This window comes from Pelobates fuscus, chromosome 7 (genome assembly GCF_036172605.1).
Source record: "Pelobates fuscus isolate aPelFus1 chromosome 7, aPelFus1.pri, whole genome shotgun sequence".
In the NCBI taxonomy this organism is placed as follows: Eukaryota; Metazoa; Chordata; class Amphibia; order Anura; family Pelobatidae; genus Pelobates; species Pelobates fuscus.
This window is the reverse complement of record NC_086323.1, coordinates 2,143,251-2,215,339: the sequence shown is the minus strand read 5'-3', so window position 1 is coordinate 2,215,339 and position 72,089 is coordinate 2,143,251. Positions and strand designations below refer to the sequence as shown.

The following is a 72,089-nucleotide window of genomic DNA, read 5'->3' as shown; positions in this document are numbered from 1 at the left end:
CAGTTACAGCGTTCTCCCATTGGAAAGCGAAAATACATTGACTTTCTGCGGCAATTCGGAGGCAAAAGAAGGCATCTTTGAGATCTAAGACTGTGAAGTAAGTAGCCCCGCCCGGAATTAAAGCAAGCAGGTTATATGGATTGGGTACAACTGGATGTATACTAACAACCGCATCATTGACTGCTCTCAAGTCCTGCACAGGTCGATACTCATCTGTACCGGGCTTTTGAACAGGCAGCAATGGGGTGTTCCAGGGGGAAGTACAGAATTTTAGGATACCATACCGTATGAACTTATCCAGATAGGATTGGATGTTCTTCTTAGCCTTCTGCGGGATGTGGTATTGTCTTAGGCTCACTGGATAAACCCCAAGTTTTAGTTCAATTTTTATAGGTGGAATATTGCGGGCCAGTCCTGGTGGGTTGTTCTCTGCCCAAACTCCTGGTATGTTAAATAATGTCTCATCACTCCTAGGGTTTTGGCTAGTCAACGCTGTATAAAGTCGCCACTCTTCTTCCTTTGGTACGGATAATGTCATGATACCTGAAGGTCCATTAAACTTTAAAGATGTTGTTCCATTTGGTAGGAACGTAATCTGCGCTTGTAACTTAGATAGCATATCACGTCCCAGCAATTGGACTGGACATTCAGGCATATAAAGGAATTGATGTTTTATTACGTGGCCTCCCAATGTACAGAGTCGACTTTTAAGAACCGGTTTTTCAGCACTTCTTCCAGTTGCTCCTATCACAGTAATAGTCCTTCCAGATGGAGGAGCAACTAGATTAGTCACCACTGAATGTTCAGCACCAGTGTCGATCATGAACGCACTCCTTTTTCCCCCTATTGCTACATCGACCATAGGCTCCGCTCGACCAAGGGGGATGGAGCCCGGTCGGTATCAATAGTCCTCCATGACCGTGTCAGCCAATCCTACAAAGTCCCTACCTTCTCTATCGCGGGACCTTTGCGCTGCTGGAATATACCTGTCTTCCCTAACACTTCCTCTGTTCCCATTACTCCCTCTATTACCATTACTCCCTCCGGGGCCACCTCTACCTCTCGCTCTGCCTCTAAAGTTTCCGTAGCCTGCCCTGGGTTGGTCTCTCTCGTACTGCTCTCTTTGCGGACATTCGTTCCTCCAATGCCCTTCTTCCTTGCAATACGCGCACTGATTCCTACTCAAAGGCTCCCTACTCCATCTACTATCGCCTCTATCTGGGCCCCGTCTATCTACGCCTGCGATCGCTACCGCTAGCATATCAGCCTTTTTACGCATCTTGCGCTCTTCCTCTTTCTTACTTTCTGTTTCCCTATTCATATAAACCTTATTCGCTACCTCCATTAGTTGGGTGATTGACATACCTGCAAACCCTTCTAACTTTTGTAGCTTGCGCTTAATATCTCCGTAAGCTTGGCTGACAAAGGCGGAGTTCACCATTCGGGAATTGTCTGCGTCTTCCGGATTAAAGGGGGTATACAAGCGGTATGCCTCCAATAATCGGTCATAAAAGACACTGGGCGCTTCATCGCTTTTCTGAATCACCTCAACTGTCTTCGACATGTTAATAGCTTTCTTTCCTCCGGCTTTCATGCCAGCAATTATAGCGTCTCTATAGGCTCTGAGTTGAACCATATCAGCACCGTTTACATTCCAGTCGGGATCGGTATTGGGATAATGTGTTGTGGCCCATGCTGCTGGATTAGCTTGGTTCAAAGTACGGGCTTTATCCTCTAGCGCTTTAATAGCCGCTTGATTTATTCTTGTCCTTTCCTCATTGTTGAATAAAGTCATTAATAACTGCTGGCAATCAGCCCATGTCGGGTTATGTGTCTGTACTATTGAGGTGAACAGATCAGTCATAGCTTGTGGTTTCTCAGTATACGAGGAATTGTGGGTCTTCCAATTTAAGAGATCGGTTGTCGTGAATGGGACATATACAAAGACTGGGTCAGCATGTGCCATTTGGCCTGCGGCATCGATATAGGCTGGCCCAGGATTCAGACGAAGAGGCATCTGATAGTGTTTTAATTGTTGGGCACCGGTCAACTGTCGGGTCTGTATGGGGCTACGTGGAGGGGCGTCAGTCATAGGTTCCAGTCGGGGAGAAATAGGGTATGGGGATGTGGGAGCTTGGTTTTGGGAAAAGGTTGTAAATAAAACACTTCGAGCCGAGCTAGATGAAGCTTGACCGGAAGTCTGAAGTGGCGCCAAATCAGGATATTCGTTTTTAATGGGGGTTGGTTCTGATTCCGGAAGGGGAGATTTAGTACGAGGGGGGGTGGATCCTGTACTGGAGGAGGAAGCGGAAGTGGATGAGGGTAATGAGGGGAGGGTTGCAGGACTTCCTGCATTTGCGTCACTTCCTCTTAACGGAAAGTAAGGGGGCGGCAAAGGGATCTCGGACTCAGGGGGCGTGTCCAAAATGGGCCTAACACCAGTCCTAGTGGACAAACAAGTCCTAGCTACCATGAGGCGACATTGCTCCTCGTGGCATGTCTGGAGCCATTTTGGCGAGTCATTTACGGCCTGTCTCCAACAATCAATATAAGGAAACTGGCCGTAAAGTTCAGGCCTACCCGATACAGCCACGTGTAAGCGCTGTACCAGAGTTGGATCCAAACTGCCACGTGGCGGCCATGCCGCAACCAAAGTAGGCCACTCCCTAGTACACAAAGTGACCAAACGTACAGGAGACATTTTAACCCCAAAATCACAAGTTTTGAATCCCTTTTTAAAATTCTTCACCATACAACCTAAGGGATCCGGAATCGTTGACTGCGACGCACCCATACTTAACAATGGAACGTCGTCGACAACGAATACTATACACGCGTACTATTCAACAGTCACACCCGTTTCCTCTGGCAACAGCACCACGTGGTACAGTTACCAAGTGAAACGTACACAATAACACAATAAACACTCAGGGAATTCCCGTACACACACAGCTGTTACACCAGTCACTATATAATCAATATTATGCCCTTTGGCGTAACTATACAGTCACCCACGCTATAATTCTCTATATATGAATTACCCGTCTATAACACACCCCAGTAACATCGTCTTTTACAAATAGCGGTTACAGTACGGTTAGCATAGGTCAAAGCACAAGTTAAGGTCACAATACAATTATTAGTGGTTATGGTGTTAAACATGCAATGGACGACAATGATTAGTACTTATATACAGTGTCAGTAAATATACAGGGTTATGGTACCGTGCACTATAATACAGCAACACACTATTAACACTCTCGCTAGACGGCTGAGCTCGCGCTATCTAACAAGATATACACTTTACTAAACAATCTTTATCACATTTACAATTCCCAACTAAACTATTGGCCAGTACCTTGAATGGACTACCTAAAACTATATACACCCGTTTTGGTTAGCCACACTGCCCAATCACCACATATAGCGAGCTAGAGAACCGAATTTACACAGGCGCCTCTTAGTCGCACTATCAAAAGTCTAGTGGGTTCCAAATTTACACGCCTTCCCACTTAGCCCAGATAGGTTGAGAGCTAGCGAACCGAATTTACACAGGCGCCGCTTAGTCTCCCGGTCCCTCCGACCTAGCGAACGTAATATACACCCTAGAACGCTAGTCTAGACAAGACACCGGTGTCCGGCTAGGGCTATTTACACCAGGACCCCGCCTGACTAACAAAATCAAACGGTCTGACTAAAGAGCGTTCGATCGAGCGGTACGCCTTCGCTCCTTCCCTCCGACAGAGGGGGCAGATACACAGATTCAAACCCCTTTGGGCCTACCGCACAATCGGTATACCCCTAGTGGGTCCTGCCGTCTAAAACAGCAGTTGTCTTACCTCCTCGTTCCTGAACCTGAGTTCACACTCATCGACGGGGACACCCCAGCACTTCTCACGTAGAGGCCGATGATCTCCTGGACAACAGACCAGTGGCGCCGAGACGAAGGGAGGTCCACGCAGAAGTTCAGGGGTGCAGCCGTAGAGAACGTGGGCAAAGATAGACCGTCTCACGCCTCTGCCTCTCAGCTACCGTTGAACGATGAGCTTCCCGGCCAATGCACCAAATGATACCGGAGAAACTGACGGAAGCGAAGCACAGAGAGATGGACACAGGTTTCTTCAGGAAGGAAGAGATTCTTTATTGGATCACCGATCGGGACTCAGAGGGACTAACGTCACCAAAATACAGCAAGTTCTGAGCCCCGGACAATAGTGCAGGCTCCTTATATAGGCACATAACTCCTCCCATATTAAGCTCCACCCGCACATTCTCTTAACCAATCAACACAAATAAGAATTAACTTCCTGTTTGACCGCATGGCTTGTCCAGCACAATGGAGGAGGGGGAATACTACATCCTGTATTCTTGCACATGCTCCGTACACTACTGATCGATACGTCAGCATATGCACGTACACATGCCACGTGGTAATCTCGGCCTACTAAATTTATTTTTACCGAGATTCCACCACACTGAAGATAAAAGTATAGGTTGAAATAGAAGGAGAAATAAAACAGAACAGAACAGGTTTCAGGAAAAGAAGTTTAGTGAATCAGCCCCCTGCTGTAAGGAGTACTGATCAAGTAGGACAATAACACCTTGCAATATTACTTTGTAGCACAGTCCAGCTTGGTGTTATGCAGGTTGGTATAATGCAGATAGTTGTGTGGGTCAGGGTGGTATAAATCAGGTTGGCAAGATAAAGCTGGATAGTTGCATAGTTCAGGCTGGTATTGAGCAGGTTTGGAAACAAAGCAGGATTGAAGAGTGGTTCAAGCTGGTAAGGAGCTGGTTGGTATCAAAAGGTTGATAACATTGATCACAGCGGCGTACATACCACGGTCGCAGGGTACCGGGACCTGCGGACCCCTGCGGACCCCTGCGGACCCCTGCGGACACCTGCGACTGGGTACCAGGCCTGCTGCCACATTTTGTGGCAAACCGCCAGGGCCGCATATGGAGGGGCCCCTTGTGATGACATCAGAGCTTGAAATCCATCCAATCACAGTGCTCTGTGTCATTTTACAAGCGTGGGAAAGTTCTTTGGAATTTTCCCACGCTTGTAAAATGACACAGAGCACTGTGATTGGATGGCTTGAAATCCATCCAATCACAGTGCTCTGTGTCATTTTACAAGCGTGGGAAAGTTCTTTGGAATTTTCCCACGCTTGTAAAATGACACAGAGCACTGTGATTGGATGGAACTTTCCCACGCTTGTAAAATGACACAGAGCACTGTTTTTTAGAAAAAAGAAGACGTCGAATGGTAAGTTTAATTTTACTTTACAGGTTAGCAATTTTATTCCCCCCTCACTATTTTTTAGGGTGAGGGGGGTAGGTAGGGGCATTTTTTTATTTGGGTGGGGGGTGGGTGACTAGGGGCTTGGGCACCCCTAGTCACCTTGATGGGGGGGGGGGGGGAATTTACTTAGTGCCCCCACCCGCCGCCCAGGGGTGGGGGCGGGGGGAGGACAGTAGGTCCCCCCCCATTATCGTTATGGCCCCCACCCGCCGCCCAGGGGTGGGGGCCGGGGGGGAGGACAGTAGGTCCCCCCCCCCTTATTACTATTATGGCCCCCACCCGCCGCCCAGGGGTGGGGGCCGGGGGGGAGGACAGTAGGTCCCCCCCCCCCTTATTACTATTATGGCCCCCACCCGCCGCCCAGGGTGGGGGCCGGGGGGGGGGACAGTAGGTCCCCCCCCCTTATTACTATTATGGCCCCCACCCGCCGCCCAGGGGTGGGGGCCGGGGGGGGGGACAGTAGGTCCCCCCCCTATTACTATTATGGCCCCCACCCGCCGCCCAGGGGTGGGGGCCGGGGGGTGGAGGACAGTAGGTCCCCCCCCCTTATTACTATTATGGCCCCCACCCGCCGCCCAGGGGTGGGGGCCTGAGGGGAGGACAGTAGGTCCCCCCTCATTCCCATTATGGCCCCCACCCGCCGTCCAGGGGTGGGGGCCGGCGGGGGAGGACAGTAGGTCCCCCGTCCCCCCCTTATTACCCTTTTTTTTTTTTTTTTTACAGTGAGCAGCCACAGGCTGCTCACTGTTTAGTGGACATGCCCCTACTCGCGATATAGCGAGTAGGGGCATTGGGGAGATTTTAATCTCCCTTGTGCTATTATGGGGGTCATATTGACCCCCATAGAGTGAGGAGGGGACCTGGGGGGCTTATGAAGTGGTGGGGAGCACAGCTCCCTGCCGCTTCTGTCTTTACATATTGCAAGGAGGGAGCTGCACGCCGGTAGCTCCCTCCTTGTAATAAACCGAACAAACAAACGAACACTGATACACAGTGTTAGTTTGTTCGTCTGATTTTTTCTATTCATTCATTCGTCTGTCTGATGAATGAATGAATAGGTGAAATTCCCGTTCGCATGTCCAGGTGTTTCACTGAGCATGTGCGGGAATCTCACAGTCTGTGTAGTGTGGGTAGATGACGTGTCCCACAGGGACTTCACCTACCCACACAAAGATGGCGGCGCCCTGAATATAGATCGGGGCAGAAAATAAAGAATAAAAAATAGGTAATGTGGGGGGCATAGGGGCATTTGGGGATGACTAGGGGGTCGATTGGATGTAGTTGAGGCGGGAGGGGGGTTAAAAAAAAAAACGGAATTCGGCATGACAGTGCCGCTTTAACCGCAGCTTAATTGATTGTTACTGGATGGCCGCTGTTACACTTGGCGGCCGCTAGGTGGCGGTGTTCTGGAGCTCCCCGGGCAGCCAGCGCTTTTCTGCCCGGCTTTCATGCACCAAAATCGGACACTTTTACGTGCAGGCACCGCTGAACCTCCAGCCCCTGGTTCTAATTCGTATGGATTTGGTGAATGCAGGTAAATTTGGTATTTTATGTTTTATGTGAATGTTTTAACCCAGATAGCAATGCCATGGAGCTTGTTCGTATAATTAAAGACTTTAGCTCCATGGCACTTAAACTGTATTCGGGTGGTCTGAGTGCCATTCACCTAATAATGTGCACCCAGACCTGAGCTATCTGGGGATATGTTACATGTCTGTGTTTTATGTATAAAATGTGTCTTTATGTATTTTAAAGTGATATACTGTTTCTGTGTCACCACGTGTATAATGGAGTCTTGCCTTTGTCCTGGGAGATAATTGAATTACGTCTGTAACGGAGCTCCGGGTACCCCGACCGAGTACCCTCCGTTGATGGATGCTCCTAGCGCTCTCAGAGGACTCCAAGCACTGCAGACGACACCACAACCACCGCAGGCTCCACAACCGCCGTAGCTTAACTGGAGCCGCGCCGTCTTCCGTCCACCCTGGAATGAACCTTCAGCATTCAGGAACGTGTGGGGAAGATCTCTCCTCCTGGAGAGCGTATCCGGAACAAGCTCTTAAAAGAGCTAAGTGATTAAGAGCTCAGGGGAATATGCAGCGCATAGCAATCCCCAGTGTGATATAGCAGTTCCCTCCAATAACGAGACACGGCTACGTATTGAGGGTCAGAAGAGGTCTGAGGTGCTGGAACACCCAGCCTGCTTTTTATTAGGATAAGGTACACACAGGACACTCCCAGGGGGAGGATGAAATTAACCAATAACAGCATAGTACAGCCCACAGGTTCCCTCCCCTCAGATAAACAGTTAAACCAATTATTACATACAATAAAAATACAGTTTTTACACACACACTGTAACTTTAAAACCATACATTCAATTTCAATAAAAGTTGCATATTCAGATTCAGCATACATCAAACATAAACCCTTCCAAAAATCAGCCAAATCCCTCCAGTGGATCAAAAGTTAGCTGGAAGTCCTTTATGACCGACCGCAAGCACAATTTCCTGCCCAAAACAGTTCCATAGATTTGGGCTGTGCGGCCGGTCAATTTCATGCGGAAAAACGACTAAGTCCCATTTCGAACGGGACTTAGTCTCTGGAGCTGCAAGTTCCGTATGGGAGAAGGTAAGGGTCAGCGGTGTTCGGCAGAATGTGTAGCCGATTTTGGTTCCACAGAATCTTTAGCATACACCGCTGACCGCATTCGAGGAAACCAAGATGGCCGCCGCCACGTGCAATTAACCTGCAGTAACCTCACAGCCTGGGAGGTAAATTGCCTGCACACTTTAACTTCTGGGTGGTCTGCCTGTGTGGTACTCGGTTCAGTAAGCCCTATTTACTGAACCAAGTGGGGGAAAGCCAGGAACAAGTTATTTTACCGGTCTGGGGACATAGTCTTAAAGGGGCATTGTTCAGCAAAGTCACAATATGTCCCCAGACGGTTCTTAAAGGGCCATACACACCCAATAAATGTTAATAAGTTTTCAGGGCCACAATCTTCCAGGGGCCATAGTCATGAGGCAGGAGGCTGGCAAACATGCTTCTCCACAATCCAGGGAAGCAGGGCAATTTCTCATTTAAAGGGCCAGTTACAAATAGCGATTTGTAACAACGTCATTAATTATCTCCAGGACAGAGAGGAGGAAGCCAGGATGCATTGTGGGAAGGTATTGTGGCTGTATGCACTAAAGTGATACATGTCTGCCTGCTGTTTCAGTCTTCCATTTGGTCCCTTAGGGGAGTGTCCACCAGGTGGGAGACCTGCATAAATACTGGGCAGGTAGCCCTCAGTAAACCAGATTCTGCTTGACCCTCAAAATGTCATCTCGTTTTTGGGGGAATTGGATTGTATTCTGACTGCCAGGAGTGTAAGCGGATTGTATGCTTTTCCTGTTCGGCTGATTCCAGGGTTCGTGTGTTTCCAGTTCGGGAGTTTCCAGAATTTGTACAGTTTGCAGTTCGGGAGATTGGTGATTGCTGTAGCTGCTGGTCTATGGAAAAAGGGGATTATCGCCTAAACGATTTTTATCCCCTTTTGAGCAAAACGGTCCGTTACAATTGGTGGCAAGCGGCGGGATCGTTCCTACAACCAGAGGGACAGCTACAGACAACATTAATTCCTGGATTACAAATTGAGGGCAACGCTAGTACCCGTACAGCAACCCTATCTACGAAGGAATTCGGAAAATGGAGAAGAAGCTTCAAGATAGAGTGTACAGTTATGTATTCCTGGGGTCTGGAGCAGTCTCAGAGGAGGACATGTTGAGGTACAGAGAGATGGCCAGAGCCAGATTGTGGGACGAAGCCCTAGAAGAAGTACAGTATTCGCGAGGGGATCGGCACCACAGCAGAAGGCAGCGAATCCTGGCTCGAATGACAGAGCGGATGCCCCTCCTGAGAAAACAGACCGAAGAAAAGGGGGTGACTAGACTCGAGATGTTAGTATATGCAGAACTGACGCTCGACGACTCATACCAGGCGATACAGTGGTACGCAGCTAAGTGTGTCCCCGAGATGGCAGAGTATGAGTTCCCAGAAGGCGGAGATTATACTGGCCTTTGCCTATTTTGGGATAATATTGATGATAAGGACTTTGGGAAAGCTACCGACTCTCGTTTTTGGGACCTGTGTTACGACCGAGAAGACATGCTGGGGCTCCCTAGCGCTATTGACCTCGAGGCAGACCTATGGTATCTGGTCGCCCAGGAATGGGACTTGGAGTGGGATTACCTGTGACTCATCAATGAGGCCCGGGAAGAGACAACCGGCCCTCTTTCCCAACAGCAACCAGCAGCACCCGAGGTAGCGGACCTCCTAGACTGGTCCTGCGAGGATCCCCAGCAGCAAATTGTATCCCAGGGAGCTGAAGGTGCAATCCTTCCTCCCCAGCGGCAGTGTGTGTCCCAGGGAGCAGAAGGTGCCGTCCTCCCTCCCCAGCAGCAGTGTGTATCCCAGGGAGCTGAAGGTGTCGGCCTTCCTCCCCAGCGGCCGTGTATACCCCAGGGAGCAGAAGGTGCCGTCCTTCCCCCCCAGCGGCAGAGTAAGTCCCAGGGAGCTGAAGGTGCAGTCCTTCCTCCCCAGCGGCAGAGTGTATCCCAGGGAGCTGAAGGTGCCGTCCTTCCTCCCCAGCGGCAGATTGGATCCCAGGGAGCAGAAGGTGCCGTCCTTCCTCCCCAGCGACAGAGTGTCCTGAAGGGAGCAGAGACCATCAGTCTCACACCCCAGCAGCAGGACAAAATAATGAAAGGGGAGACAGCTGGTCCCCCTCTCCACCAGCAGAGAGAGTGTCAGGGAGAGGAGCCGGCTAACCCCTCTCCCCAGCGGCAGTTTACCGTCCAGAGAGAGGAGCTTGTTACACCCTCTCTCCAGCAGCAGCCTAACCCACCCAGGGGAGATGTTAAGCCCTGCAACTGTGCAGATGGGACCGTAGTCTCTGCACTTACAGCCCAAGGGGTAGAGACGGTCGGTCCTGTCCCCCAGCCACAGAGCGGTGTAGCCAGAGGGGAGACAGTCGGTCTCTCCCTCCCACAACCAGGCTCCAACCAGGCTACTTCCGCGGTAGTACTGGCACCAGGGCAGAGTACCGCTGGTCTCTGCCCACTCAGCAACCCACCAAGGCAGACTACCAGTCCCCCACACAGCCGTGGTGAGACACCTGGACCTGGACAAAGTTCTCCTCTACCCAGGTGTAGTAACCAGTTATTGTGGGTGGGCTGTACTGCTGTCTCTGTTTTGTGGGTGCGTTGCTGGACTAACCAGGTCACTGACCGGCAGGAGGTCAGGTACCCTGTTAGTCTAATTGGTAAAGGGGAGAAGTGTGGCGAAGCCAACCTCGCCACTGTGAACTGGAGGAGCCTGGTTGCCCGCCTGCTGCCTTTAGATTATGGACCCGCAGCTAAAGGGTTAATTTTGGTGTGCAGGAGGATTTATTTCTCCCCCTCTGCACAGCCGTTCAGTAGATTCTATCTACCGAACAAACAGCCAGTTTGCAACCTCCCCAGAGCCGTGGGAAGCCGGCCGGCGTTGTTAATTGGCCACCCAGAAGCTGGAGTGTGCTGCCAATTTACATCCCTGAAGCTGCGGTTAACCGCAGCTTAATTGATTGTTACTGGATGGCCGCTGTAACACTTAGCGGCCGCTAGGTGGCGATGTTCTGGAGATGTTCTGGAGCTCCCCGGGCAGCCCCTGGTTCTAATTCGTATGGATTTGGTGAATGCAGGTAAATTTGGTATTTTATGTTTTATGTGAATGTTTTAACCCAGATAGCAATGCCATGGAGCCTGTTCGTATAATTAAAGACTTTAGCTCCATGGCACTTAAACTGTATTCGAGTGGTCTGGGTGCCATTCACCTAATAATGTGCACCCAGACCTGAGCTATCTGGGGATATGTTACATGTCTGTGTTTTATGTATAAAATGTGTCTTTATGTATTTTAAAGTGATAGTCTGTTTTGTGTCCCCACGTGTGTAATGGAGTCTTGCCTTTGTCCTGGGAGATAATTGAATTACTTCATTAATTATCTCCAGGACAGAGAGGAGGAAGCCAGGATGCATTGTGGGGAGGTATTGTGGCTGTATGTACTAAAGTGATACATGTCTGCCTGCTGTTTCAGTCTTCCATTTGGTCCCTTAGGGGAGTGTCCACCAGGTGGGAGACCTGCATAAATACTGGGCAGGTAGCCCTCAGTAAACCAGATTCTGCTTGACCCTCAAAATGTCATCTCGTTTTTGGGGGAATTGGATTGTATGCTGACTGCCAGGAGTGTAAGCGGATTGTATGCTTTTCCTGTTCGGCTGATTCCAGGGTTCGTGTGTTTCCAGTTCGGGAGTTTCCAGAATTCGTACAGTTTGCAGTTCAGGAGATTGGTGATTGCTGTAGCTGCTGGTCTATGGAAAAAGGGGATTATCGCCTAAACGATTTTTATCCCCTTTTGAGCAAAACGGTCCATTACACTCTGTATTGAGGGTCAAGCAGGATCTGTTTAATGTGGGCTACACCTTTTATGCAGGTCTTCCAGCAAGGGACACTCCCATAGGGATCTTGTGGAAGACTGAGACAGTTTTGTACATTAGCTAATCACATACATTTACAGTAAAAACACTCCCACATGAACAGTACAACTCCTCCTCTCTATCCTGGAGATAATTGGGTTAAGTACTAGAAGTAACTCAATTACCTCCAGGGATAGAGAATATCCTCCATTTTACAGTAACAGTAAAAACACCTAAAATATATATATTTCCAAATATACCGAATGGAACCCACACATTCAACGTATCCCCAGATAGCTTAGGTCTGAGTGCTCAATATAACCGAACAGCGCTCAGATCCCATACATGCAGTTCAATCGCCATGAAGTTAAAGTCTTGTACATGGTGCGTTCGACAAAACGAAGGAGCTCTATGGGTTTGCTATCTGGTACAGTTCCTTTCGTTCATTGTCAATTTACCTAATGGCACGGCGTTCGTATGAACCTTGAACAGAACGATGAAGGGTTGGTGATTTCAGGTGTGTTCGTGGAAAGCAGTGTCCAAAATCAGTTTCATGATTTTGTCGACGAACACCGCTAGGCATTCGACTGTCCAAGATGGCCGCCGCCATGTGTTCATTTATGTGTCTGCGGTTAACCACAATGTTAATAAGGGCAGAAAGGTTAACTAGCAGCACACTTCCCTGCTAGGTGGCCTGCCATTCTGCAGTTTATTTGTATTTGGGCAAATGCAAACAAAAACCATACAAACAACCGGCAATAACCAAACAAACAGATAAATCAGGTTTAAGCAATATTCCAAAGGCAGAGAGGTCTACCACAGCTACCCACTGGATTACCGGGTGCCAAGCCATATCCGCAGAGGAGGCATTACAGATTTTCCTCATAGGACATTTTTATGACTCTTTGCTGTCAGCACTGAGAGAATGGATAAGAGACTGACAACCAACCACGTTGAATGCCGCCACTTGCCAAGCCGACGAATACACGGACACTAGGTGAGTGGACCCAACCCCAAGCGGAACCCAGGGCACCTTATGTCTCCTGACCACAGCCCCACTCTGACTTTCGGGCACATGACTGGGTTCCCCCTAATAATTTTTGACCAGACATCCCAGAGTTCACTGACAATCCTGGCATACTGCCAATGTCTGCCTATAATGCGCTGGATTGTATGCAGCTGTTCTTGAGATTTGGGTAGGCATTTTTTTGTTTTATTTTTCTCTCACATTGTACTTTAGGCATGGATTCTCAGTTCCTGTTATGTGTTACTGCCAAAGAACACCTCAATATGTGTTCATCAACATCTCCCGAGTACAGGCTTTATGGGTTTTTGCAAACTTACAGGGGTCAAATGTAGAGCATTCCACTTTTCCATGTTTGCACATTGAAATTTGCCAGATTGGCGTAGGAGACGTCGGAAGAGGTGGAGCTTCGGGTGATGGGGTGCTCAAGCCGGGGAGCGAAGGGAAGCTGAACAGAGTGGGGAACGGAGTGGCAGAACAGGACGCCATGATTGTCATCGTGTGAGAAGCGAAACACAAATAATCCCTCCATAAAGAACCTGCTGAGACGGACTGAAAAGACAACAGCCCCTCCAGACCGCAAGACCCAAGAAGCGCAATAAGCGTTAATCCTGCAGGACATAAAACTGCCGAATGAACTAAGGTACCGTCTATTTGAGAGGGGAAAACCTCATAACATATTTGGCTCATTTAAAGATAATGCACCAAGTAACAGGGACGGCGAGAAATTAATATAAATGGGAATACGCATTTCACACGTGTGATCTGAGAAATATTTTCTGCCTTCCTGTCGAAAATGATAAAAACGGTGCCTTAATTGATAAATTGTATTTTGAACAGTACAAAGGAAATAGGAAAGGGGAGGAGAGAGGGAGAGAAATAGAGGAAAAGGAAAAAAAAATGAGAATGGCTACTAAGCAAACTAAGCTGCGAGAAAGGAAAGACGAGACTCAGCCCAATAGACTGTCTGGCTTTTTCTCCCCAATGGCTAATAAGGAGAAACAAGACGATATGGCAAACACAATAGCAGCAACACCACAGGGATATAATCAAGGTCAGAGGATCCAGAATGCGAGTGACCAAGGGGTAGAGCAATTTAACTATGTTACCCAAGACTTTCTAGTGGCCAAGTTAGACAAGCAATTGACCCATATCTCTAACCAGATAACAAATAGTTTTAATGCAATTAAATCAGAGATGGCGGATTTAAGCCTAAAAATGGGATCAGTGGAAGAGAAAATCATCAAAATGGATGATCAATCATGCACACTGCAAGCGGCTAATAAAGAATCAGAACATAAAATGTATCAAATAAACCTGACGCTCAGAGATCTGGAAGATCGAGCAAGACAGAGCAATGTGAGGTTTAGAAATATCCCAGAATCCATCACTCAGGACCAATTAAAATACTTTTTAATATTATATCTTCAAGAAATTGGATTAGGGTCAGAAGATCAATACCCTATAATAGAAAGAATACACAGGCTGCGGAAACCAAAAGAGGTCCCATCTAACTTACCTAGAGATGTTATAGCATGTTTCTTTTCTTATTCATATAAAGAACAACTGATGAAGATGCACAGGAATAAAGGAAATATAGAAAGAATAGAGAGAAGAGTCAGCGCTACGTAGCCACTGATTAATAAAACGGCTGCACACCTAAAAAGGGGAGTTCCCCTAATCCCCTTGTATAAGTAGAATAAAAACACGCAAAACAGAAAGAAAGGGTGCGCCTAACTTATATAAAAAATAATAATATAAAAGTCCAGAGTCCTACAGTGAGTCCGGAGTGATAAGTTCCACAAAATATGGAAGGTGCTTGAGGATGAAGATAGTCTCTACGAATTGACACTTGTAATTCGGTGATGATATGTGGAGATAAAACAAAAAGACAAAATCCCAATGGTACAGTATGTCAGTAGGATAAAAGGATAAATATGTAGTAATAAATATTGCTCACACTTTTCAGAGCTAAAATCCAGCTCTGATATTGAATGCGTGAAGTGGAATGATCCCCACTCAAGGATGTATAGGGTATGATCCCCACTCAAGGATGTATAAGGATGCTGACCAGCGCTACCCTATACATCCTTGAGTGGGGATCATTCCACTTTACGCATTCAATATCAGAGCTGGATTTTAGCTCTGAAAAGTGTGAGTAATACTTATTACTACATATTTATCCTTTTATCCTACTGACATACTGTACCATTTGGATTTTGTATTTTTGTTTTATCTCCACATATCATCACCGAATTAAAAGTGTCAATTCGTAAAGACTATCTTCATCCTCAAGCACCTTCCATATTTTGTGGAACTTATCACTCCGGACTCACTGTAGGACTCTGGACTTTTATATTATTATTTTTGTTATAAGTTAGGCGCACCCTTTCTTTCTGTTTTGTGTAATAAAGGAAATATGCCTGACAAAGACATTACCATCTTTCAAGATCTTTCAAGCCAAACAAGGATATGGAGAAAAACGTTTCAACGGGCTCTAGAACCTTTGAAACAACACGGAACGAAATACAGATGGGTGTACCCCTCGAAAATATTAGTTTGGTGGGAAGAGAAATGGAATGCCTTTAATCCCCTTCAAACCTTCAATCATGGACTAAAACAATTGCATTGTCTTAAAGATATAGTTCTCGAGAAATAGGTGTTTCAATAGCTGGGGATATTATACATGATATAAAGTTACGGAACATCAATTGCATAAGATAAGAATAGCATATATAGTAGAGATAGATGGAGGTGGGTTTTTTTCTCCCTCTCTCTCTTCAAGTCGTATAGAACAGAGAAAGAGAGATATCTAAGGAATAAGTCGGTAATCGTTTTGCATAATTAAAGAGATATATTAACTATAGAAGTGGCCAAGGTGATGGGTGTGTTGTAAAGATAAGTTTGGAGAGACACTATTGTAATTAAATGAGTATGACCCTTATTCACTTATACACTTTGATATATATTTAAAAAGTAAGTTGAGATAGATATTATTGGAAGTAATGTGTGTGAAGTTGCTAATTTAAGGATACACTGGATAAGTACAACATAGCATAGGATTAAATGAAGGAACATGTTAAAGCATGTGCATATTCTACTCAAGGTGCTAGAAATACTGTACGTATAAATGATTACATTACTAGTGGTAAGGAACAAGCAAGGTATAGGAGTTTAGGATTAAGATGTATTAGATAGACATGGTGAATGCCAAGGAAGGAAGAAAGGGAGGAACAAATAACTAAAAGAGTTAAGAACGGTTTGAATAAGATCTGTATATCTAGTAGAATTTTTATTTATTTTTTTCTCCCTCTCTCTTCATGTTGGAGAGAAAGAGAGATATCAAAGATAAGGTCGGAAATGGTTTCACACAAATAGAGAGATATATTAACTATATAAATGGCTAATAAGGGTATGATAATAATAAGGATGTATTCAGTGTTAAGGGAGGGAATGTTGTAAAGATAAGAATGGAAAGTCACTATTGGCATTAATTCACCTAAACACTTTGATATAAATATAAGCAATAAGACGAGATAGATATTAATGGTATTAATGGAGTGAAGGTTGGAACTGGAGGATACACTGGACAAACACAAGATAGTATTAGATTAAACGAAGGTACTTGCTGTATCATGAGAATATTCTGCTCAAGGTGAAAAGGTGGTAGTAATATTGTAACTATTATTAATGGGAAGGAATACATAATATTGCCAATGATAAAGAAAGAGGGAACTAAAAAAGTAAAATGATTAAACACGGTTTGAACAAGGTAAATACAAATAAATCAAGTAGAAGGTTTTTTCTGTTTGTGTGTTTTTTCTTTTCTCTCTCTCTCTCTCTCTCTCTCTCTCTCTCATGCTTAGCACAATGCTAACCTGTGAGTTAGACAGAAATCTGGGTCTCTGAAGCTTGAGAGAGCTGTCTCCCCCGGCCACGATGCACTGTGGTTACCTAAAAGCTCTACTTGATGTCTGTATAAGACATATGTCTCGGGATGGCAGGGTGCCAATGAGAAGGGGTCTATCTAAGAAGGGCGCGTATGACTTTTATGATTTTTATGATTTTTGTACTCGGTGTTTACCTGAGGGGGATACTGTCTTATCTCTATATTGTATGTAATCTGCGAAGCCTTAAGGGGATGTTGAGGGAATCTGTGTTGAAGCGGTACGAATATGGTTAAGTTTCTATCTGTAAATACTAAGGGATTAAATACAATGAATAAAAGATCTCAGGTATATAATCACTTGATGAAAGAGAGGGTAGATGTATGTATGATACAAGAAACGCACTGGCGCCAGACTGATAAATTAACCTGAGGAGGTAGGAGATATCCAATTATTACTCATGTATCAATGCCGTCAAAGAAAAAGAGAGGAGTAGCAACAGTAATTTCTAATAATGTTAAATGGGAGTCCCAATACCAGGAATTAGATCCAGAAGGAAGATTCATTGTTTTGGTAGGTTTGATTAAGGACGTGAAATACACCAGTGTTAATATTTATCTTCCCAATGTCGCCCCAGTACCACTTATACTAGATAAATCAGAACAGGTCAAAACGGATTTATATCGTGGCGGGGGACTTTAATTGCATTTTAGACCCTCAGAAAGATAAAAAATCAATGAAGGGGAGTGTTATGAATAATAAAATAACTAAATATGCTAGCTTATTGACAAAGGCTATGAATAATTTTGACCTCTTTGATGTTTGGCGGGTAGGTAATCCGGAACTGAGAGATTATACGCACCTTTCTAGGGTTCGTTTTACCTATTCAAGAATTGATATGGTATGGGGTAATCTGAATCTGGTTGAAAATAAAAATAATAGATAGTATATGGTCTGACCATAGTATGTATGGATTTGAAATACATGACAGGTGTATAGTCGCCATTTGGGCAGTCGGAATCCAGGACAAACCACCCCCATAACCTAACCCAATAACACACGGACACTAAGTATTATGGGGAAATTTGTCCACAGCTTTATTAACCAATAATTATAATAATAATAATAATAATAATAATAATAATAACAATAATAAATTAACATATTTAACATGGGTCATTGCCCCCCATACTCCGCCCCCTCGCATCCTGTTCCTTCGGCTACCATACAAAAGGCAATGACCCCCATATAATAACACCTATACATATTTATAACATATTTATAACATACACCAACATTCCAAAGTGCCAACCAACCATTAACCACGGCAGGGGTATACCCGGATACCCCTGCCCCACCAGGTTCTGAGTCACCTCCAGGACTCGAAACCTCTCAACCACCGATGACCACAATCTGTTATTCCACCTCACGTTCATCCAGGGGAGCCTATTTCCTCTCCTTCGGCTCCCCGTCCCGCCGCTGTGAAAGAAACGGGTTAAATAAACACATAACAAACAAAGGGAGGGTGGGTGGGACAAACTCAACCGGGTAGAAAGTTAGAATGACTCACCTAAAATGGCTGCTCATTTAAATAGCCAATCCTACTTACCCATAATCCAACCCTTGCTTACTTCCTCCTAAGCCCGCCTCCTAACCCCTGTCAAGGCCTTTTTCCGCTTAGCTGCGCTCTAGCTACATGGGGCTACATGACAGGTGTATAGTCGCCATTTGGGCAGTCGGAATCCAGGACAAACCACCCCCATAACCTAACCCAATAACACACGGACACTAAGTATTATGGGGAAATTTGTCCACAGCTTTATTAACCAATAATTATAATAATAATAATAATAATAATAATAATAACAATAATAAATTAACATATTTAACATGGGTCATTGCCCCCCATACTCCGCCCCCTCGCATCCTGTTCCTTCGGCTACCATACAAAAGGCAATGACCCCCATATAATAACACCTATACATATTTATAACATATTTATAACATACACCAACATTCCAAAGTGCCAACCAACCATTAACCACGGCAGGGGTATACCCGGATACCCCTGCCCCACCAGGTTCTGAGTCACCTCCAGGACTCGAAACCTCTCAACCACCGATGACCACAATCTGTTATTCCACCTCACGTTCATCCAGGGGAGCCTATTTCCTCTCCTTCGGCTCCCCGTCCCACCACAAGCTCAGACCTTGACCCCTTAAGCTGTCTGAGCTCCGCCACCCCGAAGAAACAGAGCCATCCGGATACCATCCTGCCAACCCAAGTTGAGCAGGTCCAAACCAACCTCCGAGAGGTGAACACCATCCGAGCGGTAGTATCCTGGCAACCCTTCCTCCAGCTCAAGGTGCCTTTCTACCACACCCCCAACCTTCCGCACAAAGCTTGCCATCAAGCTATTCACCTTCTTCCTGCACCTATCCATAGCTAACGGATCCCGAGCGTGCCGCCACCGGCGCCTCGGGACTATCTCCGACCACACCAACCTGACCCCCGGAAGCAGGCCCCTCAACTTATTGATGTCCTGCTTCATCCACTTCACCAGCCGTCGTTGCGGCGTAAGGCCCAGGTCATTACCCCCAATATGCAGGACCAGTAAGTCTGGCGTGTATCCCGCCGCCAGCATCCCAAACAGTTTACCACAAACATCCCCTCAGCAGAAACCCCGATACCCAAACCAGCGAACTGTCACTTGGCCCCTCGGAAAACCCAGCTGCTGGCCTTGCGCTCGAGCTGCGGCCCTCCTCTCGGCCCAGAAGACAAACGAATGGCCCGCGATCCATGCCTCACGCCCTGGGGGGAAAACAAATGATGAGGGAAGTCCGACAGAGACCCCCACCCCAGCCCAAATAACACAGAGAACCGTTACAGTACAGCCAGTTACAAGTCGCTCATCCCCAACATATATACAGTTTTTTTTTTTTTTGCATAAGACGGTCCCCAAACTCATTATTCCAACAGACCCAATCGGACATAGGAACGGAATCTTACTGATTCCCACCTCCCGATCCGTTTCACCACCTCGTCCCCCAATCCCAACCGAGCCGCCTCCGTGGCAGCCCCAATACGGAACGAGTGCGTTCCAAATCGTTCAGCATGAAACCCTAACTTGCCCAAGCCCAACCGAAAAACTTTCGTGAACTGAAACCGAGAGAGGGAGGATCCGTCGGCATGCACCAACAAGGAACCCCCCATCACTGGCCTCCGTGCCAGGTATTCTGCCGTAGCAGCCAACGGGCACAAAGCCGAGCCCGGCAAGGCCCCCAGTGCCACGTCCCGGCCCACGCCGCGGACATCCGTTTTGGAGCTGCCAAGGTGCACCACCACCTTCCCATCCAAGACACGAACCCCCGAAAATTGCAAGCCCCCCTGCACCATCTTATTAGCGCTCACCAATTCCCCAATTCGGAATGCCCCAAAAAACGCCAAAATAAACGCCACCTTGAACAGAGAAGCCTCGAACCCATCGAAACAGATTTCGGGCAACAAACCCACCAAATCCCCCAGTAGTCGAACCGACACCGGGCGCCTGGTATCCGGCGACCTGCGTCCCTTGCGATAGCCCTTCAGGGCCTGCCTGATAATGAAGGTCTTAGTAAAGTCCTCCTTCCCATGCCATCTGAACCAAAACGCCATCGCCGCCATGGACCTGTCCACCATGGCAGGCGACGCCCTCTTTGCCAGCAACTGACAAGTGTACCACAGGAAAGCATCCCGCAGGGCCTCCCCGCTGTCCATGGCCAGCCCGTCCAGCGACCGCTCCCACAGGCCCCAAACCTTACTGTACGAGGCCCAAGTGGCCGGTGCCAGAGAAGCCTTCACAAGTCCTCCAAGCAGGATGTTCCCAGCTGCCAAATCTCGTCCGGGCAAGCCTGCCCGTCCTTCGAAGCCCCCGGCGCCACCAGCCAGAATCGGGACCACTGAAAACGAGACAGAGCGTCAGCCACCTCATTCAAATAACCGGGAACATGCCGCGCGCGAAAAACAACATTCCGAGACATACACAGCAACACCAATCGCCTAAGCAGCCTAACCACCGGCCTCGAGGCCGCAGACTGACGATTCACCGCGTGAACCACCGCCATGTTATCCGAGAAAAAGACCACTTTCCGATTACGCAGCCTGTCGCCCCATAGTGCCATCGCAACCACTAACGGGAATAACTCAAGGAAAGCCAAGTTGCGCATAAGAGGGCTCGAACCCCAAGAGTCCGGCCACCTCTCCGCACACCAACAGCCCCCAAAGTATGGCCCAAAACCCACACTGCCCGAAGCATCCGTGAAAAGCTCAAGCTCGGCCGACGACTGGCCCTCCTGCCTGAACAACACTGTCCCATTAAAATCCCGCAAGAAGGCATCCCAAATGCCCAAATCCTCCTTCATGGCCGCCGACACCCTGATGAAATGGTGCGGAGACCGAACCCCCGCAGTAGCAGCCGACAGGCTGCGACTGAAAACCCGTCCCATCGGGATTACCCGACACGCAAAATTGAGCAGCCCAATCAAAGACTGGAGCTGCCGCAGAGTAACCTTGCGCGCCCCCGCTACAGCGGCCACCGCCCCTCGAAGCCTGTCCAGCTTATCCCGAGGCAGCCTGCATTCACCCAACCCAGAGTCAATCTCCAGACCCAGGAAACTCAGACACGTGGTCGGGCCTTCAGTTTTATCCGCCGCCAGCGGAACCCCGAAGTGGCCCGCCACCCACTCAACCGTCCGCAGTAGGCGCAGGCATTCCAAGGAATCAGCCGGCCCCACGCACAGAAAATCATCTAAATAATGTACAATAAAACGATTCCCTGCTTCCACCCGTACCACCCATTCGAGAAAAGTGCTAAATTTCTCAAAATAGGAGCACGAGATGGAACAACCCATGGGCAGGCACAAGTCCACGAAGTAGTCCCCTTCGAAGAAACACCCCAGCAGGTGATGACAGTCCCGGTGGACCGGCAGGAGTCGAAACGCGGCCTCAATATCCACCTTCGCCATCAGAGCCCCACGCCCGGCCCGCCAGACCAAATCGACCGCCTGGTCGAAAGACGCATAAGACACCGAGCACAAGTCCTTATGAATACCGTCATTCACCGACTCACCCTTCGGGTACGAGAGATGATGAATGAGCCTAAATTTACCCGGCTCCTTTTTGGGAACCACCCCGAGTGGGGAAATCCGCAGGCCTTCCAGCGGAGGCACTGTGAATGGGCCCGCCATGCGGCCGAGCCCGACTTCCCTGCCCAGCTTCTCCCTAACCACGTCCGGGAAGTCAGCCACAGACTTCAGGTTGCGCAGCCTTCCCGATCCCCCCTCCCGCTCCTGAAACGGAATGAAAAACCCCTTCTCAAAACCCGCCCGGAGCACAGCGGCATCCGCCCTGTTAACGTAGCGGCTTAGCCATGGCTCCATCGCGCTTAGCCTCACTGGGGTTAAGCCCAGGGGAAGCTCCCCCTCCACCGGCCGCGGCCGCAGCACCGGCGCCACCGGACTTCCCTTTCTTGAAGCAGCGGTTGAGCCCATGAGCGCCTCCGCAGCCGGAGCACTCGTGCTTGAAGCGACAGGCGGTCCCCCATTTGCATTGGCCCTCATTATAGAGCCAACATAAGCCCTTTGGTAAGGCGGCCGACGAGGCGGACTGCCCCCTAGCGCCGGCCGAGTTCTGAAAGGGCTGCGCCTTTTGCGCCATCATTAACTTCATCCAGAGCGGCAGGTCCATTTGGTCCCACCGCATCCCCGGGTTAGCCGCCAGCCGCTGCCTAAACTGCTCATCGTACCGCCACCACGCCAACCCTCCGTAAGTCCGATACGCTTCCCAAATGCCATCCAAATAACAAAACAGCGAGGAGCATAACCCCGGCGATTTCTCGCCGAGCACGCTAGCCAGCACGCAAAAGGCCCTCAGCCAATTCCCGAAGGATTTCGGAATCTTGCGATACCGCTTCCTTTTCTCCTCCTCCTCCTTCTTCTCGTCCTTCTTATCCTCCTCCTTGAGGTCTATAAAGTCCTCCAAGGGGAGGAGGGAGAAGATCTCACAAAACTCCCCCTTCCATATTTTATCCTTCACTTCCTGCTTCAAATGGACCCCCAACGGGCCCGCAAACGACACATACGCGTGCTGTCTAGCCGCGTCGGGAATGCCCCCTGTCAACTCAGCCCTCTCGCTCCCAATCTCCCCTACTTCCTGCGGCAACACCATATCCCCGCCCGAACTAGGCCCTGTGGAGTTCCCAACCCGAGAGCCCGTAGCCCCAACGCCCGGAGCCCACACCTGACCAATGCCGCTAGTGTCACCCCCCGCCCCCAATGAGTGGAGTAGTGCCTGAAGTGTGGTAATTAATGCGTTAGAGTGTAGTGACCCACTGGACTCACCGGCCAAGCCCCCCGAAACCGGGACGGCGGGGGCTGCAGTGCGGATCGCCCGACATCCAGGAAGAGGAACTTCCGCTGCTGTCTCGCCGACCGGGGAGCCCACCCGGTGACCAGCCTGCGAGGAGGCGGAACGGCTCCGAGACCTAGGACAAGGAGAAGAAGTCCTGGGTAGGGTGTAACGGACATCAATACCCCTCCCGTCACGACCCCGGGAGCGCCTGCTCTGTACCGAAGCCTCCCGCTGACCTCTACCACCACGTGGCACCCTGGAACCCCTGGGGCTACGACTCCTCCCGTCTCTACTAGTAGGCCGCCCCTGCCGACCATACCTAGGGGCTGCCGCACATTCCCCTGCCGAGCTGTCCGAGGGGGAGCAGTGCCGACCCGACCTCCCCCGCGCCTCCCGGGACCCCTGCGACCTAACGGGTGATGGACTATCGCTACCACTCTCAGAATCCGGGCCCCCCCGCCGCCCGACCACTACCGATGATCCCGGTCCCCGACCTCCTGCATTCTTCCGACTGACCGCTTCCGTAACCCCTTTTCCTGCGCCTATTCCCCCCGCCCCTTTACCCCTACCCCCCTTCTGACTAGACCCCGACAGCCCGGACCTACCCACCACCCCTACGGGGGACCCGCTATCTGACCTGGCCACCTCTCGAGACCCCCCCCCCGCCCCTGGAACTCACACCTTTCGATCTACGTTTGCGCTTAGGGGCCCCGGGACCCTCCCCCCTTAGGACTAAGGCCTGGGCACCCCCCACTGGCCTACTCCCGCCTCTCTCCGTGGCAGAGCTCCCCTTAACAACCTTCCCGCCAAGAGGGCCCCGGCCGGAGCCCCCTGCACTTGCCTGCTGCCTCCCAGGCCGGTCATGCGGTCTCCCGGATCCGGCCTCGTCATCCTCGGTACTCTCCGATGGGGGGGAAGCCCGCCCGGACCTCCCCTCCGTGGGTCTTGCAACGCCAGGGGGCCGCCCGGCCACTTCCGACCCGACAGCAGCAGCGCCCCCGTCCACGACATCCTTCTGCCTCCTAGTGCTCGTCCGAGGCTCCGTCCGCACGCGGGGAGGCAAGGCCTCGACCACGCGGCTCCCGGGCCTGCTGCCGGTCGCAACCGGAACCCCACTGTTTCCGGGGACAACTTCACCGGGCCCCGTGCCCGGGCTCAGCCTCCTCGGGGGCCTCCGGGCCCTGACCGGCCTCCCGCCATCGCCGTCCCGATCCGCCGCCTCCGCCAGGGCAGGGCCGAGCTGTGCCCGTAGCCAGTCCGCACCCTGATGCCGCGCCGCCGACCTGATCCCCTCCAGCAATCGCTCCACGTCGTCCATTGGTCCTGCAGAGGAGACAAAGAAAAATCCAACCGAGCAAAGTCCGCGCACACCGAGGTGAACACAAACTCAACCGGGTAGAAAGTTAGAATGACTCACCTAAAATGGCTGCTCATTTAAATAGCCAATCCTACTTACCCATAATCCAACCCTTGCTTACTTCCTCCTAAGCCCGCCTCCTAACCCCTGTCAAGGCCTTTTTCCGCTTAGCTGCGCTCTAGCTACATGGGGCTACAGGATAGTTTTACAGGGAAAAGTAATACAATGTAGAAATTAAATAATTATCTATTGTATAATGATAGCAATAAGGCCAAACTATGCTTTTTTAGGGATACATTGTTTTTAACGACTTGGTGTACGTTTGAAGCTTTCTTGAGAGGATATCTAATCAAACTAAAACAAAGAGAAAAATATGGGGGAGCTATATACCCTCTTATATAAATTAACTACAGATAATAAGGCCGACCCCACACTTGAGAAAGCGAGGAAAATTATAGAAACAAAAAAAAAATCTCCCAATGTCTAAATATTAAAAAAGCTAGAAATATTAACAAATTAAAACTTAAGTTCTATTGTAGGGGAAACAAAACTGATAAAATGCTGACTAAAAGGCAAGAAAATAAGCCAATTCTCGTATAACAAAAATTGTCCATAATCAAAAGACATATATAAATCCTCAAGATATAGGTAACTGCTTTAAAATGGAAAGCTGTATAATCTTCCAGTAGAAACCTCAATAAACAATATAAAGCAATATTTGAATAAAACAAATCTGCCAAGAATTGACCAGACTCAGGCAACTAGGCTTAATAGTCCGATTAATGAGGCAGAAGTATTCATGGCCATTTCTAAACTCCAGAAATTGAAGACACCGGGACCGGATGGTTTTACCAACCTGTTTTTTCATACAAACATCTGGCCCTAACTTTTAATAATGTGGTACAGATAGGTAGCTTTCCTGAAGAAATGACTGGAGCCAATGTACTCCCTATTTTGAAACAAGGAAAGGACCCTACAGTAGTCTTTAGCTACCGTCCCATTTCTTTAATAAATACAGATGTAAAAATATTTTCTTCTATTTTAGCAAGCCGTCTTAAGGAAGTAATTAAGAAAGTAATCCATAAGGACCAAATTGGCTTTATTCCTGGTAGATGGGTAGGGTCCAATACGAGAAGAATTACTGATATAATAGATAGCTCAAAAAAGAAGAATATACCGCTTTTGTCTTTAGCTTTCGATGCTGAAAAAGCCTTTGATAGACTGAATTGGACATTTTTGGAACTAGCGTTAGAATCATATAATATCAAAGGATGGATGTTAGATGCAATCATGGCACTGTATAAAAAACCCTCAGGTCGAACAGTTGGGCCAAATGTTTGTTCTGATTGGGTCTCAATAAAAAATGGTGTTAGGCAGGGCTGCCCGCTGTCTCCATTACTATACATACTTTCAATAGAACCACTAGCAGAAAATATTAGAAAAAATCCGAGAATAAAAGGTTTTAAGGCGAGAGACAGTGAATTAAAGATCAGCATGTATGCAGATGACATTCTCCTTGCAATAACGGATCCTAAAATGTCTTTGGACTCCCTGATGGGAGAATTTAAGGAATACAGTCAGCTAGCAAATTATAATTTAAATAATGATAAAACAATTCTGATGAGTATTGGGCTAGAAAAGGAGACAAGAGAGGAGATCGGTAGCAAACATGGATTTGCATGGGCAGTAAGAAAATGTAACTATCTTGGAGTAACAATTACTAATAATACTGATAGATTGATGGAAGAATTTTTTTTAACTCTTTTGAAAACTACAAACCAACTGCTTAAGAGCTGGAGAAATTCACAGATTACGTGGTGGGGACGTATCAATGTTATTAATTCCTATAATATTCCTAAATGGAACTATTTACTTCAAATTATACCCCTTAGAATCCTGGATAGCTTGTTAACGCTCCTGCAAAATAATCTTAAAAATGTTATTAATAAAGGGATAAAAATAGAATACGTAGGACAACCTTATCTTTGAAATCTACAGACGGGGGGTTAAATTTCCCTAATATAAGATTTATGTATTGGGCGAATATAATATCCCATATACATAGAACTCAGATATTAACAGCTATAGATGAGGGATGGTTTAAAATTGAAATGGAGGACTTAGGGCTGAAGAATCCTGATGGTCTTATATGGAATACAAAAAACACTGAAAAAATGGGTATAGATATTAATAATAATAAAATATGGGCACAAGTGCTCCCGGTATGGGAAGAGATTAACCCCTTAAGGACCAAACTTCTGGAATAAAAAGGAATCATGACATGTGTCTTAAGGGGTTAAAAGAAAGATAGGTCTCAAATATGCAATTTTGGATTCGTCAAATCTAGAGGCAATAGAAGCTAATGTTAAAGATATATCTAGGTGGAGAGAACGAGGAATGGACAAGGTGTCTCAGATACTATACCAAGATAAGTTAATACCATTTGAGTCTCTAATCCAAAAATTCCAATTACCTAATTCCGAGATTTTTACTTACCTCAAAGTTAAATATTTTTTCAAAAACATTTACATTTGACCACTTAAAAAGCCCCAAAGCTATTAAAGTGTATTTTCTCCAGTGAGGTAATAGATAAAAGTTTAAGCAAAGGCAATATAAGTAATTAGAAATATAAATTATCTGGTTAGCTTCCCTCAATAGAAGAAATGGGAAAAAGAATTGAATTGTCTATTAGATCAGCGAGAATGGTGTATCGCTATTAATAATACCCGAAAGCAAGTTCAATGCTTGAATTTAGTAGAAACTTATTATAAAGTTATGAATAGGTGGTATCTGATCCCAGAATAGCGCAGATGTTTTCAAATGTTTCTGCAAGGTGTTGGCGGTGTGATTAGGAAGAAGGTTCATATCTCCATATATAATGGAGTTGCCCAGGGATTCAGAAGGCACTTGATCTACTCTTCAAATATATTGGTGATAGGACTGAGATAATCTTAGATGGGAAACCTGAAGTTGCACTGCTGGACATGCATTGGCCAAATATGTCACGAAAAAATGGGAGCTTTATAATTCATTGTTTTATTGTATTGTTTCATTCATTGTTTATACTAGCTCGTAACTGGAAAAAAAATACAAGAATTACCATGGGAGCCTATTAAAGAACAAATATATTTACAGATCAAGATGGAAAGAGACTTAAGTATCTTGTTTTTGAATTCTCCAAAAAGACAGTTTTTTTGGCAAGGTTGAGTAACGAATATGCAATAGATTTTAGACTCAAGTAGGAACAAAATTCGTAAAGACTCCCCTGGGCATAGATATATCGGCTTTGCAGAAATGTTGGTTATTTGTGTTATGTATGTATATCAAGAATATAACTTATGGGTATTTATAAATCGCTGTATGCGTGCTAATGGTTGTAATTCTGTCCTATGTGAATATATGGAACAAATTTAAATAAAATCATTTATACTGGAATTTGCCAGATTGGTTTGCTGGGCCTATGCTGCCTTTGAGACCGTATAGCAGCCCAGGAATGAAAATTAACCCCAGCATGGCATACCATTTGTAAAAGTAGACAACCCACGGTATTCAAAATGGGGTATGTCAAGTCTTTTGTAGTAGCCACTTAGCCACAAATGCTTGCCAAAGTTAGAGTTCATAGTTGTTTTTTGCCTTATTTTTACACAAAAAACTGCACTTTTACTGGTGATTTAATCGTCCTGATACGTTTTTCTTTTGTAAACACTCATATTTGTGTTTAGCGAAGTCTACCGAGTATATGGTGGTTTGAAAAGGTACAGGGTCAATATAGGGTGTTACAAATCGCTATTTGTAACTGGCCCTTTAAATGGAAAATTGCCCTGCTTCCCTGGATTGTGGAGAAGCCTATTTGCCAGCCTCCTTCCTCACGACTATGGCCCCTGGAAGATTGTGCCCCTGAAAACTTATTAACCTATATTGGGCTGCTGCTGGCCCTTTAAGAACTGTCTGGGGCCATATTGAGACTTTGGGTAACAATACCCTTTAAGACTATGGCCCCTGGAAGGTATTACCTGTTAAAGTCTCTTTTAGCAGATTGGATTTTATAAGACTGTCCCTTTAAATAATTTGGAACAGTGCTGCAGCTTTAAATGGGCACTTCGGATGCAGACGAAGTGCCGAAGTATTCGAAGTGTCCGCCATTCGACAAACGAACACGTGGCGGCGGCCATCTTTGTTCATTCGAACGAGGTCAGCGGTATGTGTAGCCAAATTCATGGAACTGAAATCGGCTACACATTTTACCGAACACCGCTGACCCTTACCTTCTTCTACACTTCGTTTTTCAGCTCCAGAGACTAAGTCCCGTTCGAAATGGGACTTAGTCGTTTTTCGGCATGAAATTGACCGGCCGCACAGCCCAAATCTATGGAACTGTTTTGGGCAGGAAATTGTGCTTGCGGTCGGTCATAAAGGGGCCTCCAGCTAACTTTTGATCCGCTGGAGGGATTTGGCTGATTTTTGGAAGTGTTTCTGTTTGATGTATGCTGAGTCTGAATATGTAATATGTTTATGGAGATTGAATGTATAGTTTTAAAGTTACAGTGTATGTGTGAAAACTGTATTTTTACTGTATGCTATAATTATGTTATGTGTTTATCTGAGGGGAGGAGACGTGGGGGTGGTACCATGTATGTGATTGGTTAATTTCATCCTCCCCCTGGGAGTGTCCTGTGTGTACCTTTTTGTAATAAAAAGCAGGCTGGGTGTCCCAGTCCTCAGTTCTTCTTGACCCTCAATACGTAGCCTTGTCTCGTTATTGGAGGGAATTGCTGTATCACACTGGGGATTGCTATGCTCTGCATATTCCCCTGAGCTTAATCACTTAGCTCTTGTAAGAGCTTGTTCCTGCTTCGTTCTGAAGGGAGATAGCTGCAGCCTGCGGTGCTTATGGTGTCTGGTGGAGTGCTTGGAGTCCTCTGGAAGCGCTAGGAGCATCCATCAACGGAGGGTACTCGGTTGGAGTACACGGAGATCCGTTACATAGGGCTTGCCCAATTCTGTTTGCTAGATTGGTTTGCTGGGTCTGTGTTGCCTTTTGAGACCATATGGTAGCCCACTAATGTGAAATAACCCCATCATTTAAAACCTGAGGCTTCTCCAATTATGTCACCGCTGCCTAATGTACCTCCACCTATAGTATATGAGGCACCTACGATCTCCTTATCTCCTCCCCCGCATTTTTCTGGTAATATCCAGGAATATAGGGGCTTCTCAATCAAATTGAGTACCACTTTGAGGCCTCACCTGGTTCATTTCCTTCAGATAGAGCTAGGATTGGGTATCTGATGAACCAACTTAAAGGTAAGGCTTAGGCTAATCCCTTGTGGGAAAGTAATAGGAGTATCGCTCATTGTTACCAGGAATTCCTGGCGGAATTCAAACTGATGTTTGAACCATTAGGCAGAGAGGAAGACGCCTCCACTGCCCTAGTACATTTCAAACAAGGGAACTGGTCTCTCTCGGATTATGCCCTAGAATTTCATACCTTGGCATCTGAGGTAGACTGGACTAACAACGGATTAATCGCTGCTTTTAAAAAAGGATTATCCGAAGTTATACTTGATGAAATTGCTGCCAAAGACCTACCTAAGGGGTTAAATGACTTTATTACTGATGTGATGCAGATCGATAATAGACTCAGGACCAGGGAAATTGCTAGAAACAGAATTAGATGTTTGACTATGTCACTAGCACCTCGATTCTCCAAACCTGTTGTCTCTGGCCTTCCGACTCTGTCTGAACCCGAACCTATGCAGTTAGGGGTTACTGGACTGTCTGATGCAGAGAAACCGTATAGGAGAAAAGAGGGTCTTTACTTATATTGTGGCAAAAAAGGACACATGAGAGATGCTTGTGCTATACGTCCGGAAAACTTCCGCACCTAAGAACCTTAAAGGGACAGGTCTTAGGTGTAATGGATACGTCCTCTAGTAATTCCCGAAGCAGATTTCTCCTGGACATTTCCACCTTTTGCAATGAGAAGAACTTTTCATGCAAAGCCCTGGTTGACTCAGGTGCGGCTGGTAACTTTATTGATTTATATTTTGTTAAAAAACACACTATACCAGTCAGGGAGAGATCATCACCTCTAGCGGTTGAGGCTATTGATGGGAGTCCCCTATCTCAACCATTGATTACCCATGAGACCTAGCCTATTTTCATTACGATAGGAGCTTTGCATAAGGAAGACATTACCTTCCAGATAATCGCTTCCCCTTGTCCCATCGTATAAGGTTTCCCTTGGTTCATTAAGCATAACCCTCATATTGACTGGACTAAAGGGGAAATACTGAAATGGGGGCAAAGGCTGTCAGGAAAACTGCATGTTTCACATTACTAAAAAGGTTGGCATTGTTTCTTTACCCGCTGCTACGTCTCCGACTCCCGAAATTCCCGTACAGTATTGGGAGTTAGGGAGGCGTTTAGTAAAAGCCAGATTGATGTTCTTCCTCCACACAGGTCATACGACGGCTCCATTGATCTCTTGCCCGTGGCTATGCCTCCTAATGGGGCAGTAAGATCATAGATGAGTACATCAAAGAATCGTTAAGAAAAGGCCATATACGTAAATCATCCTCGCCTGCTGGAGCAGGATTCTTTTTTGTAGATAAAAAAGATGGAGAGTTACGCCCTTACAAGATTACTATAAAGAATGTCTATCCCATTCCCCTTATATCCGAATTGTTTGATAGACTCCATGGTGCTAAGATCTTTACCAAACTTCACCTTATGACTGCATACAATTTGGTGAGGATTAGGGAGGATCACGAATGGAAGACAGCATTTAACACTAGGAATACCTTGTCATGCCCTTTGGATTATGCAATGCTCCGGCTGTGTTTCGGGATTTTATTAATGATATACTCAGGTACTATATCTATTAATTTGTTCTAGTTTACCTGGATGATATCCTTATTTATTCCCCAGACCTCCAGACTCATCATGAACATGTTAAACAAGTATTACAAACATTGCTTGATAATGGACTTTATTGTAATCTTGAGAAATGCATATTTGATCAGCATGAGGGTCATTTTTTGGGGTGTAATATTTCTGCCTCTGGTTTCCAAATGGATCCTCGCAATACTCCAAGTGAGGTCTCACCAGTGTTCTGTACAATGGCATGAGCACTTCCCTCTTTCTACTGCTAATACCTCTCCCTATACAACCAAGCATTCTGCTAGCATTTCCTGCTGCTCTATTACATCAACCCTGTTACATATCTTAGTATCATCAGCAAAAATACATACCTTACCATCAAGACCTTCTGCAATATCACTAATAAAAATATTAAAGAGAATGGGTCCAAGTACAGATCCCTGAGGTACCCCACTGGTGACAAGCCCAAGCTTCGAATATACTCCATTGACTACAACCCTCTGTTGCCTGTCACTCAGCCACTGCCTTACCCATTCAACAATATTGGAATCCAAACTTAAAGATTGCAGTTTATTGATAAGCCTTCTATGTGCAACAGTGTCAAAAGCCTTACTGAAATCTAGGTAAGCAATGTCTACTGCACCACCCTGATCTATAATATTAGTTACCCAATCAAATAAATCGATAAGATTAGTTTGGCATGATCTCCCTGAAGAAAATCCGTGTTGTCTATGATCTTGAAATCCATGTGTTTTTAGATGTTCAGCAATCCTATCCTTTAACATGGTTTTCATTACTTACTTTACTTTTTAGAAACAGGATTAAAATACACAGAGTTAAAAGAAAAGGGGCTAAAATACATGGAGGCTAAAATATACGGGGGCTAAAATACATGGAGACTAAAATACACGGGGGCTAAAAGACAGGGGGCTAAAACACATGGAGACTAAAATACACAGGGGCTAAAAGACTGGGGGCTAAAATACACGGGGGTTAAAATACAGGGGGCTAAAAGAAAGGGGGCTAAAATACATGAGGGCTAAAAGACAGGGGGCTAAAATACATGGGGTCTAAAAGAAAGGGCTAAAATACACAGGGGCTAAAAGACGGGGCTAAAATACACGGGGGTTAAAATACAGGGGGCTAAAATACATGGGGGCTAAAAGAAAGGGGGCTAAAATACATGAGGGCTAAAAGACAGGGGGCTAAAATACATAGGGGCTAAAAGACATGGGGCTAAAATACATGGGGGCTAAAATACATGGGGGCTAAAATACACGGGGTTAAAATACAGGGGGCTAAAATACATGGGGGCTAAAAGAAAGGGCTAAAATACATGGGGTCTAAAAGAAAGCTAAAATACACGGGGGCTAAAATACATGGGGGCTAAAATACACGGGGTTAAAATACAGGGGGCTAAAATACATGGGGGCTAAAAGAAAGGGCTAAAATACATGGGGTCTAAAAGAAAGGGCTAAAATACATGGGGTCTAAAAGAAAGGGCTAAAATACACGGGGGCTAAAATACATGGTGGCTAAAAGAAAGGGGGCTAAAATACACAGGACTCAGAAATGGGTTAAAATACATGGGGCTAAGATACAGAGGGTTAAAATAAATGAGGGCTGAGAGACGGGGTTAAAATGCATGGGACTGAGAGAGGGGTTAAAATACATGGGGCTCAGACAGCGGGGTAAAATACACAGGGGCTGAGAGACGGGGATAAAATACATGGGGTTTAGAGACAGGGGGTAAAATACACAGGGGCTGAGAGGCAGGGGGATAAAATACATGGGGCTCAGTGACTGGGGTTATAATACACAGGGGCTGAGAGACAGGGGGCTAAAATACATGGGGCTCAGTGACTGGGGTTATAATACACAGGGGCTGAGAGACAGGGGGTAAAATAATTGAAGTATTAAGATTAAAGGAAAGATTAAAGACACCAAGTGTTAAAAGACATGGGGGACTGGGAGACAGAAGTCTAAAAATGCTGAGATTGTCACTTTGTGTCACTGTGTTTTGCTGAATTGTTTCCAGCTATTATCAGTATAGATTAGATCTGGAGTCATGGTGTCCTGACCAGAACCCAACAATTATTAACTGTCACCATTAACTGCCAACAAAATGTGCCATGATTGGGGCAAACAACGTGTTATCTCAAATCTGCTGAAAGATCATATTGAACCAGGAATCAATATGACCGTTTGCGGGTTTGAAGATTAATTATTTACCCACCTGTGCCCCAGCTTCTTGCTATAAATTCCCTGATATGTCATAGATTACTCATTCGCCAACATGAGGGGGATCATCTTAGCGCTGCTGCTTGCTGTGGCAGGTAAGATCTATACACCAAATATTACCATATTCTTGTGAGATCGCTCAGTGTATAAGGCTCCTGCTATCTCTCTTAGCTGGCCCACTCTGCCTTTCTCCTTTCCAAGGTTAGGTAATAATAACATTGAGACTCCAGGGTGTATTTGGAATATCGAGACAAGCTAGTTTGTTAAAAACATTGATATTATTATATGTGACGTTATAAAAGTAAATTGTATCCACCAACAAAGAATCAACCTCTCTGGACAGATTGTAAAAAAGATCCTGCATATTGGCAATATTCTAGATATGTCATATCCGACTCCCATGTGATAAAGCAGCATGTCTCTAGATTGCAAGCTCCCAGGACACACATATATTATCTGTACATACACACCTGATTCATGTAAATTATACCATAAACAAGCAAAACTCTGCTGAGTATTCTAGGGTTTATGCAGATAATTAATAACATGCACAAAACATGAATTGAATTTGGTTCTAAGAATATCCACTATGCAGACTGGAAGCTTTACTTCCTGTTAATGAATAGTAAAAGGTTTACTTCCTGTTAATGAATAGTAAAAGTTTTACTTCCTGTTAAGGAATAGTAAAAGTTACTTCCTGTTAATGAGTGGTAAACGCTTTACTTCCTAATAATAAATAGTAAAAGTTACTTCCTGTTAATGAATAGTAAGAGCTTTACTTCCTGTTAATGAATAGTAAAAGTTACTTCCTGTTAATGAGTGGTAAACGCTTTACTTCCTAATAATGAATAGTAAAAGTTACTTCCTGTTAATGAATAGTAAGAGCTTTACTTCCTGTTAATGAATAGTAAAAGTTACTTCCTGTTAATGAGTGGTAAACGCTTTACTTCCTAATAATGAATAGTAAAAGTTACTTCCTGTTAATGAATAGTAAGAGTTTTACTTCCTGTTAATGAATAGTAAAAGTTACTTCCTGTTAATGAATAGTAAGAGCTTTACTTCCTGTTACTGAATAGTAAAAGTTACTTCCTGTTAATGAATAGTAAGAGCTTTACTTCCTGTTACTGAATAGTAAAAGTTACTTCCTGTTAATGAATAGTAAGAGCTTTACTTCCTGTTAATGAATAGTAAAAGTTACTTCCTGTTAATGAATAGTAAGAGCTTTACTTCCTGTTAATGAATAGTAAAAGTTACTTCCTGTTAATTTCCAATGGCCTTTATTAAACCTGAGACAGCCCGTGCTTTTAGGTTTATGTAAAGGAACGCTGGATAAAGGAGAGTCAAAACATTGTGCTATTTTAATTTTATTACTGATTTGGCAGAACCAGGGTCCAGGTACTGTTTGGGGTTTTACTTCCTGTTAATGACGAAAGGTTGTCTCCAGAAACCCAATATGGCATTTCTCCTAATACATACTTTAGAATTATGTTGCTTTTTATTAAATTATTGTTTATTTTATCTGTTTAGAATACAAATATTGGAACAATGTAAGCTGCATTTATGATCTAATACGCTTTAACACATTTTCTTGTATGTTTCTTTCTTTTGTAACAGTGAGCGAAAAATCATCATATGGTAAGTACCGGGATTCTCCTCCCTGCTGAAAATTTTATATTAACAGCAGAATTTATACTTCCAGCAAATTATAAATACAATTTAGATAATACTATGATAAAATGTATGTCTTCTAAATTCATATTTACCACCCAATTCCGTGTATCCACCTCCAAATCCACATTTATATCCATGTATCTACCTCCTAATTCACGTTGATATCTACGTATCTACCTCCCATTTCAAGTTTATATCTATGTATCTACCTCCCAATCCTATGTATCTACCTCCCAATCCCTGTTGATATCTATGCATCTACCCTCTAATCCACATTGATATCTATGTATCTACCTCCTAATCCATGTTGATATCTATGTATCTGTCTTCAAGACTATATCCCTATCTGTGTATCTAGCTCTGAGTCCATCTCTCTATCCATGTATCTAGCTCCAAGTCCATCTCTCTATCCATGTATCTAGCTCCGAGTCCATCTCTCTATCCCTGTATCTAGCTCCGAGTCCATCTCTCTATCCATGTATCAAGCTCCGAGTCCATCTCTCTACCCATGTATCGAGCTCCGAGTCCATCTCTCTATCCATGTATCGAGCTCCGAGTCATCTCTCTATCCATGTATCGAGCTCCGAGTCCATCTCTCTATCCATGTATCGAGCTCCGAGTCCATCTCTCTATCCATGTATCGAGCTCCGAGTCCATCTCTTTATTCATGTATCGAGCTCCGAGTCCATCTCTCTATCCATGTATCGAGCTCCGAGTCCATCTCTCTATCCATGTATCGAGCTCTGAGTCCATCTCTCTACCCATGTATCGAGCTCCGAGTCCATCTCTCTATCCATGTATCGAGCTCCGAGTCCATCTCTCTATCCCTGTATCTAGCTCCAAGTCCATCTCTCTATCCATGTATCGAGCTCCGAGTCCATCTCTCTATCCATGTATAGAGCTCCGACGTCATCTCTCTATCCATGTATCGAGCGCTGAGTCCATCTCTCTATCCATGTATCGAGCTCCGAGTCCATCTCTCTACCCATGTATCGAGCTCCGAGTCCATCTCTTTATCCATGTATCGAGCGCTGAGTCCATCTCACTATCCATGTATCTATGGATACATTATTGTAATTACACACTTTGATTTTATTAAGAACTTGGATTTCTTTCTTAATTTACAGCCCCAAATTTCAGCGAAAACAAGAACTATCTATTCAAGTATGAAGCACTTGTCCTGAATGCGGTTCCTGGTCATAATTTAAACCAGGCTGGTATTAAACTGAACGGTATAGTGGAAATCAGTGGATTTGCCCAAAAGACCTATTTACTAAAGGTATGAAATAGCAGCAGGAAAAATCTCCTTCGTTATAACCTCCAGATATGGAAAGCCCTTACATGATAATGTACAGGTGCTGAGAAAGATCTCATAAAGTATCACTCATTTATACATGCTGAACCCTTCTTTTAAATCAACACGTGTAAAATGCAATAAAACAACAAATACTGCTTCATGTCTAATACTTTTTGTCCTATTCTTCCTTACAAAAAGACTTAGAAAATAACCTCACATTGAGTGAAACATAAAAAACATTGTTACTAATATGATTTGTTTGTTTGCAAACATCTTGTTAATATAATCCCTTTCTTTTCAGATCCAATCTCCTGAAATAAAAGAGTTGAATGGCGTGTGGCCAAGAGATCCATACGTTCGATCATCAAAACTCACCCAAGTTATTGTTGAGCAGCTCAGAAAACGTGTCAAGTTTGAATACCACAATGGACAGGTTGGAGATATCTTTGCTCCACCTGATGTTTCAGATACTGTACTCAACATTTACAGAGGAATCCTGCATCTGCTTCACATGAACATAAAGGAAACACGCAATGTTTATGACCTTCAAGAGGTTCGTATCTGACCGTTACATGTTAATTAATAAAGTACTTTAATAATCTTAAATCAAAGTCTCAATTATCTGCCTAATTCTTTCTCCAGAATGGACTTGGTGGAGTTTGTCACACCGTGTATGACGTCCAAGTAGAAAAGAAGTCCAAAAATATATTTGTTTCTAAATCAAGAGACCTTGAAAAATGTCAGGACAAAGTAGAGAAAAGCATTGGAATAGCATACTTGGAACCATGTACAGTTTGTCAGCAGGTAACAGTGAATTCCTGAGACCCTAGTAGTCCATTGGCAGTTATTGGTGTGTTCAACTCTTCTTGATCTCTATTCAGAAATCCAAGCACTTACGGGGAACTGCCGTATTTAACTACAAACTCACAAAACATGATGATGGTCTTCTCATTCGTGAAGCAACGGGCAAGCAAATCTACCGGTACGCGCCATTATTTGAGCTTTATGGAGCTGCTGTCATGGAAGCAAGGTAACTACCCATCGATTTAAATCTATTTAAAACATCTTTATTTTTTCACAATATCAGCTGTTGGTGATGTAACAGCCACCGCCATACACAACGGCAGTGAAATACATGTCTTTAGTTCATATAAATGTTATGTTTATTAACGTGTTTCTCATTATTCCATCTCATTTTAGGCAAGTGCTCAGCTTCTTGGAAACAAGATCCAATAAAATCATAGAGCCACCTCAGCAACTAGTAAATCGCGGGGGTATAAGATATAGGTTTTCTGCAGAATTACATCAGATGGCTACTCACTTAATAAAGGCAAAGAACGTGGAGTCCCAGGTACAGCGAATTTGCATATAACGTTTATAAAACTGATATTCAATTATGAACTGGCAATCGATTTGTTCAAGTTAATAAATAGTACTTTTTGTGGCGTGACTTGAATTGATAAAACGTATGTTCTATATCTGGCAAAATCTTCCTATTGATTAGAATACTCAGGGACCAACGATAAAGAGGATTGTTTGGGTCTAAAAATGGAGAAAATAGTGGCAACATTACTTTTAATTTCCGGGGTTGTTGCTTCACTTTTCTCAAGAATTGCCCTTTATACAGAAGCCCAATTGCTATAAAAAATCAGGGATTATTATACAACTCATTCAACCAATGAGCGTGAAATATCCTATGCCCCACTGAGATTCCCAGCATGGATAACGTTTAATATGGGATCATTTTCACATCAGGATCTCAGAACAATCCACAAGGTAGATCATAGAAAGTGCGGACTTTATTGTTAAAAATATGGTTAACAACCGGCTATAAAAATATGTGCAGACCTCGTAAGTGACAGACAATCCGAAATCTTCAAACATGTCAATAAAAGCAGACAGATTCTTTCTCCCTCAGGGGATTCCAAGGTTAAAAAATACCTGCCCCTGCCAAAAGAGGGAGGGGAGAACAAAAATATTAAAAAACTTACAGTAACACTGGACGTGTTCCGCGCCTGTCCTGACGCTTAACATAACATATTGACTAAGCAACAGGAAAGGCGCGGAAACTGCAAGTTTTTCCATTTTTTGTTCTCCGCTCCCCCTTCTGGCAGGTGCAGGTATTTTTTTAACCTTGGAATCCCCTGAGGGAGAAAGAATCTGTCTGCTTTTATTGACATGTTTGAAGATTTCGGATTGTCTGTCACTTACGAGGTCTGCACATACTTTTATAGCCGGTTGTTAACCATATTTTTAACAATAAAGTACGCACTTTCTATGATCTACCTTGTGGATTATCCTGAGATCCTGATGAGTGCGGACTGTTTGGCTGGTTTTGGAGAGTTCTACACATGGGATTAATCCAGCACCAATATTAGGATCTGGGATACATTTAATCATGGAAATGTCCACATTTTGTTACATATTTAATTCCCCAGTGACAACAAGTAACTGAAGAAAGGTTTTTTTCTTGTAATTTATCTGATTTTATGACTTAATTATCGCATTCTTTGAGCACATTAAATTGAATATGTCCAACTACCCTACCAGATAGATACTACTCTCCAACACCTGGTTCAGAATAACCAGCAGCAAGTCCAAATTGAGGCCCCGGCCAAGTACCTCCAGCTCATCCAGCAACTCCGCTTAGTGAATATGGAAACCCTCCTGTCCATCTGGAAACAGTTCTCCAAACGAGCTATGTACAGGTACACCATTGTTTATTCGATGCACTGACTCTCTCAAGCAGGAACAAGGTATGTGAAAGCTTTGTGTAAGTTGAACACATTATTTTAACCTGTGATTTTTCTTTGTGTTGCTTAGACCTTGGCTACTGAGTGCCATCCCAGCAATAGGAACCATAGATGCTATGAAGGCAATTGAACAGATGATCCATTCGAAAGACTTAAGTGTGAATGAAGTGAAGGCAGTCCTCACACTGGCTGCTCAGTACATGAAGAGCAATCAACACATCCTGCAGATTTTCGCTGTAAGCACACACTCTTCCATTTCAATGGCAACGTATACTTAGATAGCTGGGTGTTCGTTGCTTTATCTAGTTATGCCGTCTCCCGATATTCTCATCAATCCATAGAATACCCATTCATTGCATTGCTAGTTTGTGTCTGCTGTATACAGAGAGCCATCTTGCTGTGCCAATCATAATAAAAGTCATTATAAATAAGTTGTTTATTAATTTGATTGGTTTATTGTTGGCACTGCCAGCAGAGATACACTTTGCCAAGTCTGAGCTTGGGCCGGTTCCCCTCTGGAAGCCTAGAATTGATAAATAAAATATCCCCAGCACAGTTGTATCAGTTTCCAGGCATTCTCTGGTTTGGTTTGTCAGGAAGTAAATCATTGCCGTTGTCTGTGTCAGAATGTCTTATTTTTCTTTTTTCTGTTAGGATTTGCTGTCGGAATTCAAAGTTCACAATTCCCACGACCTGCTCAAGGTCGGCTTTTTGGCCTATGGAACCTTAATCAAGAAATTCTGCTCTTTAATACCAATCTGCCCCGAGAACGTGCTGCAGGTGGGACATTTTATATCATTTTATTCATTTCTGTAATGGAAAGAATTATGGGTAAAACTTTTGATATTTATTTTTTATGGTATTGTTTCTCAGTTAGTAGACGTAGACAGAAAATAACAATCTTCTGATTCTCGTTTGTGAAATGAAAAACGTATTTGAACAAACCAGATAGGGATTCAGTTACTTCTCAGATTCAATTTTAAACAACTTGTGAAGGTTTACATTATAAAATCCATTTAAAAGGTGTCTGTTGTAATGAAATCTAAGTAGACTGGTTTTGGTAAGCATTTAGTAAACCAGTGATGGCAATATACACCAGGATGCTGAACATTGCTTATTGCTGTGTCTATTTCAGCCACTTCACGATTTAGCGATAGATGCAGGGAACAAAGCCCGTACCGAGGATATTACTTTGGCACTGAAAGCTCTGGGAAACGCAGGACAGCCGGCGAGCATCAAGCGGATCCTTAAATTCCTGCCTGGATTTTCTGCAAGTGCGGCCCATCTCCCAATCCAGAATCAGGTTGAAGCTGTGATGGCTGTTAGGAACATCGCAAAACGTTACCCACAAAAAGTGAGTTTGCAATCTGTGTGATTTCTACAATAGTGCAGTTCTGGCATTATAATTGTACCAGGATCTAGGATCACGCCAAAAAAATATATCCGGCTTTAGTATATCCAAAAACATCCTCTATGATCTTTGACATAAGCTGTTATTTTAAAACAAATGTTACTGAAATCTGGTTTGAGGAAAATGTTCTCATTCTTTAAAGTCTCCATTCCATCAAAGAAAGATTGTTAGTAAACGGTGATTTCTGAATGCCTTGAGGTTGGTTAAAAACATTAGCTTTCTTATATTTGGGTAAAGGATAATCATGAGTTGCTTTGTTTTTGGGTAAAGGATAATCATTTGCTGCTTTCTTTTTGGGTAAAGGGTAGTCGTTGATTGACCTAGATAATCTTTGGTTGCCCTGTTTTTGGGTAAAGGATAATTGTTGGTTGACTTGTTTTTGGGTAAAGGATAATCGTTGGTTGACTTGTTTTTGGGTTAAGGATAATCGTTGATTGACCTGTTTTTGGGTTAAGGATAATCTTTGGTTGCCCTGTTATTGAGTAAAGGATACTGGTAGGCTTCTTTATGTTTGCGTAAAGGATAATCATTGGCTGCTTTGTTTTTGGGTAAATGATAATGGCTGGCTGCTTTATTTTTGAGTAAAGAATAATCATTGACTGACTTGTTTTGGGGTAAAGAATAATCATTGACTGACTTGTTTTGGGTTAAGGATAATCTTTGGTTGCCCTGTTTTTGAGTAAAGGATACTGATTGGCTGCTTTATGTTTGAGTAAAGGATAATCATTTGCTGCTTTCTTTTTGGGTAAAGGTTAGTCGTTGACCTGTTTTTGGGTAAAGGATAATCGTTGATTGACCTGTTTTTGGGTTAAGGATAATCGTTGATTGACCTGTTTTTGAGTAAAGGATAATCGTTGGCTGCCTTGTTTTTGAATAAAGGATAATCGTTGGCTGCCTTGTTTTTGAATAAAGGATAATCGTTGGCTGCCTTACTTTTGGGTAAAGGCACTGTGAGGTTAGTGGTTGGTACGGGAGTTGGAGAGCCAATACTGGAAGGCCAGTGATATTTACAGCATATTTCTATCCACTTACCACATTTTAATTATTAAACACAGTATACATTTTTGCAAATGTAAAAAAAATATTCAGTTAGAGTACTTTTTGCTTTAGATTCAAGAAATTCTGCTCCAACTATTTACGGATCGCAGAAATCCTACAGAGGTCCGAATGATGTCGTGCATTGCTCTGTTTGAGACTAATCCATCATTGCCGACAGTTACCACAGTGGCAAATACCATACTAAGAGAGAGCCAAGAGAATATGCAACTGGCCAGCTTTACGTACTCTCATTTAAAGAGTCTGGCTAAGAGTGTTCTCCCAGGTCTTCGCGATCTGTGAGTATGGAACCCATATATAGTAATATATGTTTTATTATATTAATGCCATTTACTCATAGTATATTCTCTCTATTAATTCAGTGCTGCGTCATGTAACATTGCCTTAAACATCTTAAACCCAGTCCTGGACAAACTGAACATGCGTTACAGCAAAGCATTCCATGTAGGCACATTCAACTGTAAGTAAATTAGAGAAGTCAGTCTCCCTCCATGGCTGTCTCTCCCTCCATGGCCGTCTCTCCCTCCATAGCTGTCTCTCCCTCCATAGTCGTCTCTCCCACCATGGCTGTCTCTCCCTCCATGGCTGTCTCTACATCCATAGCTGTCTCTCTCTCCATGGCCATATCTCCCTCCATGGCCGTCTCTCCCTCCATAGCTGTCTCTCACTCCTTAGCTGTCCCTCCCACCATGGCAGTCTCTCCCAACATGGCTGTCTCTCCCTCCATGGCCCTCTCTCCCTACATAGTGGTCTCTCCCACCATGGATGTCTCTCCCTCCATGGCCGTCTCTCCGTCCATAACTGTCTCTCCCACCATGGCTGTCTCTCCCTCGATGGCTGTTTCTCCCTCAATGGCCGTCTCTCCCTCAATGGCTGTCTCGCCCTAAATGTTTTTAAGTTGAAATCTACAGGATTTGGCAACATACTGGATGTGAGGCTCAAAGGTGAGGCCAGAATCAAGTATGACACCCAGAGAGCGCGCTTGCAAGGATGGATTTATGTGGATATTATTGACTTGAAGGGAGAGCGAGAGAGGATCAGTATTAGGAGGAGGAAAGACAAGGAGTTCAGTTTTAGAGAGATTGAGTTTCAGAAAGCGGGAGGACATCCAGTCAGAGATGGAAGAAACGGCATACGTTGCAGGACGGCAGGGGAGAGGTCCAGGGAGGAGAGATACATCTGGGTGTCATCAGCGTACAGGTGGTAGTGGAATCCAAAAGAGACAATAAGTTTGCCAAGAGAGGCAGTGTAAAGAGAAAATAGAAGGGGACCAAGGACAGAGCCTTGGGGAACTCCAACTGAGACAGGACGAAGGAGGAGGTATCATTAGAAAAGGAGACACTGAATTAACGTTGGGAGACATAAGAGGAAAACCACGAGAGGACAGAGTCACAGAGACTGAGTGATTGAAGAGTTTGAAGAAGGAGAGCATGATCAACGGTGTCAAAGGCAGCAGAGAGATCAAGAAGAATTAGTATGGAGTAGTGGCCTTTGAATTTAGCTGCGATTAGGTCGTAAGTAACTTTGATAAGAGCAGTCTCAGTAGAGTGGAGAGGGCGGAAGCCAGACTGAAGAGGGTCAAGGAGAGAGTTGGAATTGAGGAAGTGAGACACACAGGCAAAGACAAGTCTTTCTAGAAGCTTTGAGGAAAAAGGGAGCAGGGATATGGGACGATAGTTAGAGGTAGAGGACGGGTCAAGAGATGTTTTTCCAGGATAGGTACTACAGTGGCATGTTTAAGGTCTGCAGGGACAATGCCAGAAGAGAGAGAACAGTTGAAGATGTGTGTTAAGGAAGTCACAAGACAAGGGGAGAGAGATCTGATGGGGTGAGATGTAACGGGATTGAGTGGGCAAGTGGTGGGGTGAGAGGAAAGGAGAAGCGCAGCCACCTCTTGTTCAGTGGCTGTGGAGAAAGTCTGGAAGGTAGGAAAGGCATGATTTATGTGTGGTTGAGAAAGAGATCTGTTCAATCTTGTCGGTAAAGTAGCATGCAAAGCTATCGGCTGTAAGGTTAGTTTGGGGGGTGGTCACAGCTGGACGAAGAAGAGAGTTAAAGGTGTCAAAGAGATGCCTGAGATTGCCGTAGCATGAACTAATGAGAGAGGGAAAGTATGACTGTTTGGCGTAGACAATGGCTGCGCTGTATTAACACAATATGAATCTATAATGGAGAAAGTCTGACTGGGTGCTAGGCCTCCTCCAGGAGCATTCAGCACAACGGGAGCAACTTTGCAGATAGTGTGTTGATTTAGTAAGGTTAGTTGGTTAGTATGCCATGGTTGGGGGCGTGTCCTCCTCGAAGTGCATGTTTGGAGCGGGGCTGCAGCGTTCAAGGCAGAGGTGAGGGTAGTGTTATATGTGGAGATGGCCAGTGAGGGACAGGAGAGGGAAGGGATAGATAGCAGTTGTGAATCAATATCAGCTGACAGCTGCTGGAGGTCAATAGAATTAAGGTTCCTCCTGAGGGGAGGAAGGGGGGAGTTGAGGGGGGTTAGGCTGCGGTTGTTTGGTGAGGGAGTACTGGAGAGCAAACGATAAGAGGAGGTTATCAGAGAGAGGAAATGGAGTGTTGCTGATATTAGATACTGTACATGCATTAGACAAAATGAGGTCGAGGATATTGCCAGCTACATGGGTGGGAGAATTAGCCCACTGTGTTAGCCCAGGGGAGGAAGTAATTGAAAGTAGTTTAGAGGCTGCTGAGGTCAGGGGTGGGTTAATGGGAATATTGAAGTCCCCGAGAATTAGGGATGGAATATTAGAAGAGAGGAAGTAGGGTAGCCAGACAGCAAAGTGGTCAAGGAATAGGAGGGGGAAACCAGGGGGGTGATAAATAATGGCAATGTTAGCAGAGAAGGGTTTTAAAAGTCAAATAAAATGAATTTCAAATTATGGAAAAGAAAGGGGAGGTGAGCAGAGTTTTAAAGGAACAGTGGAGTGAAAGCAGAAAACCTACACCTCCACCTTTACTCTCAGTTTGTCTTGGGTTGTGGGTAAAGTGAAGACACAAAGGATAGTGAGGCAGGGGTAGCAGTATCAGAGGGAGAGAGCCATGTTTCTGTTAGTGCAAGTAGGTTTAGGGAGTGTGAAGATAAATAGGTCATGGATGGAAATTTATTTAAATAGTAGATGTACCAGTCTCAAACAAACTTATGGTATGAACTATGATACCTTGGAGATGGGCTTCATTACACAGTACATAAAGTATCCTTTCAATTTTATTTAAACATGCAAACTCAAACAAGCTCTTTAGCGCTGCTTCTTTTTATAACCTGAAAGTTGGGACTTTGAACAATTAATGTGGAGGGGATAAATAGAACGATGGCTTACCTCGGGTATTTTTGGGGATCTTTCTTTAGGAACAAACCAGGTGAACTTAAATTGCATCTTCTTCCTGCAGATCCTCTGATGTCTGGAGCTTCGGCCAACGTCTACCTGATTAATGGGCCCAGGACAACTTTCCCTGAATACATCCTTGTCAAAGTGCGTGGTCACACAATGGGCATGGAAATGGATGTTTTAGAGGTAAGGAATGCACTAAACAGCTGGTGTTATTGTGCTGCCCCATTTCCAGCAGTGTTCACACATGTCACGATTTATTAACACAGGTCGGCATCAGAGCAGAGGGGCTCCAGGAGGTTCTTCGAAGGCAAAATGTTAACTTCAAAGTGTTTTCCTGGAAAAACGTGATTATAAAGATTATTAAAGAGGTATGGCCACTCCCTTATCTCACAAACTGACCAGTAACTGGATAGGTGGCTTTTTAGAGAAGAATAGAACTATCCCAACCAGATTTAAGATCAAATCGCCTGATACATACAATATTTACCCCTGAATTAATCCCGCTAGTGGAATGTTTACCCATATATTTATCGCATTAGTGGAATGTTTACCCCTATATTTATCTCATAAGTGGAATGTTTACCCCTATATTTATCTCATTAGTGAAATGTTTACCCCTATATTTATAGCATTAGTGGAATGTTTACCCCTATATTTATCTCATTAGCTGAATATTTACCCCTATATTTATCTCATTAGTGGAATGTTTACCCCTATATTTATCTCATTAGTGGAATGTTTACCCCTATATTTATCGTATTAGGGGAATGTTTACCCCTATATTTATCGCATTATCATAATGTTTACCCCTATATTTATCTCATTAGCGGAATGTTTACCCCTATATTTATCACATTATTGGAATGTTTACCCCTATATGTATCGCATTAGCGGAATGTTTACCCCTATATTTATCTCATTAGCGGAATGTTTACCCCTATATTTATCTAATTAGTGGAATGTTTACCCCTATATTTATCGCATTAGTGGAATGTTTACCCCTATATTTATCGCATTAGTGTAATGTTTACCCCTATATTTATCGCATTAGCGGAATGTTTACCCCTATGTTTATAGCATTAGCGGAATGTTTACCCCTATATTTATCGCATTAGTGGAATGTTTACCCCTATATTCATCTCATTAGTGGAATGTTTACCCCTATATTTATCGCATTAGCGGAATGTTTACCCCTATATTTATCTCATTAGTGGAATGTTTACCCCTATATTTATCGCATTAGCGGAATGTTTACCCCTATATTTATCTCATTAGTGGAATGTTTACCCCTATATTTATCGCATTAGTGGAATGTTTACCCCTATATTTATCGCATTAGCGGAATGTTTACCCCTATATTTATCGCATTAGTGGAATGTTTACCCCTATATTTATCGCATTAGCAGAATGTTTACCCCTATATTTATCTCATTAGTGGAATGTTTACCCCTATATTTATCGCATTAGTGTAATGTTTACCCCTATATTTATCGCATTAGCGGAATGTTTACCCCTATGTTTATAGCATTAGCGGAATGTTTACCCCTATATTTATCGCATTAGTGGAATGTTTACCCCTATATTCATCTCATTAGTGGAATGTTTGCCCCTATATTCATCTCATTAGCGGAATGTTTACCCCTAAATTTATCGCATTAGCGGAATGTTTACCCCTATATTTATCTCATTAGTGGAATGTTTACCCCTATATTTATCGCATTAGTGGAATGTTTACCCCTATATTTATCGCATTAGCGGAATGTTTACCCCTATATTTATCACATTAGTGGAATGTTTACCCCTATATTTATCGCATTAGTGGAATGTTTACCCCTATATTTATCGCATTAGCAGAATGTTTACCCCTATATTTATCTCATTAGTGGAATGTTTACCCCTATATTTATCGCATTAGTGTAATGTTTACCCCTATATTTATCGCATTAGCGGAATGTTTACCCCTATGTTTATAGCATTAGCGGAATGTTTACCCCTATATTTATCGCATTAGTGGAATGTTTACCCCTATATTTATCGCATTAGCGGAATGTTTACCCCTATATTTATCGCATTAGTGGAATGTTTACCCCTATATTTATCGCATTAGCGGAATGTTTACCCCTATATTTATCTCATTAGTGGAATGTTTACCCCTATATTTATCGCATTAGCGGAATGTTTACCCCTATATTTATTGCATTAGCGGAATGTTTACCCCTATATTTATCTCATTAGTGGAATGTTTACCCCTATATTTATCTCATTAGCGGAATGTTTACCCCTATATTTATCGCATTAGCGGAATGTTTACCCCTATATTTATCGCATTAGCGGAATGTTTACCCCTATATTTATCGCATTAGCGGAATGTTTACCCCTATATTTATCTCATTAGCGGAATGTTTACCCCTATATTTATCGCATTAGTGGAATGTTTACCCCTATATTTATCGCATTAACGGAATGTTTACCCCTATATTTATCGCATTAGTGGAATGTTTACCCCTATATTTATCGCATTAGCGGAATGTTTACCCCTATATTTATCGCATTAGTGGAATGTTTAACCCTATATTTATCTCATTAGCGGAATGTTTACCCCTATATTTATTGCATTAGCGGAATGTTTACCCCTATATTTATCTCATTAGCGGAATGTTTACCCCTATATTTATCTCATTAGTGGAATGTTTACCCCTATATTTATCGCATTAGTGGAATGTTTACCCCTATATTCATCTCATTAGCGGAATGTTTACCCCTAAATTTATCGCATTAGCGGAATGTTTACCCCTATATTTATCTCATTAGTGGAATGTTTACCCCTATATTTATCGCATTAGTGGAATGTTTACCCCTATATTTATCTCATTGGTGGAATGTTTACCCCTATATTTATCTCATTAGTGGAATGTTTACCCCTATATTTATCTCATTAGTGGAATGTTTACCCCTATATTTATCTCATTAGTGGAATGTTTACCCCTATATTTATCTCATTAGTGGAATGTTTACCCCTATATTTATCTCATTAGTGGAATGTTTACCCCTATATTTATCACATTAGTGGAATGTTTACCCCTATATTTATTGCATTAGCGGAATGTTTACCCCTATATTTATCTCATTAGCGGAATGTTTACCCCTATATTTATCACATTAGTGGAATGTTTACCCCTATATTTATTGCATTAGCGGAATGTTTACCCCTATATTTATCTCATTAGCGGAATGTTTACCCCTATATTTATTGCATTAGCGGAATGTTTACCCCTATATTTATCGCATTAGTGGAATGTTTACCCCTATATTTATCGCATTAGTGGAATGTTTACCCCTATATTTATCTCATTAGTGGAATGTTTACCCCTATTTTTATTGCATTAGCGGAATGTTTACCCCTATATTTATCTCATTAGCGGAATGTTTACCCCTATATTTATCGCATTAGTGGAATGTTTACCCCTATATTTATCTCATTGGTGGAATGTTTACCCCTATATTTATCTCATTAGTGGAATGTTTACCCCTATATTTATCTCATTAGTGGAATGTTTACCCCTATATTTATCTCATTAGTGGAATGTTTACCCCTATATTTATCTCATTAGTGGAATGTTTACCCCTATATTTATCTCATTAGTGGAATGTTTACCCCTATATTTATCACATTAGTGGAATGTTTACCCCTATATTTATTGCATTAGCGGAATGTTTACCCCTATATTTATCTCATTAGCGGAATGTTTACCCCTATATTTATCACATTAGTGGAATGTTTACCCCTATATTTATTGCATTAGCGGAATGTTTACCCCTATATTTATCTCATTAGCGGAATGTTTACCCCTATATTTATTGCATTAGCGGAATGTTTACCCCTATATTTATCGCATTAGTGGAATGTTTACCCCTATATTTATCGCATTAGTGGAATGTTTACCCCTATATTTATCTCATTAGTGGAATGTTTACCCCTATTTTTATTGCATTAGCGGAATGTTTACCCCTATATTTATCTCATTAGCGGAATGTTTACCCCTATATTTATCACATTAGTGGAATGTTTACCCCTATATTTATCGCATTAGCGGAATGTTTACCCCTATATTTATCGCATTAGTGGAATGTTTACCCACGCATTTCTCTTCCACTGTTTAGCTGCTCGGGCACAAACTGGTGGCATCAGATGTTCCTCTGGCCTCCTTTTATACCAAGATGCTTGGTCAGGAGGTTCACTACAGTGAAGCTACCAGAGAAACCATTCAGAATGTGTTTAAGGTATGTTGCAATGACCTGTTTTATTTTGTTGTGTCCTTACAAAGCTTTGTCCTATAGATGTAATTCACATATTTGTGGTATCTAGATGCTGAATGAGCCAGCACGAAATCTCTCTTGGCTGGAGCATCTCATTCACCAAATCATCAACGGAATAATAGGAAAGTGGCCTGTCCCCATCCTGGTTGCTGAGGTTCGCCACATTGTCCCAACCTGTGTGGGTCTTCCCTTCGAAGTCAGCGTACATTCTGCTGCCGTTGCCAATGCCGCCCTGGAAGGTAAGATGTCCCAACATATGTCTTTCAGGCTGATTAAAGTGCTCATAAATATTCAATACACATCATGCATTTTTCAATCTGTTTATATCTGACCAACTGCTGCTCAAGCTGCCAATCACAACAGCAGTCAATAAATCAGCAGAGCAGAGCAATCACAACAGCAGTCAATAAATCAGTTCGAGCAGCAGTTGGTCAGACTAGGGCCACCTAGTCAGAAAATAATTATATATAATAATTACATAAATATACATCATTAAAAAAATCATTTTATTTCCTTAAGTGTAATTAACTTTTATTAAATCAAAAGTCAACATTTGATAACAGTTACCATTTAAAGGACCACTAAAGACGCCCAGACCACTTCATCTCCGTGGTGCAGGGGTCCCGTCAGTTTAACCCTGCAGGGTAAAATATTCCAGTTTTGTAGAATCGGCAATGTTTTACCACTAGGGTCTGTCTTCCCGAGAGCCACTAGGAGCACTTCCAACCCTACAATCGAACATTGGTCATATGATCAAATCTGATTGGCGCAGCCCTGTGTTTTCTGGTGCACGCACAATAGCATCCCGATGTTTCCCTATGGGGAAACAATGGATTGGCTGATATCATCAATCTCAAAGATCTCAACCAAGGAGGTGGAGACGGAGAACATTGCAGAAAAGGCTGCAGTATAAGTAAAACTGGCCGGCACGGGGTGGCCCTTGACAGGAGTTCTGATTAGATGTTTGTATTCCTAATGCCATTGTGTTCCTTAAGAGAACCTTTTCTTGTTTCTTGCCCAAAGGAATGCTGGGCACTACTTTTATTAACTGCTAACATGCTCTCTGCAGCCTAATTTATCTCACTAACTGCCACCGAGGGCAATTCCAAGATTCCAGCTAAGTCTAGAAGAATTATTGCATTATTGATGTAACCTGTGGGATATATCTACTGCCTTCTATATTTTAGTCTTTATCTGTTCATGCGTTTGTGTTTATTTTGCAGCTAAGGCCCAAGTGGCACCAACTCCATCGACCAAATTAAGCATTGCTCAGTTGTTGCAATCCGTAATGCAGATTGCTGTAGACTTCGCCCCGAGGTTAGTAAATCTTTCTATATTGCTGCACGGGGCTGGAAAGGATATATGATAAGAATTGAATGGATGATTAAAATCCAAAACGTCAACAAGGAGAAAGAAGAATAAGCCTAATGCACTTTGTAATAATAATCATGGTTCCCACACTCTGTCTGTGTGTGCCGGCTGGATGTACATCCTATACAGGAATCTGGGGTCTCATGGTTCCCACACTCTGTCTGTGTGTGCCGGCTGGGGGTACATCCTAATCTGGGGTCTTATGGTTCCCCCAATCTGTCTGTGTGTGCCGGCTGGGGGTACATCCTAATCTGGGGTCTCATGGTTCCCACACTCTGTCTGTGTGTGCCGGCTGGGGGTACATCCTAATCTGGGGTCTTATGGTTCCCCCAATCTGTCTGTGTGTGCCGGCTGGGGGTACATCCTAATCTGGGGTCTTATGGTTCCCACACTCTGTCTGTGTGTGCCGGCTGGGGGTACATCCTAATCTGGGGTCTCATGGTTCCCACACTCTGTCTGTGTGTGCCGGCTGGGGGTACATCCTAATCTGGGGTCTCATGGTTCCCACACTCTGTCTGTGTGTGCCGGCTGGGGGTACATCCTAATCTGGGGTCTCATGGTTCCCACACTCTGTCTGTGTGTGCCGGCTGGGGGTACATCCTAATCTGGGGTCTTATGGTTCCCACACTCTGTCTGTGTGTGCCGGCTGGGGGTACATCCTAATCTGGGGTCTCATGGTTCCCACACTCTGTCTGTGTGTGCCGGCTGGGGGTACATCCTAATCTGGGGTCTCATGGTTCCCACACTCTGTCTGTGTGTGCCGGCTGGGGGTACATCCTAATCTGGGGTCTCATGGTTCCCACACTCTGTCTGTGTGTGCCGGCTGGGGGTACATCCTAATCTGGGGTCTCATGGTTCCCACACTCTGTCTGTGTGTGCTGGCTGGGTGTAAATCCTAATCTGGGGTCTCATGGTTCCCACACTCTGTCTGTGTGTGCCGGCTGGGGGTACATCCTAATCTGGGGTCTTATGGTTCCCACACTCTGTCTGTGTGTGTCGGCTGGGGGTACATCCTAATCTGGGGTCTCATGGTTCCCACACTCTGTCTGTGTGTGCCGGCTGGATGTACATCCTAATCTGGGGTCTTATGGTTCCCACACTCTGCCTGTGTGTGCCGGCTGGGGGTACATCCTAATCTGGGGTCTTATGGTTCCCACACTCTGTCTGTGTGTGCCGGCTGGGTGTAAATCCTAATCTGGGGTCTCATGGTTCCCACACTCTGTCTGTGTGTGCCGGCTGGGGGTACATCCTAATCTGGGGTCTCGTGGTTCCCCCAATCTGTCTGTGTGTGCCGGCTGGGGGTACATCCTAATCTGGGGTCTCATGGTTCCCACACTCTGTCTGTGTGTGCCGGCTGGGGGTACATCCTAATCTGGGGTCTCATGGTTCCCACACTCTGTCTGTGTGTGCCGGCTGGGGGTACATCCTAATCTGGGGTCTCATGGTTCCCACACTCTGTCTGTGTGTGCCGGCTGGGGGTACATCCTAATCTGGGGTCTCATGGTTCCCACACTCTGTCTGTGTGTGCCGGCTGGGGGTACATCCTAATCTGGGGTCTCATGGTTCCCACACTTTGTCTGTGTGTGCCGGCTGGGGGTACATCCTAATCTGGGGTCTCATGGTTCCCACACTCTGTCTGTGTGTGCCGGCTGGGGGTACATCCTAATCTGGGGTCTCATGGTTCCCACACTCTGTCTGTGTGTGCCGGCTGGGGGTACATCCTAATCTGGGGTCTTATGGTTCCCACACTCTGTCTGTGTGTGCCGGCTGCGTGTAAATCCTAATCTGGGGTCTTATGGTTCCTCACTAAAGTGAGATTTCAAGGTGAATTCAAAGTTAAAAATTGGAAAGATCCAACAATACTTTCAGTTTGTTTTCTCTCCCTTTAACTTGAAATTCTCTTTGAAGTCACCTTGAATTGTCCCTTTATTGAATAACCCTGATAGCATTCCTTTATATTCTGAAAGCGAATTTGAGAATAAGTTTATTGATCACATTGTACGTCTGTCGGCAGGACGCTAAACTCATGATACAATCCTTTCATTCTTTTGCAGTGTTTCTGTTCATAGCATTGCTACTATGGGAGTGAATACACCTTTAATTCAGTCGGGGCTTGAGCATCACGCTAAGCTTCAAACATCCCTTCCTGCAAAATTCGTAGCCAAAATCAACATGAAAGAGAAAAATCTAAAGATTGAAACTACTCCCTTACAGCAGGATCATGATATGGTTGTGGCAAGGTATTGTTTAATATTTCTTTCTTGTATAGAACCCTTACCCAGAGTCAATCGACAGACAGAGCGATAGATATAGACATACTACATGGAAGGTAGCCGTGTCCGTGACATTTGTGGCATGTTTATACAATGTGCTATGTGAGTTTACAATCTACGAGGATAGTGCCCACTGAGACAACCAAGTGGGCACTATCCTTTCCAACAATTAAAATGGAAAGCATAGCGACTGCAGCTATTTAGACCATAAACCTTAAATTCACTTTGAATTCTAACATGCAATGGTGTAACATGCAAATTCAGAGTTCAACCAACTTTGTAGAATTGAGAGAAATATAGTCCCCAATTCTACAGTCAACTGACCTAAATAACAGGTTAACGGAAGTTGGTGGTGATTGAGGAGATAGCGGTGAGATGGGGAGGGACGAGTCATTAAACAGTAAAACAAATTAAAACAAATGGCTTACATGTAGATTACAATACATGTAGGTCTTTATCGAAATGATACAGGCTTAACAGCTGGTGAGAAGCTCAGTGGAAGGTGCTTCAGGAGATCAACTCAACTTCTCTTCCTTTCCAAAGTCCATGAGATGAGAAACATTCAGCGACACAATTACAATATCTGGATATCTAGATCCCAGGAGCACTTTCATACCATTACAAATAAAGTGGAAGTTTCACCCATGAAGCATCAACGGAGTGCGATCCCTCTTCGGGCAGACAAGCTCATTTTATAACCCTTATTCCGTCACCCTGTGAGTCTCGGTCTCTGCGTGATGGCCGCTTATTTTACATTCCTGGCAGCATGTGGTGAGGGAAACACCATGGATTGGTTGTGGCACAGGATGGTCCAGTAGAGGGGAATAAAGGCAGGGGGTCGAGGTGAGAACTGGGCAGATTCTCCCAAACATGAGCCTAGTCAAATGGACTGGATACTTTGCTGTTTAAACACAAAAAAAATTACTTTATTTATGGGTAATGGTCCTCTTTTTAAAATATTAACATTTAAACAAGGAAGGAATGAATTAAAACTCATTGGGAATATGGAATATTATGCATTACATGTTCATTTCTTTACCATTTTAAACAAGTTTTTTATGTAAGAAATTGCAGATTTGTATTTGTTTTCTTTGGTAAAATACTTATAATTTTTACATAAAATAAAAGAAATATATATATAAACTAACTTTTACTTGCTTCATACAAATATCTGTACATTCAGCCTTCCCCTTTTAACTGTACAGAGATGTTTAACCCTTTAAGGACACATGACATGTGTGACATGTCATGATTCCCTTTTATTCCAGAAGCTTGGTCCTTAAGGGGTTAAAACATGCTGGATTTTCCCCAGATATTTATATTCATGGTAGCAGGGGTCAGTAACAGTCATTTGAAGTGGTCATGGTGGTCAATGTCTGTGATTAAACCAGGCGAGTGCAGGGATGATGTCAGGACGCAGAGGGTAAGAGTCAGCAGGATTCTCAATGTCTGTGATTGGACCAAGCGAGTGCAGGGATGATGTCAGGACGCAGAGGGTAAGAGTCAGACGGATTCTCAATGTCTGTGATTGGACCAGGCGAGTGCAGGGATGATGTCAGGACGCAGAGGGCAAGAGTCAGCAGGATTCTCAATGTCTGTGATTGGACCAGGTGAGTGCAGGGATGATGTCAGGACGCAGAGGGCAAGAGTCAGCAGGATTCTCAATGTCTGTGATTGGACCAGGCGGGGGCAGGGATGATGTCAGGACGCAGAGGGCAAGAGTCAGCAGGATTCTCAATGTCTGTGATTGGACCAGGTGAGTGCAGGGATGATGTCAGGACGCAGAGGGCAAGAGTCAGCAGGATTCTCAATGTCTGTGATTGGACCAGGCGAGTGCAGGGATGATGTCAGGGCGCAGAGGGTAAGAGTCAGCAGGATTCTCAATGTCTGTGATTGGACCAGGCGAGTGCAGGGATGATGTCAGGACGCAGAGGGCAAGAGTCAGCAGGATTCTCAATGTCTGTGATTGGACCAGGCGAGTGCAGGGATGATGTCAGGACGCAGAGGGCAAGAGTCAGCAGGATTCTCAATGTCTGTGATTGGACCAGGCGGGGGCAGGGATGATGTCAGGACACAGAGGGTAAGAGTCAGCAGGATTCTCAATGTCTGTGATTGGACCAGGCGAGTGCAGGGATGATGTCAGGACGCAGAGGGTAAGAGTCAGCAGGATTCTCAATGTCTGTGATTGGACCAGGCGGGGGCAGGGATGATGTCAGGACACAGAGGGTAAGAGTCAGCAGGATTCTCAATGTCTGTGATTGGACCAGGCGAGTGCAGGGATGATGTCAGGACGCAGATGGTAAGAGTCAGCAGGATTCTCAATGTCTGTGATTGGACCAGGCGAGTGCAGGGATGATGTCAGGACGCAGAGGGTAAGAGTCAGCAGGATTCTCAATGTCTGTGATTGGACCAGGCTGGGGCAGGGATGATGTCAGGACACAGAGGGTAAGAGTCAGCAGGATTCTCAATGTCTGTGATTGGACCAGGCGAGTAGAGGGATGATGTCAGGACGCAGAGGGTAAGAGTCAGCAGGATTCTCAATGTCTGTGATTGGACCAGGCGAGTGCAGGGATGATGTCAGGACGCAGAGGGCAAGAGTCAGCAGGATTCTCAATGTCTGTGATTGGACCAAGCGAGTGCAGGGATGATGTCAGGACGCAGAGGGTAAGAGTCAGCAGGATTCTCAATGTCTGTGATTGGACCAGGCGAGTGCAGAGATGATGTCAGGACGCAGAGGGTAAGAGTCAGCAGGATTCTCAATGTCTGTGATTGGACCAGGCGAGTGCAGGGATGATGTCAGGACGCAGAGGGCAAGAGTCAGCAGGATTCTCAATGTCTGTGATTGGACCAAGCGAGTGCAGGGATGATGTCAGGACGCAGAGGGTAAGAGTCAGCAGGATTCTCAATGTCTGTGATTGGACCAGGCGAGTGCAGGGATGATGTCAGGACGCAGAGGGCAAGAGTCAGCAGGATTCTCAATGTCTGTGATTGGACCAGGCGAGTGCAGGGATGATGTCAGGACGCAGAGGGTAAGAGTCAGCAGGATTCTCAATGTCTGTGATTGGACCAGGCGAGTGCAGGGATGATGTCAGGACGCAGAGGGCAAGAGTCAGCAGGATTCTCAATGTCTGTGATTGGACCAGGCGAGTGCAGGGATGATGTCAGGACGCAGAGGGCAAGAGTCAGCAGGATTCTCAATGTCTGTGATTGGACCAGGCGAGTGCAGGGATGATGTCAGGACGCAGAGGGCAAGAGTCAGCAGGATTCTCAATGTCTGTGATTGGACCAAGCGAGTGCAGGGATGATGTCAGGACGCAGAGGGTAAGAGTCAGCAGGATTCTCAATGTCTGTGATTGGACCAGGCGAGTGCAGGGATGATGTCAGGACGCAGAGGGTAAGAGTCAGCAGGATTCTCAATGTCTGTGATTGGACCAGGCGAGTGCAGGGATGATGTCAGGACGCAGAGGGCAAGAGTCAGCAGGATTCTCAATGTCTGTGATTGGACCAGGCGGGGGCAGGGATGATGTCAGGACGCAGAGGGTAAGAGTCAGCAGGATTCTCAATGTCTGTGATTGGACCAAGCGAGTGCAGGGATGATGTCAGGACGCAGAGGGTAAGAGTCAGCAGGATTCTCAATGTCTGTGATTGGACCAGGCGAGTGCAGGGATGATGTCAGGACGCAGAAGGTAAGAGTCAGCAGGATTCTCGATGTCTGTGATTGGACCAGGCGAATGCAGGGATGATGTAAGGACGCAGAGGGCAAGAGTCAGCCGGATTCTCAATGTCTGTGATTGGACCAGGCGAGTGCAGGGATGATGTCAGGACGCAGAGGGCAAGAGTCAGCAGGATTCTCAATGTCTGTGATTGGACCAGGCGAGTGCAGGGATGATGTCAGGACGCAGAGGGCAAGAGTCAGCAGGATTCTCAATGTCTGTGATTGGACCAGGCGGGTGCAGGGATGATGTCAGGACACAGAGGGTAAGAGTCAGCAGGATTCTCAATGTCTGTGATTGGACCAGGCGGGTGCAGGGATGATGTCAGGACGCAGAGGGCAAGAGTCAGCAGGATTCTCAATGTCTGTGATTGGACCAGGCGAGTGCAGGGATGATGTCAGGACGCAGAGGGCAAGAGTCAGCAGGATTCTCAATGTCTGTGATTGGACCAGGCGGGTGCAGGGATGATGTCAGGACACAGAGGGTAAGAGTCAGCAGGATTCTCAATGTCTGTGATTGGACCAGGCGAGTGCAGGGATGATGTCAGGACGCAGAGGGCAAGAGTCAGCAGGATTCTCAATGTTTGTGATTGGACCAGGCGAGTGCAGGGATGATGTCAGGACACAGAGGGTAAGAGTTAGCAGGATTCTCAATGTCTGTGATTGGACCAGGCGGGGGCAGGGATGATGTCAGGACGCAGAGGGCAAGAGTTAGCAGGATTCTCAATGTCTGTGATTGGACCAGGCGGGGGCAGGGATGATGTCAGGACACAGAGGGTAAGAGTCAGCAGGATTCTCAATGTCTGTGATTGGACCAGGCGAGTGCAGGGATGATGTCAGGACGCAGAGGGCAAGTCAGTGTTGGGACCTTCACCTGGTGTTTGAAACTTTTTTACAGGATTTAAGGGGGAAACCTTATACTTTTGCCCCATAGGACATTGCAAACTAAAAAAACAAATCGTTTTTATTAGGGTTGGGGTAACCCTTGAACTTCCAAATAAAAGAAACGTTTATTTTTACAGTTGCTTTACAATTATTAATACCAACGTCTTTCAATCATTTGTTCGATTGCACATACTAATTACTCATTTAATAACTGATGCAAATTATGTAAGTGGATAAATGAATCATTTTGCCCCTGAAGGTCTAATGTAATAGCTGTTTCGAGAAATGTTGAGGAGTTGGATGCTGTGAAGAAGACATCAGTTATACCAGACAGAGCTGTCGTAGATATTGTAAAGACTCACTTCCAGAGACATGACAGGAGTTCAGTCGAGGACCACAGCAAGGTAATTCACATTAAATATCCAAATATACTGACTGCATGCGAGATGGTTCCGTGGACAGGGCTCCACTTACAGTACCCGGCAGGACTAGCACTTACAGTACCACTTACAGTACCCGGCAGGACTAGCAATTACAGTACCACTTACAGTACCCGGCAGGACTAGCACTTACAGTACCCGGCAGGACTAGCACTTACAGTACCCGGCAGGACTAGCACTTACAGTACCACTTACAGTACCCGGCAGGACTAGTCTTTTATACGTCTGAGGTTAATAAAACTAGTGCCATGAGAACATATTTTCAGCACATGGTAAGAAGCAAACACCAAGCCGGGCCTCTTCTAGTTCAGTACGTGGAGATGAAATATTTACAAGTGATTTAACGTTAAACAATGACATGTATAACGTTTAACATTTCCACTCTGGTTTTTATAAAATGACGGTATATTTGCAGCTCCGAGCAGCGAGAAAGTTCTTCTAAAAACCCTTACGTGTATATTACTAATAAAATTCGACTTGAAGGTCTAAGTATTATAAAGATGGCACAATAAAATGAAATAAATACAATATATGGAACAATAAGAAAACCAGTCTGTGCTTAAGGGCCGTCTCCATGATTCCCTCATAACTGCGGAAAATATCGTCCACTGATGGTTGTTAAATAGATATAAGCAGAATGGGTTATTTCTTGTATAGGAGGTTTCTTTAAATAAACATATAATGGAATCATTCTGGGTGCGTACCATAAAGCATTGGAATAATTCTGGGTGCGTACCATAAAGCATTGTTCCTACAGTTAGAGAAAGTAAGTGTTTTGTCACCCTGTCTTAATGTTTTAAGATTTGGAGCTCTCCAGCCCTCACAACCGCGACTGTATGTTATGCGATAAATCTGATCCTTAGATCCTGACCATAGTAAATGTTGTTCCCTGCCTCTAAGCATGCACCTATCCCTTTGTTCTGCAGGGGGTTTCTGAAGAAATTGTATCCAAAGCCAATCTTGCAACTGTGACACAACCCGAGTCCACCATGCCTTTGCAGCTATTCTGTATAAAAGTTGGCCCAGTTAAATTTTGTACTGGCAATAAAAAAACAAAATCTTCTCCTAAGAGACGCCACATATTGTACCAAGTGTCTGAGGGGCATGAAGCTACTCTTGCAGCGAGTAAAGTTGCCTATTTGTACCAGGCAGTTGGAGATCACGAATTTCAGATCAAAGTGAAACCCAGTAAGTAACTCTCACAGTACTTCATATTTTGTATATTAAGTGGGGGACACTTAGTCTGACTTTGTGTTAGTGTAGGAATACGGGGTACCAAGTTCTGCTGTTCAGGGGCCCTAGGCAATAGACCACATGCTGTTCAATCAGTGATTTTTGATGGATGTTTTAATCCATGACTTCTCCACATGTGATCACAGATCAAGTTGATCCAGCCATTGAGAAACTGCAGCTGGAAGTAACAGCTGGACCCAATGCTGCTTCTAAAATCATTGCTCTGGTAGAAGAAGACAATGAAGACGTGGAGCAGCTGGACGAGTCTGTGATCCAGAAGAGACTGAAAACTTTCCTTGGAATTGATGAATATTTGGTAAGTTGGTTTATACAGAGACATTACATAACTGTTTCTTGCTAGAGGTGAAAATCCTTTACTTGGTAACAAATCCTTCAAATGGAAAACTCGCTCAGTAATCACTTCTTTAAATCAAGACAAAGACCTTCATAAAAATCTTTCTACTGTCACAGAGGTCTCCATAGCTCTTGGAGAAGGTTTGTTGCTGCAGTAGGTTACTTATGCAGCAAGCTGATGAATATGACGTGCCTCAGAGTTTCTCTCCTTGTTATTTCTTATTACCGGATTTGTATTGCCATTTATGATCTTTCATGCAAATGTTTCATATATATTTATTTTTTTAGGCCAAAAATGAAAGTTTACATCGGAGGTGGTCCAAGAGGTATCCGAAAAGTAAGGTTCATAAACCAAAATATAGAAGAAGTTCTCCTAGTTCATCCAGCTCTTCATCCAGTCAGTCATCTCAGTCTTCATCAGAAAGTCAGCAGCGTTCACATCAGCAGCACAAGAAACAGGAAGCACATCAAGGCACTCAAAGGCGAGAACATATTGCTAAAGTTGGTGGCAGGCAAAACCACAGCTCCAGCTCCAGTTCCAGCTCCAGTTCCAGGGGAAGCAGAAGCTCCAGCAGCAGCAGAGGCAGCAGACCCAGCAGCTCCAGCAGCAGCAGTAGTCAGAGGAGCAGCTCCAGTAGTGGCAGTGGAAGAAGCAGCAGCTCCAGCTCTAGCTCCAGCTCCAGCAACAGGCAAGGTTATCAAAACTCCAGACAGCAGAGTCGCAGACATCCTCAACAGAGGAGCCAAGAAAACTCCAGACAGAAACAACACGATCGTTCTCAACAGAGACACCGCAACAGCAGAAACACCGACCTTGAACAGGTAACGTTAACCCACCAGGAGCAGCAGCTAGGCCCCTGGGCAGCCCTCGTGGTCTCGGATAGAAGGCAGAGAGAAAACAATGAGCAATTAATAGAGCAGTTATTTTTAATGTAACAAGCCCCCACCCATCCTGAGTGCCCATTGGCACGCACTCACTGAGCATCAGACTGACCAACATTGAACAGGAAGGGATTTCCCATGATATTTCTGGAATGATCGCCTCAGTGTATTTATTGATGATGTTGCTGGGAGCGGAGAGATTTGAACTGTTATTCTTCTTTCTAGATGGAAGTTTATCAGTTGCGATTCAGGCCCTCACGGATCGTGGTAAGTTTTCTGTTTAAATTAATTTCCTGACCGGGTGGTCCATGTGACAAGCTGTGTGTGTAATCATGTTCTGCTAACTTTACATGCAGCATGGGATACATGGCATTAAGCGGGTGGCCGGGAAGGTGCGCTCCATTATTGGCCATTCCCGCTATACATCTTCGTCATCCAGCAGCAGCAGCAGCAGCAGTTCCTCATCTCGAAGATCTGCCCGCAACGTAAGTCATTGCGAAACAGCCAAGAGTGACTCATTTTCAATTCCAGGAATACAACCTCAAAAATACACACAAAATATTGAACATAAGAAAACAGCTTTATATTCCCATATATTGGTGAACGTGAGAATGAGAATCACTGGTCGATTCCCCACACTGTGCTGCACATTTACGCACTCACAATCTGCTTTTATCAGTGTGTCTGTCTCTGTCAGTCTGTCTCTGTCTCTGTCAGTGTGTCTGTCTCTGTCGGTGTGTCTCTGTCTGTCTCTGTCAGTGTGTCTGTCTCTGTCAGTGTGTCTGTCTCTGTCAGTGTGTCTCTGTCTGTCTCTGTCAGTGTGTCTGTCTATGTCAGTGTGTCTCTGTCTGTCTGGATCTATCTTTCTCTTGGCCAGTAATCAGAAAATTCTCACTCAAATAGGAACATTTTTGTTTTCAGAGAGGATTCCTTGGCGATAAGAAATCTCCATGTCTGGTGGTTACTGCCCAGGCTTTGAGAAACGACAAGAAAAAGCAAGGCTACCAACTGATTGCATTCACAGATTATTACTCCTCCAGACCCCAGGTTCAGGCCTACGTAGTGGACATCGCTGGACAGAGCCGCTACAGAGTCTGTGCCGACGTTCGCATGGAAAGCCCTCATGCAGCTCGGGTATGTGTTTTAGAATATTTTAATAATAATAATCAGACCAAGAAGCGGACATCTTTCAGCGTGTGGCGTGGCACAGCTTACATTGACCTGCCTCCAGTCCTTGCAATGTCTGTATAACTCCTGTAATCCTCTGAAAGGGATGCCCTTCGTCAATACAGATCCCAAGGACTTATTAATGTGAACGTCACTCATTCTTTTCTACAATGTAATGACCTGGACAATTTCCAATAGCTGTATATACTGCACGTTGCCACCATCAGTATGCGTGCGAGGATTGTGCAGGGATTATGCAAGGATTGTGTGAGGATTGTGCGTGGATTATGCAAGGATTGTGTGAGGATTGTGTGAGGATTGTGCGTGGATTATGCAAGGATTGTGTGTGGATTGTGCAGGGATTGTGCAGGGATTGTGTGTGGAATGTGTGTGGAATGTGTGTGGAATGTGTGTGGTATGTGCGTGGTATGTGCGTGGATTGTGTGTGGTTTGTGTGTGGATTGTGCGTGGATTGTGCGTGGAATGTGCGTGGATTGTGCGTGGATTGTGCGAGGATTGTGAGTGGATTGTGAGTGGATTGTGAGTGGATTGTGCGTGGAATGTGTGTGGATTGTGTGTGGAATGTGTGTGGATTGTGTGTGGATTGTGTGTGGATTGTGTGTGGTTTGTGTGTGGAATGTGCGTGGATTGTGTGTGGTTTGTGCGTGGAATGTGCGTGGATTGTGTGTGGATTGTGTGTGGATTGTGCGTGGATTGTGAGTGGATTGTGCATGGAATGTGCGTGGAATGTGCGTGGATTGTGTGTGGAATGTGTGTGGAATGTGTGTGGATTGTGTGTGGAATGTGTGTGGATTGTGTGTGGTTTGTACGTGGAATGTGCGTGGATTGTGTGTGGAATGTGTGTGGATTGTGTGTGGAATGTGTGAGGATTGTGAGTGGATTGTGCGTGGTTTGTGTGTGGATTGTGTGTGGATTGTGTGTGGAATGTGTGTGGATTGTGCGTGGATTGTGCGTGGATTGTGCGAGGACTGTGGGTGTCTGTTCTGAGTAGTCATTTTCCTAGCTGTGTGTTGAGTGTCCTCTTCTAACCCACTAATCCATCACAAACTGGACAATCTGTGTTTCTGTCTGATCTAGGCTGACGTGAAATGGGGTCCCAACTGCCAGCAATACAAGGTGTCTCTCAAGACAGAGGCAGGACGGCTTGGAAATCAAGCAGCAATAAGTACAAAAATGCAGTGGAATCAAGTTTCTTCAAAACTGAAAGCACTCATCAAAATGTAAGACACGTGGTTTTATCCTTATTTATTCTGTCTAATTACTGCGACCCACGTGATCACGCCAGGACATAACACTAAGCTTACTACAGGCCTGATTATTCTACAAACTAGCTAATGTGACCACGATAAACCTGACTTTCCCATTATGAAGATAAGATTAATTTAATTACAATAAGAGGGTTTGATCTATTTGCTCCAATAAGGGGTGTTGCCTTTTGCGAATAGCTGCAGTATAAAGTTCTCTGCTCAGACGGCGGACTCCTCTCTCTATTTCTAGGATTTACAAGTACCTGCCTGGCGTGGCCTACATGCTTGGCGCATATGAAAGTAACCAGAAGAATCCATCCCGGGAGGCGAGGATGATCTTTTCTCTCTCTGATCCCAGGACAGTAAATGCTCTTCTACGCATTCCAGGGGTAAGTATGCAGAGCGCCTATATCGGCTATTACCGTTCAATAAGCCGTATCATCGTACCTTGGCCATCAGAATTAGTCTGTGCGCCACCAGTGGAATGCTGGATCCCAGCCTCTGATTGGCTGCTGACATCACGTGATTTCCACAGCCTTATTTTTGTACCAGTAAGTGTCAGGGTGTGACCTTAGCATAGCTCAATAAGATGGGAATAATATTAACCTATTTGCATTAAGGAAAGGCACAGTGCCTCCGTTAAATCTTCCTTTCACTGGAGCCTGTGTTATATTCCTGCTCCTTTATGTCATGGTGCTGCTTTTAACCTCTGACTCCTGTTTTACAGAGCACTCTCTACTACCCAGGCATCGAAATCCCAGTACCAATCAGTGCCGCCTATAACCCAGCACCCTCAGCCGTCCATCTCCCCAACATGAATTTCTTCTCAGATTTCCACAGCTCACTGACACAAGCTATGCAAGGTGGGTAATCTCCCGTGGGCGATATAGAGCAGGATACATGGTGAGATAGCTCATTGGATAGGACTCCAGTTGCAGTAGCTCACATTAACGGGTTTGAGTCATATAATCAATGAGTATCAATAACAGCTGCGTAATAATAACACGTAATAGTACAAAATGCATTATGTTAATGTTATATATATAATATTATATATGCTAGTAATATCTTCTAATACTTAACAGGCCAGTGCAGCATAACTAATGACCAAGTCACCACTTTCAATGGAAATTATCTTAATATTACCAAGACCGGACAATGCTTCCAAGTCGCGGCCGCGGACTGCACCAGCGAAGCCAAGTTTATGTTCCTGACAAAGAGTTCTGCCAAGACTCCAGAATCTCACGATGTTAATGTCAAAGTTGGAAATTTGTGAGTTCACCTTGCTGCTGTGGCTTTGTTGCTGTGGTTGTTGCTTAATTCGATAACTGCTATTATGATTTATAAAACACCACCATGTTCCGCAGGGCGGTACTATACTTGCAAACATGATGTCATTACAAAAATCCAAATTAGACATACATGAACAAAATGTGATCAGATAAGCGTATAAGCTGATTGCTGGTTGTGTGATGTTATAAGAGCCCTGCACAATTAGAGAAGATTTGTGAAGGAAAGGATCCTTGTTGGTAAGGATGGGGAGTTGTGTAGGGTAAGAATTGCAGAAGATGCTGATGTGAGGACAGACACAAGTCTTTCATAGAGCAGAGACGCAGACAAACATATTTCTCAGAACTTATGTATGCACATGTAGCGCTTGCGACGTGAGACTTTATTCAGAGACACTTTTTTTATTTCCGTAGTGAAATTGAAATGTTGGACGCTGAACATCTCCAGCTTGTGGTTAACAAAGCCGAAATCACCAAGGATAAACTTCCCTATGAGATCAGCTCCGGTAAGGAAACCACAGGATTTAACTGGGGAATAGAACGTGGACAGAAGTAATGATACTATGGTAGGATGGGAGTAACGATACTATGCTAGGATGGGATTAACAATACTATGATAGGATGGGAGTAACGATACTATGATAGGATGAGAATAACGATACTATGATAGGATGGGAGTAACGATACTATGATAGGATGGGATTAACAATACTATGATAGGATGGGAGTAACGATACTATGATAGGATGAGAATAACGATACTATGATAGGATGGGAGTAACGATACTATGATAGGATGGGATTAACAATACTATGATAGGATGGGACTAACGATACTATGATAGGATGAGAATAACGATACTATGATAGGATGGGAGTAACGATACTATGATAGGATGGGAGTAACGATACTATGATAGGATGGGAGTAACGATACTATGATAGGATGGGAGTAACGATACTATGATAGGATGGGAGTAACGATACTGTGGTAGGATGGGAGTAACGATACTATGATAGGATGGGAGTAACGATACTATGATAGGATGGGAGTAACGATACTATGATAGGATGGGAGTAACGATACTATGGTAGGATGGGAGTAACGATACTATGATAGGATGGGAGTAACGATACTATGATAGGATGGGAAGTAACGATACTATGATAGGATGGGAAGTAACGATACTATGATAGGATGGGAGTAACGATACTATGATAGGATGAGAGTAACAATACTGTGGTAGGATGGGAGTAACGATACTATGATAGGATGAGAGTAACAATACTGTGGTAGGATGGAGTAACGATACTATGATAGGATGAGAGTAACAATACTGTGGTAGGATGAGAGTAACAATACTATGGTAGGATGGGATTAACAATACTATGATAGGATGGGAGTAACGATACTATGATAGGATGGGAGTAACGATACTATGATAGGATGGGAGTAACGATACTATGATAGGATGGGAGTAACGATACTATGATAGGATGGGAGTAACAATACTACGATAGGATGGGAGTAACGATACTATGATAGGATGGGAGTAAAGATACTATGATAGGATGGGAGTAACGATACTATGATAGGATGGGAGTAACGATACTATGATAGGATGGGAGTAACGATACTATGATAGGATGGGAGTAACGATACTATGATAGGATGGGAGTAACGATACTATGATAGGATGGGAGTAACGATACTATGATAGGATGGGAGTAACGATACTATGATAGGATGGGAGTAACGATACTATGGTAGGATGCGAGTAACGATACTATGATAGGATGGGAGTAACGATACTATGATAGGATGGAAGTAACGATACTATGATAGGATGGGAGTAACGATACTATGATAGGATGGGAGTAACGATACTATGATAGGATGGGAGTAACGATACTATGATAGGATGGGAGTAACGATACTATGATAGGATGGGAGTAACGATACTATGATAGGATGGGAGTAACGATACTATGATAGGATGGGAGTAACGATACTATGATAGGATGAGAGTAACAATATATAGGATAGAAGTAACATACTATAATAGGATGGGAGTAACATACTGTGATAGGATGGAAGTAACAATACTATGATAGGATGGAAGTAACGATACTATGATAGGATGGGAGTAACGATACTATGGTAGAATGGGAGTAACAATACTATGATAGGCTGGGAGTAACGATACTATGATAGGATGGGAGTAACGATACTATGATAGGATGGAGTAACGATACTATGATAGGATGAGAGTAAGTATATATAGGATAGAAGTAACATACTATAATAGGATGGGAGTAACATACTGTGATAGGATGGGAGTAACAATACGATGATAGGATGGAAGTAACGATACTATGATAGGATAAGAGTAACATACTGTGATAGGATGGAAGTAACGATACTATGATAGGATGGAAGTACCGATACTATGATAGCATAGGAAGTAACAATACCAATAAAGGATGGAAGTCACAATACTATGAGAAAATGCAGCATTACTAGTATATTATCCAGTTATTAGAAGTTTAATAGACCTGTTTATAAATCCATGTAGATCCACTTATCAAGATCAGTGAGGAAGAAGGGGCCTATGTTCTCATCGCCCCAGACTTTGGCATTGAGAGACTTTACTATGGTGGAAAGACCAGTCAGGTAGGTCACGGTGCTCCTGGTAGGTATTGATAGGGTGTCAGCGCGGAGAGATGGAAGGTTCTGTCTCCACAGCGCTCACAGCCTTTATATGGACCCATCCAAAAGGATACTATCACAAGTGAATTCTGAGTATCCTAACGCCTTGTTTTAATATCAATGTAGATTCACACAGCAATGTGGATGCGCGGTAAGACTTGTGGAATGTGTGGACTCCATGATGGGGAGACAGAGCGGGAATACCAGAGGCCAGACGGTTCACTCGCCACAGATGTCCACAGTTTTAGTGATTCATGGACTCTCCTCGATGATACTTGCACAGGAGGTAAATTCTTTAAACAGTGTAACGGCATCCCCCAGGCATAAAAAGGGGTTAACAGCCGTTTAGTAGATCTTCCCCTTCCAGAGATACAGGCACAGCTACTGCAGAACACCAAACTCCCGAACCGGAACCTCACGAATAGCTGCTAGCAGACAAACAGGAAAAGCATCCAAGCGGCTTACACTCCTGGCAATCAGTCTCTAACAGCATACATTAAATCCCCCCAAAGTCGAGACAGAGCTCCGTGTTGAGGGTAGAGCAGTGGTCTGACTGTACTAGCACATACAGCCTCTTTTATTCCCAATCCACAAACATAGTACTGCCCACAGGGTTTTACAGAACAACCAATCAAACCGTACAATACACACAGACACTCCCACACAAAATCCTCCCCTCTGCCTGTGATATGATTACTGAACACAATGGGTAATAAAATTATCACAGGCAGAGGAATACAGTTTTTACAAAATATTAATAACTTCTAAAATATACATTCCATTCACATTTTCATAATCAGCATGCTGAAAATAAACACATACTCAAAAATCAGGGCAATCAGTTCAGGGGTTAAAAAGTTAAGGGAAAGTCTTATTTGACCGACTGCAAGCACATTTTCATGCCCAAAGGAGTTCCATAGATTTGGGCTGTGCGGTTGGTCAATTCCACACAGAAAAATGTCTAAGTCCCATTCGAATGCATGAACAGGACCGTTCGTGCAAATAGCCCAGTCTAGCAGTGCGTTCGAATTTTCGAACTCACTTCGATTCCAGTCGAAGCGTTGAAGTTCCTGAAGGTAACGGTCAGCGGTGTTCGTGCAAAGGTGTAACCGATTTTAGTTCTATAGATTCAAGGGCACGCACCGCTGAACGCGTTCGACTAAATTAAAATGGCCCCCGCCACGTGTTCAATTTTCGAATGGCGGCCACTTCGACTACTTCGGAACTTCGACGGCATTCGAAGTGCCAATTTAAAAGTACAAATCCTTTCTCTGGGAGTTAAAGGGCCAGCAGCAGCACAACAAAAATCCATTATGCCCAAATCTGTTATTTCAAGGGCCAAACCTCCCAGGGACCATAGTCCAGAGGCAACAGGTGGGCAACCAGGCTCCTCCAATGCAATGTGGCGAGATTGGTCTCGTCACATCTCTCCCCTTTTCCAAACAGACTAACAGGGTATCTGACCTCCTGTCGGTCAGTGCCCTTGTTAGTCCAGCAGCCGACGCGCAAAACACAATCAGCAGTACAGCCCACCCACAATAAATGGTTACTACACCTGGGTAGAGGAGAAACTTGTCCATGTCCAGGTGCCTCACCACATCTGTGCGGGGAACTGGTAGGTTGCCTTGGTGGGTTGCTGAGTGGGCAGAGACCAGCGGTACTCTGCTCGGGTGCCAGCGCTTCCATGGAAGTAGCCTGGTTGGAGCCTGGTTGTGGGAGGGGGAGACCGACTGTCTTCCCTTTAGATACACAGCTCTGCTGCTGGAGGGGGAGACCGACTGTCTCTGCTCCCTGTAACTCAGCCTGCCGCTTGGGAATGGAGACTGTGCTCTCTATTCCCTGTAGGACACTCTGCCGCTGGGGAATGGAGACTGGGCTCCCAATTCCCTGCAGATCACACTGCCGCTGGAGAATGGAGACTGGGCTCCCAATTCCCTGCAATTCACTCTGCTTCTGGGGGACAGGAGCAACTATCTCTGCCCCCTGTAACTCAGCCTGCCGCTGGGGAATGGAGACTGGGCTCCCAATTCCCTGCAAGTCACTCTGCTGCTGGGGGACAGGAGCAACTATCTCTGCCCCCTGTAACTCAGCATGCTGCTGGGGAATGGAGACTGGGCTCCCAATTCCCTGCAATTCACTCTGCTGCTGGGGGACAGGAGCAACTGATGTGACGAGACCAATCTCGCCACAAACAGATAGTCTCCCTAGTGCTCTGTAGTGGTTATGGTGCCAAAACTGCCCTGGCTCCCATCCCCCCATTGTTAGTAGTCAAAACATTTTAGAACGTGGTTCCCCCATGTCAGACGTTTTTACTGCCCATTAAACAATGATTAATAAAGATTTCTACAACATTTAATTCAATTTACACCTTCCATTCTGGAAAATAGATAACGCTTCGATAGGTAGGTGTTTACAAATAATTTGAGAGGAGAATCAAACCCTGAACTGGCTGCGTATATTATAAACTGTCAGACTCAGTAGGCCCATCTCATCGAAGCACTTTAATAGATCTCTCTGGGGAAGGAATGGCTCCAATAACTATTGTTGTATTTTGTTGCAGCGTGTAAAATGGAGCGAGCGACTGTGACATTGGAAAAGGAAGCGTGGGAGTCGACATGTTACTCTGTGCACCCAGTACTGCGCTGTGCTAAAGGATGCGCCCCAAGGAGCGTGACCCCGGTGGCCATTGGCTTCAGCTGTGTGGCTGCAGGTAAGTGTTCATTCCTATTTTCAATTATCCTGCAAAATACTGCAGCACCACACTCTATAGCAATGTGCAATTCTATTTCTTCACATCTCGCAGTACTCGTAACAAAAACCTGCTACGGCTTTTCATCTCCCCGAGAAAACGTGCTTTCTGTTACTATATCGCCAACATGCTCCACAGCGCTGACCGGAATAACTCGAAAAGCATGACCCCCTCAGCGCCCCCATAAACACTCTGCTCCCCCGTCCCCTGATTGTCTGATGTACTTTCCATTGATCTCCTGTTCTTACCTTACAGGTGAACCTAGAGATGAGCAAGCCATCGTAGACCAATCTATAGATCTGTTTGAGACAGTAGATGCCCACGCAGCCTGCTCCTGAGCACCCGAAAGACGCCAGCATGATATGAACATGCCGCTGGAGACTACACACTTATTATCTATGCAGAATATAGAAAAGAGAAAGTCTGTTAAAATAAATAAACTCTCAGAATGCATTGTCTGCTGTAAACTTTGATTCAATAAATATTTGCATCCAAAAACAAGTGGCGTTATCAATTTATTGTAATCAGAACAGAAGTCCATTCCCGGCTGCTAGGAGGGTATCGGATATTATCACAGCTCTGTCATCAGAAATAGTCTCTGCATCCTCATACTGTAATTATAAAATATGCAAAATGTTGAAGATTTTTTTAATATACGGGGCTCAGTAACACAGTACGGGGTGTGGTGTGGGGGGTCTGTATACGCGGGGCTCAGTGACACAGAACGGGTGTGATTTGCAATCTGACCCTCCCCCACGCTGTATACGGGGCTCAGTAACACAGTACGGGGTGTGGTGTGGGGGTCTGTATACGGGGCTCAGTGACACAGAACGGGTGTGATTTGCAATCTGACCCTCCCCCACGCTGTATACGGGGATCAGTAACACAGTACGGGGTGTGGTGTGGGGGTCTGTATACGGGGCTCAGTGACACAGAACGGGTGTGATTTGTAATCTGACCCTCCCCCACGCTGTATACGGGGATCAGTAACACAGTACGGGGTGTGGTGTGGGGGTCTGTATACGGGGCTCAGTGACACAGAACGGGTGTGATTTGCAATCTGACCCTCCCCACGCTGTATACGGGGCTCAGTAACAGTACGGGGTGTGGTGTGGGGGTCTGTATACGGGGCTCAGTGACACAGAACGGGTGTGATTTGCAATCTGACCCTCCCCCACGCTGTATACGGGGCTCAGAGTCACAGTACTGGTGTGATTTAGCGGCTGAGCCTACCCTGTGCTCTCTACAGGGCTCAGTGTCACAGTACGGGTGTGATTTGGTGTCTGAGCCTCCCCACACTGTATACGGGGCTCAGAGTCACAGTATGGGGTATGATTTGGGGTCTGACCCTCCCCCGTGCTCTCTACAGGGCTCGGTGTGATTTGGGGTCTCATCCTCCCCGTGCTGTATACAAGGTTAAGTGTCACAATACGGGGTGTGATTTGGGATCTGACCCTCTCTCACGCTGTATACGGGGCTCAGTGTCACAGTACCAGGGGTGATTTGGGGTCTGAGCCTCCTGTATACAGGGTTCAGTGTCACAGTACCAGGTGTGATTTGGGGTCTGACTCTCCCCCACGCTGTATACAGGGCTCAGTGTCACAGTACCAGTTGTGATTTAGGGTCTGACCCTCCCCCACGCTGTATATGGGGCTCAGTGTCACAATACGGGAGTGATTTGGGGTCTGACCCTCTCTCACGCTGTATACAGGGTTCAGTGTCACAATACGGGGTGTGATTTGGGGTCTGAGCCTCCTGTATACAGGGTTCAGTGTCACAGTACCAGGTGTGATTTGGGGTCTGACCCTCCCCCACGCTGTATACGGGGCTCAGTGTCACAGTACCAGTTGTGATTTGGGGTCTGACCCTCCCCCATGCTGTATATGGGGCTCAGTGTGACAATACGGGTTGTGATTTGGGGTCTGACCCTCTCTCACGCTGTATACGGGGCTCAGTGTCACAGTACCAGGTGTGATTTGGGGTCTGACTCTCCCCCACGCTGTATACAGGGCTCAGTGTCACAGTACCAGTTGTGATTTAGGGTCTGACCCTCCCCCACGCTGTATATGGGGCTCAGTGTCACAATACGGGAGTGATTTGGGGTCTGACCCTCTCTCACGCTGTATACAGGGTTCAGTGTCACAATACGGGGTGTGATTTGGGGTCTGAGCCTCCTGTATACAGGGTTCAGTGTCACAGTACCAGGTGTGATTTGGGGTCTGACCCTCCCCCACGCTGTATACGGGGCTCAGTGTCACAGTACCAGTTGTGATTTGGGGTCTGACCCTCCCCCATGCTGTATATGGGGCTCAGTGTGACAATACG

The 72,089-nt window shown here is 44.8% G+C and overlaps 1 protein-coding gene across 1 annotated transcript; it reads left to right on the top strand.

Annotated features, from left to right (window-relative positions):
- Positions 1–33,616: 33,616 nt before the first annotated feature.
- On the top strand, positions 33,617–70,252 carry LOC134568918 (vitellogenin-A2-like). The gene is made up of 35 exons (XM_063427628.1): positions 33,617–33,677; positions 35,197–35,217; positions 36,381–36,532; positions 36,852–37,103; positions 37,193–37,354; positions 37,432–37,580; positions 37,751–37,901; positions 39,101–39,258; positions 39,374–39,539; positions 39,958–40,083; positions 40,439–40,657; positions 41,825–42,048; positions 42,133–42,230; positions 45,173–45,297; positions 45,381–45,482; positions 49,276–49,395; positions 49,481–49,670; positions 50,655–50,748; positions 52,857–53,042; positions 57,932–58,076; positions 59,039–59,300; positions 59,492–59,661; positions 59,988–60,521; positions 60,807–60,848; positions 60,938–61,066; positions 61,503–61,715; positions 62,847–62,989; positions 63,267–63,405; positions 63,744–63,879; positions 64,102–64,288; positions 64,720–64,811; positions 66,882–66,979; positions 67,142–67,301; positions 69,576–69,725; positions 70,020–70,252. The coding sequence occupies exons 1-35, from the start codon at positions 33,638–33,640 to the stop codon at positions 70,100–70,102; spliced, it is 5,418 nt and encodes a 1,805-aa protein (XP_063283698.1). The 5' UTR covers positions 33,617–33,637; the 3' UTR covers positions 70,103–70,252.
- Positions 70,253–72,089: the final 1,837 nt, after the last annotated feature.

Bases quoted from the DNA above. Each gene is read 5' to 3' on its own strand.
- LOC134568918 (XM_063427628.1), top strand. From the start codon at position 33,638: ATGAGGGGGATCATCTTAGCGCTGCTGCTTGCTGTGGCAG. The intron at 59,301-59,491 runs GTAAGTAACTCT...ATGTGATCACAG, and splicing joins TCAGATCAAAGTGAAACCCA to ATCAAGTTGATCCAGCCATT. The intron at 67,302-69,575 runs GTAAATTCTTTA...ATTTTGTTGCAG, and splicing joins CGATGATACTTGCACAGGAG to CGTGTAAAATGGAGCGAGCG.